The sequence below is a fragment of the Helianthus annuus genome, chromosome 6 (genome assembly GCF_002127325.2).
Source record: "Helianthus annuus cultivar XRQ/B chromosome 6, HanXRQr2.0-SUNRISE, whole genome shotgun sequence".
NCBI classification, from domain to species: Eukaryota; Viridiplantae; Streptophyta; class Magnoliopsida; order Asterales; family Asteraceae; genus Helianthus; species Helianthus annuus.
The window spans coordinates 131484776-131556864 of record NC_035438.2 but is presented as its reverse complement, the minus strand read 5'-3'; the positions used below and the strand labels follow the sequence as shown (position 1 = coordinate 131556864).

Genomic DNA, 72089 nt, shown 5'->3' with positions numbered 1-72089 from the left:
GTCCGTGTCGAGAGTTCCAACGGACTTTTACTAAATTGAAATGACTCCTCCGTGTTTTTTGGATTTTCCAATCCATGACCTCAACAGGTTCTTCAGTGTATTGGAGTTTGTCGTCAATGTGAACTTCATCCGCCGGGATGATAACCGTTTCTTGTGTTGGACTCTTCTTAAGATTCGACACATGAAATGTGTCGTGCACCCTACTAAGTTTGTCTGGTAACTTTATCTTGTAGGAAACGGCGCCAATCTTTTCTAAGATTTCAAATGGTCCTACATATCGTGGGTTAAGGTTTCCACACTTACCGATCTTGCTACGCCCTTCCAAGGCGAGACTTTCAACAAGACTTTGTCTCCGACCTCGAAAGATAATAGCTTCCGTCTCTTGTCTGTGTAGCACTTTTGTCGATCGCGAGCCGCCTTGACACTGTCTCTGATCTAAAGATTTTATCCGTAGTCTCTTGGACTAACTCCGGACCAATTAGTTGTTTATCGCCTGCTTCCGCCCAACATAGCGGAGAGCGACACTTTCGACCGTAAAGAGCTTCGAACGGTGCAGCTTGTATACTTCTATGGTAGCTGTTGTTGTAGGAAAACTCAACCAATGGTAAGTGAGTATCCCAGTTACCGCCTAAATCCATAACACACGCATGAAGCATATCTTCGAGTGTTTGGATTGTCCGCTAGCTCTGGCCGTCAGTTTGTGGATGAAAGACCGTGCTTAGATTTAAATGAGATCCAAAGGCCTCTTGAAATAACTTCCAAATTCTTGAAATAGAGCGACCCTCTCGGTCTGAAATGATTGAAATAGGCACTCCATGACGAGCCACTATTTCTTTGAGATAGAGTTCCGCTAGTTTCTCTATGCTATCCTTCTCCCGAATCGGCAAGAAGTGTGCGGACTTTGTCAATCTATCGACGATTACCCATGTCATATCGTGGCCTCTTGAGGTCCTGGGTAACTTCGTAATGAAGTCCATCGATATTTGTTCCCATTCCCAAACGGGAATCTCGAGTTGTTGTAGCAAACCCGAGGGTTTCTGATATTCTGCCTTGACCTTCGCGCAAGTCAAGCATTTTCCGACATAGGTAGCCATATCCTTTTTGAGATTAGGCCACCAATAATACTCCTTCAAGTCTTGGTATATTTTATCTGATCCACGATGGATCGAGTACTTCGACCTATGAGCTTCCTCAAAAATAAGCGGCTCAAGGCGTCTGCTACAACGTTCGCCTTGCCCGGATGGTACTTTATTTCATAATCATATTTGTTCAGCAATTCAATCCAACGTCGTTGACGCATATTTAGTTCTTTTTGATTGAATATGTGCTGAAGACTTTTATGATCCGTGAAAATTGTGCACTGAGTACCATATATGTAATATCACCATATTTTCAAAGCGAATACCACCGTGCCTAACTCGAGGTCGTGAGTGGTATAGTTCTTTTCGTGAACTTTTAGATGACGCGATGCGTATGCGATAACTTTTTTCCGTTGCATAAGTACGCAACCCAATCCTTGATGCGTAGCATCACAGTATATTACAAGGTCATCGGTACCATCAGGTAGTGATAAGATTGGTGCATCGCACAACTTATCCTTGAGAAGTTGAAATGATACTTGTTGTTTTTCGATTTGGGGCGAATTTATTGTCTTTTTGTGTGAGGGAGGTTAGCGGTTGAGCAATTTGTTTTTTGGAAAAATTCTCAATAACTGTCTGATAACACCCCACTAATCCCAAGAATTGTCGGGCTTCAGTTGAAGTCTTGGGTGCTTCCCAGTTCTTAATTGCTTCGATCTTCGAGGTGTCTACTTGAATGCCTTTCTCGTTCATTATATGCCCGAGATATTGTACTTCACGAATCCAAAACTCGTATATGGAAAATTTTGCGTATAGTGTCTTCTTCTTGAGTAGTTCTAAAATGGTTCTAAAATGTTGTTCATGCTCGTCTGCCGATCGTGAGTATATCAAAATGTCGTCAATGAACACTATGATGAATTTGTCGAGGTATGGCTTACACATGCGGTTCATTAAATCCATGAAGACCGCAGGTTCGTTCGTTAAACTAAAAGGTATAACGAGAAACTCGTAATGACCATAACGAGTCCGAAAAGCCGTTTTCGGTATGCTTTCCTCTTGTATTCATAACTGGTGATACCCCGATTGTAAGTCTATCTTGGAGTACAAGCTTGAACCTTGTATTTGATTGAATAAGTCATCGATCCTCAGTAGTGGATACCGATTCTTGATGGTGAGTTTATTCAACTCTCGGTAATCTATGCACATTCTGAATGTTCCGTCCTTCTTCTTCATAAATAGGACTGGAGCTCCCCAAGGTGAGTAGCTTGGTCTAGTGAATACTTTATCCAACAATTCTTGAAGTTGTGTGGATAACTCTTGCACTTCAGAAGGTGCTAATCAATATGGAGATTTGGCTACGGTTGCAGCTCCCGGCACCAAGTCGATGTGAAACTCGACTTGTCGATATGGTGGTAGTCCCGGCAAGTCTTTAGGAAAGACTTCAGGAATTCTATTTACCACAGGAATATCTGTAAGTTGTGGCTCAACGGCCTTCTTGTCGACAATATGTGCAAGAAAGGCAATACAACCTTTCCGTAAGCACTTCTGTGCCTTCTTGTAATTGATGATCCGCAATGGGGCGTCGCGTTTTCTCCACGTATACAAGTTTCTCTTTGTTCGGTAGTGGTAGGCGAATGATCTTCTCGTGACAAACGACTTCGGCTCGGTTATCGGATAGCCAATCCATGCCAACCACTACGTCGAAACTACCCAACTGAACGGGTAAGAGATCGATATTGAATTACCGCTCGCCAAGTTCCAAGGAACATTCTCTAACATCTTCCCCTGACTTGAGTAGTTTACCGTTTGCCAATTCTATAGAATGAGGGGACGTCTAGTTTACTTGACTCTAGGCCAAGTACATTTTGAATTCTATGTGGCGAGGACTTCACTGTATAGTTTTAGGAACCCTATGTTTAAATGTAGGATAACCCAATCCATATGTTTAGATGTAGGATAACCCAATCCATATGTTTAGATGTAGGGTAACCCAATCCCTATGTTTAGATGTAGGATAGCCCAATCCATGTGTTTAGATGTAGGGTAACCTAGTCCATATGTTTAGATGTAGGATAACCCAATCCATATGTTTAGATGTAGGATAGCCCAATCCCTATGTTTAGATGTAGGATAGCCCAATCCCTATGTTTAGATGTAGGATAATCCAATCCCTTTGTTTAGTTGTAGGATAATCCAGTCCCTAATTGTAGCTAGGACAATCCCGTCACTAGCCATGAAACTCATGCATGTGAAATGTTGAGATGAAGCTAAAATTGGCACCAGTATCAAATAACATGGATGTGAAATGTTGATTGATTGGAAACGTGTCGGGTAACTACTGCTTGAGTGATCGAGGTAGGGTGGGATGATGCAGTTATGCCTCGAATCTCCAGGGCTAAATCCCAAATGTAACACGCAATGCGTTTGAATTCGGATGCTACGCAGAATGGAAACAACCCTTGAGAGATCGTGAAAGCGTTGAGTATATCTAACAACATTGGCTCTAGTCATGATCGAGTTGTAGAATTTTGTTTCCAATCTTTGAATTTAAATCAGCGAGCAATACTCTTCTCGCATAAGATCCTTGAGTTCTTTCCCCGACAACCTCTTCACTGTATCACTTCCTAGCGTTTGTACTTGGAGATTCCTCCAAGTTAAGGCTGCGTTCAGCAGGAGACTCTTTGTGTATCTAATTGTCTACTCAGGAATACGCTTCCTAGTATGACTAACCAACTTCATTATCTTTATTTGGTGGACAGAACCTACCGCACCCACGGGGTCTTGCGGCTTACAGTCCGGAAAAAGTCTTAAAAATAAGGCCTTGTGTGATCGCATCTTCTGGTGTGGCATTGCCACTCGTTCCCGATCCATCGGGATTTGAACCACTTGAACTAACAGTACCACCAGTACTGTCAATAGTGTCGTCTCGATAATCCTCATGTTGTGCAATTTCTGCACCCCCGTGTTGTTCCACAAGAACTCTTGTTCGACTTTAATCAAGGAGATGTTGATTAGTTAACCCCTTTTTGGGTGTACACCTTCCTCCTGGCGCCATGATCTTTTTAATATACACTACTAAAAGAATCTTAGATATATATTTGGATAATATAGTCGATCGTGCGCCCAAAAATGAAGGACGCAATCGGTCATGGAAACCTCAAGATCGCATTGTTCATACATGTTAGAATAAATGATAATGTGGATAACCGAAACCAAAATGTGCAGTGCCTCTTGCGTATATTGATCATATGTCTAAGTGGAAAACGAAATAATTCGTTGAGGAGGGGAAACCAACCAGTGCCTCCGTCCATATAGTATGCATTCCATACTCCATAGGCTTTGATCATTCGAAGTAGAGAAATTCCTTTGTTGTACTTATCCGTGTGACGAATATGGTAATAGTGCTTGAGCTTCATGAGCTCCAACAAGATCATTAAAATCTCCATAGATGCCGAATAGAATGTAATGAGGGAGTTGTAGCATGGCTCAAGTCATATTATCCCTTGGGGGTAAGACAAATGTCGAATGACGGAGAAAAGGTAAGGCGCCTTGAGCACCAAAGAACCAGCTGATGTTCAAGAATTCCGAGAATGTTTGAGGAAAATCCTCCATGAGTGGTTAACAAGTTTTTCTTGTTTAGATGACTAGTCTCGAACAACTCGTGTTGTAGATTGAATGTTAGGTGCGAACAGTACGTATCGTCTTCCTGTATTGTATTGTAGGGTGTTATAGTAACCATCTCGGTTAGTGTTCTACTGGATAGAAACTTGAACAACTTAAGAATTTTGAATGGATAGTGATCACTAGCTTTGCCCGCAGAGTCCACCAGGATTTCCTTGCACTACAAGTTATTATTACGTGGGCCCCCGTAATAATAAATTGTCTTGCATAGTCACCCTAGCATTCTCTCGTTCAAAGTACACGATCAGTCAGAGAGAGGACACTATTGTCTATATACCTTCAACATAGAAGGGACCTTTGTGATAGTTCACGTGTCAATGTCCGTTGGCATTACTCGCAGAACGGCACGGCGTTAGATGAAATAAATTAGAGAGAATTTGAAAAAAAAAAATAACAACTGGAGAGGCACCTTTAAGATGAGTACTCTATTTTCCTTGCCTGGACAAGAGTGTCATCAATCTTGATTAGTATGAGCCACAGGGACCACGTCCCACTAATGGAGTTCTTGTCCAAGGCTACCACCTCCACCTCATCCTCACTACCGAAGTCAGGCATCTCAGCATCCGTGAGAAAGCAACCATCTTCCACGGGATCAATGCTTTATGGTCTCACTTAGGAACCACATTTGTCATAAGCTCCGCAATAGACGTGAGGTCGATATTCTCATGGAAGATGCATTATATAAAATATGTTATGTTTTGAAATAGAGTATTATGTCTTGTGTAAAAGATGTCGTGTCTTAACCATGTTATGTGTGTCAAGGATGACAATGGAATTCGAAGTCGAAGGCATTTCGTTCTTACCAAGATATTTCATACAACACATATATAAATGATTTGTATATATAATCATATAAAATCCTATCTAACAAGGATTTCTATCGTGTATAAGCTGAACTTGTAAACTGTTTATAATGCGTAAACTGATAATGTAATGTGTTGTAGGCACATAGTCTGTTAATGTAATGTGTCTATTCCTCATTGACTTCACCCATGGAAATGTCCTCGCTTGATTTATATGAAGTGAATTTTTGTTGTAGTGGACCTTGAAAAATGTTTGTGCAATGAAAACCTCTTGTTCTTGTATAAATTGTTTTCGTTAGAGGTCCCTGGTGATTGTAGACTGGACTCGAGAAAGAATCATGGTTCACTACAATCGATGCTCTGATACCAACCTGTCACACCCTCTCCTAGCGGAAGCGCGAGGTGTGATCTGATCGGTTCTCATTGCATAACAATATAAGTGAACACACTAAATGAATAAAAACAAGCTCCAATGCCATTGTCATAATCGTTTCAAAAGAACGCAACATAGGTTAAATGCATTGGTTACAAACCATCAAATGAAAATAAGTTGTTATTGTTTCATACATCAAAATGTAAGTCTTAAAATGTCAAGGCTTTGACCACTATATCACCGCAAAGAGGCGGTATATAACGGGCAAACCCTTCAAAAGTTGGCATGGAGTCTTGATACTTGCTTTCTTGAACTGAAATATCTGCATGGTCCACTAATTCCCTGAAATACATGTTAAGTTGAAAACATCAACAAAAGTTGGCGAGTTCATGCAGTTTAGTTGTATAAGATGTATTTGTAAAATGTGAGTTGAATAAAATGTATTTGTAAAATGTGAGTTGAATAAAATGTATTTGTAAAATGTGAGTTGTATAAAATGTATCTGTAAAATGTGAGTTGTATAAAATGAAAACCAGTATGTAAAGATGTAGTATGTAAAGCGTCAATGAAATCGTTGATCATTAATGTTTCACGAGGACATTAATATGTGTGACGAATTAGGAAGCAATCCAAACCTAGACGATTTTGTGTCGACTACTATCGACTGGGACACAAACGCACTCTTCTGTATGGGTCCACGACCAAGACTGGGGCTCGCCAAAACCCATCAGATCTAACCCCTTGTACCTAGGTCCAAACTGGATTAATGGTGCTTAGTTGTATAACCCTATTCGCACATGATCTAAGGTGTTTCATTCCATGAATTATCATACTATGAACATGTATTTTCCCCGATAGTTGTAAAGTTGTAAAGCATTTAAAATGAATAAGGGACAAGAACTCACAGAATTGCGTTCCGTAAACTGTATATAACTGTAACCTCACTGGCTGTTGTCTTGAATTGTATGATGGCCTACAAAGGTCCTAGATATGTTAGACACTTCGGTCTTTGTATTGACTTGTGTACAAGTCTTTTATCTTGAATATGTGTTAAGACTTGTATGTCTTTGTTATTCGTTGAACTGTGTCTTAGATGTATTAACTGATAACTGTTTAGTGTATATATTTCGCCAAATATATATATTCTTGTATCTCGTGAGTTTTATCGTAGTTGTATAAATGTGTGTTCACCAAGTGTTAGGTGATGTGAGTGAATATATAGTTGCACGTATAGGAACACGTATGTTCTCGTGTTTATTATACGTGATCTTGTATTCCTAGAATATATATACTTATATATTCTAAGATACATTCCATAGGATATATAATCTATACTTGGTAAAAAGGTATAAAAATCATCTTAAAAATAATCTATTTTTAATATTTGTTCTAAAAATGTAATTTTAGTCTTTCATTAAAATAATATATTTTAGATGTTAGGATATATATATATATATATATATATATATATATATATATATATATATCTTTATATGTTTCAAAAACAATCCTAACTTTCATGTATATAACTAATACAATCAAATAACACATAGCATATAAGTTGTTAGGATCTCTAAATATATATATTTTCTCAAAAAATATATATATTTATATCTAGTTTTGTTTTTATAAAAACTATTCTTTCAAATCTTTCATTCTAGTAAAGATTTTGTCAAAAATGATAGTTTTTATAACATATGATTTCTAAGAAAAATTGGCCATATTTCCTTTGAAATATAAGCTTTGCCATGTTTAATAAAACATATCTTTTTCTTTTCAAAATCACCAACAATTTACTCATCTTATTTCTAAGAAAAAGCACATGAGATTTATAACATAAACTTAACAAGATGAACTCATAATCATGTAGGGTTTTGGTATGATCTTTACATATGTTTACTAGTTCAAAAACCATACTTCTAGTTTGTTGAACTTTTATACAAAACCCATCTTGTATGTTTCTTTTTATAAATCTTGTAAAAGCATTATTTTTAGTGAAAAACCTTATTCACTTTAATAATATCAAAGATTATGATCATCCATTTAAACATTATGTTTAACATAACCCTTTTAACATTTTTCATGTACACTTGTTATATCATGTTTTTAAACATCATCTAACAAGTTATTCATATAATATTCATCATAGCTAGATCAAATATGCAAGTAATAAGCTTTAAATCACAATATAAACAATCTTATATATCATGATTTTTATTTTGCTTCTTTGTATTTTCATCTTATTTTGTATGATTGTTTTAGTTATCACTTGTTCTTTAAACAATAAATACATAAATAAGTATGAAAAAGGGATTTAGAAGGCTCACTTCTAGCTCTTGTGGCTAGGGATGATCTAGATGATGATAAAAGCAAGGAAAAAATGTTGATCTTGATGCATGAAAGCTCTTGAATGGAAGGAAATCACTTCTTCAAGTTGTGGTTGCTTTAGATCCTCCTAAGTTCCGTCAAACTCCATCTTGATCATTAAAGAAAGGTTAGAAAATGAAACTTTTTAGTGGGTGTTCTTGGCTAAAAGAATGAAGGTTGAGAGAGTTCTTAAGTGAATGTAAATTATGGTGAAAATATGAGGTAATGAGCTTAGTAAATAAAGTTACTAGTTGTTAAAAGCCTCCAACTTTCACCACTTGCATTCCTAGTTAGGGTTTAATTTATATTTGATGTTGGACTTTCGTCTGAGTCCTAAAGATGTCATTAAGATGGTTTCTGCAGATCCTACGTTTTTGTCAGCACACTAGTTCACTAGGTACTATACTAGTTGTTTCGATGCATTGTCTAAACTGTTTCAAATGTAATCAATAAAAATGAATCATGTGCATCATAAATAAGTATTTCATGAGTATTCTAAGTGTATGTCATGAAATATGCAGTTCGGATGTTTAAAACGCATAGCTGTATAGCTAAAAAAATGAGAAATTTAAGTGTACGAAAGTTACCGAAAAGGGGCAGTTGTCACATTCCTAACATACAGAAAGAGTATACATTCCCTCTAAAGTCCAAAAACTTAACAACTATGAATACATGAACCTATTTATACATGACATGTTGGTGAGGATGAACACATCCGTGCGGATGTGTTACGTCCGTACGAACATGATCACGTCCTCTCCAAGGTCTCATGTGTTCGTTTCTAACTAGTAACTATACAATTTTCAACACACGCTCTATCTAGTCTATTCGCAAAGTGGCGGACATACATAAAATGCACTAAAGGAACGGATCTAGCTCAAAAGCAGGGGGGATAGGCCCTGGCGTGGAAGTTTTTAATGTGCTGTTTCTCGGATTTTTTAGCCTAAAGTTGGGGCGGTCTCAGTCATTCACGCAATTCCCCGTCCATCCATCCATTGATTGATCACGCAAATGAAAAAAGCGTTCATCCTGGATTCTCCTTAAAAAAACGTTAATCCACGGCCTTTTCACGCCCCTCTGAGGTGCACCCTGTTGATAAGAAACAACAAAGACCTTGTACACATTCTAGAGGGTTGAATTCATGGCAATACTTGATGTACAATAACTTTACCTTTTTGGAAGTCTTTTACAGATGTAGTTATGGATGTTTACCTCTTTGGAAGTCTTTTATAGATGTATTTATATGAAGCAAGCGGATGATTTGTCCTGCCGGTGCAACGCCTGGTGGGCAAAATTCTATTTGATATTAATGTTAGAAAAGTGTTTACTTTAATTATTTAGTAAGTTTGCGTACAAATACGCTTGTCGTACTATTAGTTGAGTAATGATCAAAATTACTCTACAAGTGCATCATAATTACTCTACATTTGTTAATTACGCTACTACTAGAATAATTACGAAAATGTCATCGCGTTTATTTTTACTTTTCCAAGTCATACATACGATTTGTACAATAAGGGTATATGTATTTGATCTTTTGTCTCTCTCTCTATCTCTCTCTCTATATATATATATATATGTATATATAATATGTATATATATATAGTATTGGTTTCTAGAGAAAACAATCAAAGTGTGACATCTTTGTGAATATAGGAACCTTAGAACTACCAGGAGGGGTAAATGGGAGATCATATTAAGGGTGCACATGCTAATCACATGTCATTTCCCCCATAATATTTAAACGCCCATAACTTTTTATACGAGATTATTTTTTTAAATTTACACCATAAATCTAGCATTTTTTATCTTTACAATGAGTATGCTGTTGATATTTTTCGAAGAAAAAAAAATTAACTGAGGTTTTTTATTGCGTTTCCAACTTTGTGTTTTTTGTCGTTTTCAACTGGGTTTTTATAGTGTTTTCAACTAGGTTTTTCATGGTGTTTTTTTGAACTATGTGTTTGATGGTGTTTTTAACTGCTCATGTTCATTGCGTTTTTTTTTTTTTGAACTGGGTGTTTTTATAACGTTTTTATTTGGACACCCAGTTCATATCATTTTTTAATTTCAAAAAGTATAACAATACTATACTCGCTGGAAAGATAATAAAACACTTGATTTTATGATGTAAATTAAAAAAGTAACAATTACGTATAGAAGGTTACGGAAGTTTAAAAAAGATGCTGAAATACACATGTAACTTGCATATGCATGGTCTTTGGCATGCGAGTGGAATGTGCATGAACTTTTTGACAATATTACTCTTAATGTAAGTTAGCATTAACGTCACATGTCAAAACATCAATATTACTGCTTTCACAATTTTAGATGTTTTCTCCAAATCCTGCCCCTATACATACATATAATAAACAAACTGGAAATTGAGCTTTGAGCTTTATATACCGAGAATCTTAAACTAGTTATTTATTTTGTTCTTGAAATACTATATGATTTTTATACCGAGAATCTTAAACTAGTTATTTATTTTGTTCTTGAAATACTATATGATTTTTATACCGAGAATCTTAAACTAGTTATTTATTTTGTTCTTGAAATACTGTATGATATTTTATTAGAGATCAACTTTGTATAAAAACTAGGATTAAGCACTCCCGCGTTGCGGCGAGGACAAACACCAATGCCACACGACTGCCAATGACCATCAACACTGAAGTTGCGGCGTGTTAATACGAAGAAAATAAACCAATACGTAATATATATAAAAGAATAATTAAGTCGATCTAGGACCCGTGCGTTACGATGAACCTGTCAAACGGAAAAAAATAGACAACGTAAAAACGTTTAACCACACACGTACGTTGCGCCATGTTAACTCGCAAAATTTAGAACGGAACGGAAAACGACAATTTTGAAAAAAATAAAAAGTATAGAAGACCAAAGTTGAAAGTAAAAAAGTTGTTAGGTTAAATTGTAAAAGATGAAAAGTTTGGGGTTAAAAGTAAAAAAAAATCAAATAGATTTGATTTAAAAGTAAAGATGAAAAGTTTTGGGGTTAAAAGTAAAAAAGTCAAATAGTTTTGGGTTAAAAGTAAAGAATCAAATAGTTTTGTTTTAAAAGTAAAAAAATTATTTTTTTTTAAAACTCCCAAAGCATAAAATACCACACCTTTATGCCTAAAAATATTACAAATTATAGCATTGGGTAATGGGTAATGGGTAATGGTAATATAAAGCGTGGAGTGTTAGTACACCATTGTACAAAACCATTAAGCATAAAAAGCAATTAAGCATGATGTACAATAGCTTAATGCATACAAGTGTTACAAATTATATCTATTAATAGGAGACACATGTCTGATAATACCCAAGAGTATGGCTTGAAGTTCAAGTCTCACTACACATGGTCTTATGCTTGCTACAGACTCACGCATTATCATGGAGTACCCTACGTAATAATCCCTTTTAGTCTCTTGTGCCTCAAAGTTGTAAACCCACATTGGGTACAACCCTAAGATGCATAATACATCTACAAAGCTTGATGTACAAGCTTTAATGCAACAAAATATTGCAAATTATACTATTATCTAATATATAATATATAAGGGTGGAGTTCGGCTACAAAGTCCATTTTTCCTACAAAGTCATAAAGACCACAATTTCAGCCACAAAACACACTCAAAATCCACAAATAACCGAGTGAAGATCATTAAAACACAATATCCAAACCCTAACAATCCATAAAAACTTCAAACACACCATCGTAAAACTATGAATATAAAACAAAACATGATAATCAACATAAAACACACTAATGTTAGTCATGCGGTAATCAAAGCCTTATCATCCAAAACACAATACAAAACCCACAAATATGGTGTTTTAGTAATATTCACTTTGTTATTTGTGGGTTTTGAGTGTTTTTTTTTTTTTTTTTACTGAAATTGTGGTGTTTTATGACTTTGTAGGGAAAATGGACTTTGTAGCCAACTCCCACCCTAATATATAATATATAATGTATAATCAACAAAACATACAATACAACAAAGAAAACTAAAAACACACCTAAAGCATAAAGTACAAATCCACTATGCACAAACATGATACAAAATAATAATATATAATATATAATATATAATATATAATATATAATATTTGAAATCAAATACTAGGGACGTATGTATTCAAAAGATACGGCAAATGAAAAAATAAATTTTGGTTTGGTGATTATGATGGTTTGCCATTGTTGCAAAGGAAGTGAATGCATAAATAATGGCAGGATATGTTATAATATACTACATAATATAATATAAATTAACAGTATTTGACTGTTTATTAAAAAGGTGGTGTTGCATTCTACTAAAGTTTTTTCTATAGATATATTATATTTAAATAATTGTTATACGTTACTATTAAAGTAATATCTTCTGATAAGAAAAAAAAAATCAAATTTTATAAATTATTTTTGAGTCCATATGTTTTAGTAGTTTTAACACACAGAGTACCTGATTTTTCAATTCTTAACTATATGAGTCTAAATTTTTAATTCCGTCCGATAAATACGTTAACTTGTTAAAAACAAAAATAACGCTATTCATTTTGCACACACACACACATATATATATGGGTTAAAATGAGAACGCTAAATATCGCGAGAACCGTGAGAACGAATCAAAAAACTGCGAGAACTTTGTCAAAAACAATTCAAATTCAAAATTTCTTTTTACATTTATTATTATTATTCGAATACAATGTTATAAATTTCATTTATACGTTTAAATTTACCTGAATTCGTAAATAAAGAAAATTTACACATGTGTAAGTTTATCATTTACACATGTGTAAATTTGTTATATTTACACATGTGTAAAAATTATAATAAAAGTGATTTTGATAGAAGAAATGAATTATTTGATGTTTTAAATTCTTTTTTTGATGTTGTATTTTAATTACAATGAGATTTGTATTAAAAAAAATTGGTTTTCTTATTCGTTCTCACGGTTCTCGCAATATTTAGCGTTCTCAAGATAACCCTTCCCTATATATATATATATATATATATATATATATATATATATATATATATATATATATATATAGAGAGAGAGAGAGAGAGAGAGAGAGAGAGAAACGGGATCAGGAGAAAACGCTCAAAAGTGTGAGAACGGTGAGAACGCTTCCTGGCCTAACACGTGTCATGCCGCTTAGAGAAAGGCGGAGGGTCTTTTTTGTCTTTTCATATTTCTTTTTTATTAACGCGTGTCCCTTCATCTTTCCATTTTTTGGCATTTATTAAATACGCGGCGTTTTTATTGTTTTTAGATCAGAATTATAGTAAATATTTTGGCGTTTTAAGTATTGTTTTGGAGTTTTTATTGATTTTTAGATCAGGATGCAGACTTTTAATGTAAAAAACATCAGTAATTTTCTTGATTTTATTATATCAAGTGTTTTGCCATTTAGGATACAGGCCTATAATGTGACAAGCAATTATGGCGTTTTGAAAAGATAAATAATTTTCAATTTTCCATGTAGTGGCATTAATATAGCTATAATGTTTTTGGCAATAAATGATACCGTCTCTTCATTTTACTGTTTCTTTCAATTTTCATATGTCAATTAGTGTTGATTTTTTCCAGTAATACTTTGTTTGCGTTTTTGGCGTTTTATATAGCAACCTCGTACATTGCTAGCATTCGTTCTCACAGTTTTCAAACTATCAGGTGTTTTGGTGTTTGTAGTTTTTGGCGTTTTATACTCAATTTTTTTAAAATAGCAGAGAATTAGATGATAAACAACAAAGAATTACATAACAAACAATAGAAAATGAAAAAAAATTAAAAACTATAATCTAATTTCTCATTCAAATCTTCACTGTCATCAGCCTCTTCTACTTTAACCTTTTTGGCATTTTGAGCCTGTTTTTGAATGCCTTATGTAGATCCTTGTTTTCCTACATAACGGTCGTCTTTAGAAGATACTTACTTTTTGTGGCATCCTTTATGGTGGGTGGATATATACTAGTTTGATGACATGTTGAAGACCAACACCTGCTCTAATGTATTGACCCCTTCATGCCATCCATATATTCATCAAGAACAAAGTGACATGAGGTCATATCACTGTCATCTGTCTCTTTCTCTTGAATATTTGTCCATCTCATTCAGCAAAAGATTATAGAGATACCCAACCCAGAGAAGAATCCATTCAGTAAAACTTCATTCAGATCAATACTCAATATAGCAGAATCGAGGTCCTGCATCTGTGGCTTTTTAAGTATTTCTTTTTGGTGTTTTTAAAGTGAATGGTTTCTAGGGAATATGGCGTTTGTTTCTGGTTTTGTGATAAGTTGTTTGTGCAGAGAAGCCTTTCTTTATAGCATGTTTTTGGCACGTAGTTTAGGCGAGATTTTATTTATAATAAATGATAATAATAAAGTAGCTGTCTTTTCAGTTTACTGTGTATTTTTACTATTTTTTATTCAGCTTTTTCAGGTTTGGCGTTTTTGAATGGGTTTAAGTAGTTTTTGGCGTTTTTTTTCCCATTTTTAGCATTTTTTAATTAATACTTCTGCAAATTACTTTCATTATAGTTTGGGAGTTTTTGGCGTTTTTACTCCATTTATGGCGTTTTTCATATGCATTATGACTGTTTGGCGTTTAATTAAGATAATGTATTTTTCTATTCTAAGTTGAAAAATACATAGCAAACAACAGAAAAAGAAAATTAAAAAAATAAAAATAAAAACAATTCATCTTCCAATTCTTCACTGCCATCAGTCTCTTTCTTCTTTGAATCATGTTCGCTGGTGGTTTGGCTTAGCCATGCTTGTGTTTTTGTGGCCGTTTGGAAAGACAAAATGACATGAGTTTTTTTGAATATGTATCTTCAAACAACTCAGTAGTGTCATTCGTCTTTTCATGCCATTAAAATATTCATCAAGAACAAAACACAGAAAATGACATAAGTCTGACCCCAGCATCTTTTTGTTTATGATTTGTCCATCTCACGCATCAAAATGTTATTTGAGTCACGGCACCTCATGGAAGAATGCAATATCCGACACTTTGGCGTAGAACAATATTTTGAATATACAGAAAACGATATTTGGCTTTTTTGGCATTTTACTGAGGAAATAGTGTATCTGAAAGAACCGTCAATCTTTTGGAATCTTTTAATGTTGGAGTGTTTTGGCGTTTTCTAAGATGAATGGTATATAGTAGAAAATATGGCGTTTTTGAGTAGTTGTGTTTGATGTTTTGGGGATTTTGATGTTTGTAAGTTGAATGGTATATAGTAGAAAATATGGTGTTTCAGGTTCTGGGGGATGTGTTTTTATGTCTTGGATGTTTTTTGTTTATATAGCGATGTAATTTGGTCCGTATTGGCGTTTTATTCATCATTATGGCGTTTTGGTATAGAGGTGTAAAGACGCTTTTACCCTTAATGGGGCGCGTCCACTTAATAAAATTGATGTTATTTACGAAAACGCCACCGTGCCAATCTAGTCCATAGATTGTTTTAATCGGACGATCCATAAGCGTTCTCACCGTTCTCACACTTTTTACCGTGTTCTCCAAATCCGGACCCTATATATATATATATATATATATATAGGATTAGGTTCATTTGTGAACAACTTCTTGAGAGTGAACTGACTTAACTAATCTTGGCCCTTGATCATTTTTTAGATTAAAATGGTAAGATTGACATTAGCCAAATATTTTTAATTAAAATATCTTAATTTTCTCATCTCTTAACTCTCTCTCTCTCTCTCTCTCTCTCTCTCCCTTTTAATTATTTATCTATTATTTTAATTATAAGACATTGAAGTGATAAAGTTTTTTTTTTTTTTTTTTTAAATAAACTCTTATGTTGTTTTTAAAATTAAATATTAAACCTAATTAAATTATGTTTTTTAACATATGTGTATACATGTCAGCATATACAAGACTAATACACTTGTGTATTATTACATCTTGTTCTCACGGGTAGGTATAAACAAGATTTATATACCTGTGTATTATTCAAGTACATGTGTATACAGGTGTATAGACCTGTGTATTATTCAAATGCATAGTGTATACAGGTTGGTATATACCAGACTTATACACTTGAGTATTATTACATCTTGTTTCTTCTATGCATCTTTTCATCAAACATTGATCTAATACATGTATGTATAGAGAATGTAATTAAATATTTTTAATCATGTGTTCTAGAAGGAACAATATTTGATAATGTTTGTATTTTTTTTTTCAAAATTATCAAATATTATGTTAGGTAATTTGTGAGAGAAAAAAGTATAGAAAATGTAATTAAATATTCTATTAATTGGAAAAAGAAATCAGGAGAGAGAAAAAAATGAATTAATTAAATGAAGAGAGAAAAATACAATTATACCCTTGTGTCTATTAAAATACATGTAAGTTACAAAAGATAATTACAATATTGTCATTAAAGAAAAAATCTAGATCTACAAATCAATGGTCAGGATAAGTCCATTTTATTTATAAATACATCATTGTTCACTCATGAACTCTACGCTATATATATATATATATATATATATATATATATATATATATATATACTAGGTTATTCCCCGGGATTGCTTTCCGGGCTCGAGAAAGTTAGTTATAGGATTTATTTTATACTTTTTTATACAAATGCAGAGAAGTGCAACCTACAAAAAAATAGTATTTCATCATTACAGACAATCATGATTCATCTAATGGTTAACTTGTATCAAAGAGTGTTTGCATCAAAGAGTGTTTGCATGTGCGTTTAAGCATCTCGTTATTAAAATTACCCCTAAGTATGAGAAGCATATAAGGCTATAATGAAAAGAAGGTACCTTCTTTATCTTGTTTTCATTGAAAGACGTCCCAAAAAAGAAGTAATCTAATTGTATCTGCAAATCCTTTATATGCAGCCCTAATTGAGAATAGATAGAAAAACAACTCTATAAATATATAATTCATAACTCTATAAATAATTTTTATAAAAGAAATAAAATATTACATTAAATATTACCAATAAATGTCTTTTGTGAAATTAACATTCAAACAAACCTTAACTTCAATTTAATAAGCGACCACAACTTAGCATAGAGAGTTAGATCTTTGTCCTTACGCCCATTACATATCGAATAAGCCCTATGATCAGGGTTCAAGTTCATATTATGGATAATTTCGGCTCTAGGCTGCATCTGATAGTTTGTAACAGTGGTTAAAAAATCAAGCCCCAAAAAAAAGAATGATTATTTCTAAACAAACTCCTAAGTAATAAAACTAATAATAATATAATGAAAAAAATCAAGTGTGGCAATGCACAAACTAAAAAATTACACCACAAAAAGATAACTTACTAACTTCTAAAAGTTGAGATAAATCGATACACCTAGAGCCATAAGATCCTTTTGGCTAGCAAACTATAACCTGCATATGATCAAATAATAAGCATTTCCTTTGTTTTGCACATAACTTTATATCATATCTAAACATGTAGATAAAAAATACATAATGCAAAGTGACAACGAATGGCTATAGAAATTAGAAAGTAGTGCTTGATACCTTAGTTCGCCCATATGGGTTGGCTGCAGTCTGCAGATAAGGGAAAATCTTTTGTGCACACAACTTCAATTGGTCAACCGTAAACTATACCTGACGATAAAAACACAATCTGAAATGTTTAAAAATTAAGAAAAAAACATCAAATTAACAAAAACAATGCCTTTTTGAATCCATGGGCTTATATAACTTCCAATAGTTAAAGTAACAACATCATTATTATGATAATACATCAATGACTTCTAAAGAGCCTTTAATTTATAAAAATGTATAAGTGCATCGACATGCATAACAATTTTAATTATTCCACATTCACACTTCTTCAAAAACCTTATTGAATATAAATATTCACACTTCTTCAAAAACCTTATTGAATATAAATGCTCATAAAGCAATAGGGTGTCTAGATAAAAAAAAAATCAAGTTATGCACCTACAGTTGATCATGGGAGCCTGTATCACTTAGGAAAGTGTAGTTTGGGAGCTCATACCATATAAATTCAACCTATATGGCCACTGAAAAAAAAACAAATATAGAATTAATGATCTTTTTAGATTATTCCTATGATAGTATTTTTTTTAACGGCATACGGTTAGGATATCACTAACCGGGTTAGTAGTTAGTATGTTAGTATCACCAAGTTAGTATTTCCCTTTCAAAATATTGTTCCATAATAAATAAATAAAATCTTACTGATAATTTATTAAAGTTTTCTAAACTGTAAGATGTCCATTATATTTTATCTTAGAATATAATCTTATAATTCTTAAAATTATTTTTTATTTTGCCAATAAAAACACGTGCATTATTTGTATGCTTATTGTGAACAATACGGAATCAGTCGGAACTTTTATTCAAAAATTACTGATGTAAATATATGTTATTGAAACAATGATAAGAGGAAAGGGATACAAGACACCGTAACAAACTGGAAAGGGAGGCAGATTATCAACTAGATAATCTGCTTACAAGGTAAACAACTCTCGAACAAACAAAAAGTAAAGTTGTTGCTGAATGTTTAGAGAGAAGCAGGAAAGTAGCGAGAGAAAAGATGAGTGCTTGTATGCCTTCTGGGATTCCAAGGAGACCAGTTATAAAGAGACACTCAATAGGGTTTACGCGTAAAGAGGCAGCCCACCAACAGTCTTGAGCCCAACAGCAGGAAGCAACCCAGTCAACAGGAGCAGCCCAATCAGCGAAACATGAAAAGGAAAGGGAAAATTATAAGGAAAGATAGCAAATATAAAATATAAAGGAAATAGGGAATTGCATATTTAACACCCCCCTCAATTCAATATTTAAAGCAATCAGATATGTTAAGAAGTTGACAAACCTTTTCATGAGGGCCAAGAGATAGACCTTTGGTAAGAATATCAGCAGCTTGGTCTTCTGATTTAACACCAACTATCCGAATAATTCCTTTAGCAATTTTTTTCATAGGAAGAAAAGGTCGATCTCAAAGTGTTTGGTACGCTCATGAAAAACAGGGTTGGCGGCAATGGAAATGGCAGTCGTATTATCACAATACAGCTGGACAGGAAGCTTAGAATCAATCTGTAATTCCCTTAAAAGGTTTGAGATCCAAATAATCTCGCATGTAGCAGCACACATGGATCGGTATTCTGCTTCAGCAGAAGACCTTGAGACGGTGGACTGCTTCTTACTTTTCCATGAAACAAGATTATCCCCTAAGAATACACAAAAACCAGTAATAGATTTTCGAGAACTTAGGCATTTAGCCCAGTCCGAGTCAGAAAAAGCTTTTATATTCAAAGAATCTCCTTTTTTTAAACAGGATTCCTTTTCCAGGAGCACCTTTTAAGTACCTCAAAAGCCGTAAAGCAATTTTGAAATGAGCTTGTAAAGGGGAATGCATGAATTGACTAAGATAATGCACAGAGTATGCTATGTCTGGTCTAGTGTGTGAGAGATAGATTAATTTACCCACAAGTTTTTGATAAACTGTTATATTGGTTAAGGGTTGATTATCCTTCTCACAAAGATGGGATAAAACGTGATATGACTCGATAGGACAACTGACTGGTTTACAACCAGTCATTCCGAATTCAGCCAACAAATCTAAGCAGTATTTTCTTTGGGTTAAGCATAAGCTAGTTGAATTTCTTATAACTTTAATGCCCAGAAAATACTGCAATTTTCCCAAATCTTTTATAAACAACTTTGATTTGAGTAACTGTTTAATATCATTAACTTGTTTTGAACAATTACCAGATACAATAATATCATCCACATAGACAAGAAGGACAATAAAAACCGTGTCTTTTGTCATGACAAACATGGAGTGATCACATTTACTTTGTTTAAAACCAAGATCAACAAGAACAGACACAAGTTTCTCATTCCACATCCTTGGTGCTTGTTTTAATCCATACAAGGATTTTTTTAACTTACAAACTTTAGATTCAGAAGAAGGATTATAACCATCAGGTAAGAACATATAAATTTCTTCATTCAGGTCACCATATAGAAACGCATTGTTAATATCAAGCTGATATATTTCCCAGTTAAAGTGAACAACCATAGATAACACACACCTAATAGCAACCATTTTAACAACAGGGGAAAACGTATCAAAGAAGTCAATGCCTTCCTTTTGACTGAACCCTTTCGCAACCAGTCTAGCTTTATACCTCTCTATTTCACAGTTTGATTTATACTTAATCTTATAAACCCACTTACACCCAATAGCTTTCCGATTGGGTGGTAGGTCCACAATCTCCCAGGTTTTATTTCTAAGTAAAGCTTCAAGTTCAGAATTCATAGCATCAACCCAATTAGCATCATTTTTTGCTTCAAAGTAATTTTTAGGTTCACAACTTTTATTTAACACAGAAGCAAAGCAGAAACTTTCAGGAGATAAATTAGCATAATTTAAGACCTTTTCAAGACCATATTTGACTTTTCCATCTACTATAAAGTCATCAAATTTAGAGGGAAAGTTACTGTTTCTGGAGGATCTCCTTAAAACCGTGTTATTTTGTTCACCAATATCTCCCTCAGAATTATTATTGTCTTCTTGTTCAGTGTCATGCTCAGCCCTGTCCGAATTCGACTCTGTATTGCTTGGTTGCTGATTTTCAGCCATGCCTAAAGCAATCTCTGAATCGTTTTCAGACTGCTCAAACCCATGACCTGTTGAAGTATTTGTGTGTGAAGTCTCATCGTCGGTAGTTGGGTCAACTTGGGGTTTTTGAGTGAAATTTAAATCAGATAAGTCAAAAAAGTTAAGGGTGTTAACTTCAGTGGGAGTATCAGGATCTGAAAATGTTTTCTTTTCTTTGAAAGAGAACACGGTTTCATAGAACCTAACATCCCTAGGGAAGAACATCATTTTTTGATCTAAACTCCAAAGTTTGTACCCCTTTTTTTCATTTGAATATCCAACTAAAACACATTTTTCAGCATGTGTGGTAAACTTATCAGAGTTGTTTAACACAGTGCTGAAACAAAGACACCCTATAACCCTAAGTTGACCTAGAACAGGAGTGAAACCAAACACAAGTTCATACGGAGACTTTCCACTCAAAACAGATGAAGGTGTCCTGTTAATTAAATAAGAAGCAGGTAGAATACATTCGGACCAAAATTTAATGGGAAAACCACCTTGGAAGAGCAAGGTCCTAGCTACATTCAACAAATGTCTATGCTTTCTCTCAACTACTCCATTTTGCTGTGGGGGTATGAACACATGAAGTCTGATGTAAAATCCCATTCTCATAACAAAAATTACTCATTTGTTTATTTGTAAATTCAGTACCATTGTCACTCCTAAGGATCTTGACTGATTTACTAAACTGTGTTTTAAGGAAATTATAAAAACCTTTAATATGGTAAAAAACTTCATCTTTGGTTTTCATGAGATACACCCACACAACTCTAGAGTAATCATCAACTACTGTAAGAAAATATCGAAAACCATTCATACTTTGGACTCTATATGGACCCCACACATCAAGGTGAATAAGATTTCCTAAAGCTTCAGATTTATGATCACTTAAAGGGAAAGGTTCCCGATGCTGTTTAGCTCTATGACATGTTTCACAAGGATTTAGTTTAGCACCAGTTTTAATGTTGAGATTATTTTTAAGAACATGCAAAACAGGTTCAGCAGGATGACCTAACCTAGCGTGCCAAAGATTGATGTCACAACTAGAGTTACCAACCTTATTTGAGACAGAGGAACTACCACAGAAGTATAGACCATCAAATTGACTACTAGTCACTTGGACTTTCTTTGTTTGAGAGTCCTGAATATAGCAAGTTTGTTCATCAAAAGAGACAATGAGCTTACAATCTCTAGCAAGTTTATGAACAGAGATTAAATTCACACAATAATCAGGCACAACAAACACATCATATAGAATGACCTTGTCACTTAATTTAATATCACCAATTTTAGTTACTAGGGCACTTGTGCCATTGGGATGTTTAACTTTGATATTGAACTCAGTTACATCCTTTTGATTAATTAGATACTCATCCGTCATTACCATGTGTTGATTAGCACCAGAATCAACTATCCATCCTATCTTTTTTCCATTGTTGATAAAATTTGAAAAACAGAAAGCAGGTTTGAAATCACAAATAGGTTTAGAAGACAGATTCACAAAACTATTCAAACAAACAGGATTAGCACACATACCTGCAAATCCACTATTCTGGGTGTCACCCTTAGGTTTGTCATTCAAGAGACTAAGCAACTGGGCTATCTGATCATTGGACAAAGAACTCATAGAAGGAGTTGTATCAGTTGTATCAGTAGTAACATTATTACTGACCTTGTTACCCTTGTTCCCACCAGGTTTTGACTTTATCCAAGAGGGGTAACCAACAAGTTCAAAACACTTCTCAATAGTGTGTCCAGTCTTATTACAGTGAGAACATTTAAGATTAGGGTTAGGAGTTCTATTATTCCTTTTCCTTGAATCAATAACTTGACCAGTTTTAACTGAACAACCAACAGGATTATTAGGAGTTTTATCAAAAATATTTTTAGAGTGAAGGTGAGATTCTTCTCTAGAGATGACTGAAAAGTCATCCTTCACAGAAGGAAGAGTTTCTCTGGTTAATAAGTTTATTCTCACAGACTGGTAGGAACTATCAAGACCCATTAAGAATTGCATAAGCTTAATAAGATGATTAAAGTCATTAAATTGTTTTGATGCATCACAAGAACAAGCAGGCAAGGTAAGTAGTTGATCTAATTGCTTCCACATACAGTTCAACTTATGATAATATTCAGAAACAGGCATGCCATTTTGACTGAAGGAATTAATCTTTTGATACATATTAAACACAACAGACCCATCTATTTTATCATAAGTATCCTTTAAGTCTTTCCACACATCTGAAGCAATTTTAGAATAAACAAGACCAAGATATAATTCCTCAGACACAGAGTTAAGAATCCAAGTAAGCACAATAGAGTTGCACCTATCCCATTGCCTACCCAAAACCTCATCAGTTTTAGACCTAAGACAAGAACCATCAACAAACCCTATTTTGTTTTTTAATTGTAAAGCAAGATACATGGCATTGGACCAGATCCTATAGTTTTCTGACCCTTTAAGTTTTACACTGACAATAGATAAATTAGCAGAGTCACTAGGGTGAAGAAACAACGGATCACTAGCATCAATTTTGCTAACCAAGGTAGCACTAGGTGAGGTTATAACAGTATTATCATCACCAGGCATACTGAATACTCAGAACAATAACCCAAAAAAGCACAGAACAGATAAAGTAAAAAATAAAAATAAAAAAACACAAAAGTCAGCGAAGCCTGAACAGAGGTCCGATCAGAGGTTCATCACTCAAAGGTGCCTCCGCAGACAATATTCAGGGAGCTTTGACACACAAAACCAAACAGATGCAACAACTAAGCAAATAAGACTCGATCAAGGCCGGCCTGACTAGTCCGGTAAACAGGGATGCCTAGACACACGACTCAGTGATGCAGGAAACAGAAAAAAATAAAGGTAAGAGATAGAACAATCTCATAGCGGGTGCGTTTATCTCCTGTTAATCACACTTGTAACCTTCACTTAGGGTTACAAGTTTGATTTCAAGCGAAGAGGATCAGATTCAAACTCTGTTGGTTTGCTCTTTAATCAGACACCAACGAGAGCCCCTTTTAGACACACGAACAGCCGGTCACAAGTCACAATATCGATCAAAGCAATCCCCAACCACGATTTTTCCCAAACCCTAGATTTAGGGTTTCTGATCCTGAGGCGGCACAAAACCAACACAGCAGATTTCTTCAAGATCTGAACTTAGTATCAGAAGTATTAGCCAGATCCACCAAAAAACCACCAGAAAAATACCAGATTCGAACGGATCTGGTCTCGAAGAGAAGCAGCGGAGCAGAACTCGGAGATAACCGATTCAAACCAAGAGCTTATCTAAGCTCTGATACCATGTGAACAACACGGAATCAGCCGGAACTTTTATTCAAAAATTACTGATGTAAATATATGTTATTGAAACAATGATAAGAGGAAAAGGATACAAGACACCGTAACAAACTGGAAAGGGATACAAGACACCGTAACAAACTCACTCTCAGACAAGGCAGATTATCAACTAGATAATCTGCTTACAAGGCGAATAACTCTCGAACAAACAAAGTAAACTTGCTGCTGAATGTTTAGAGAGAAGCAGGAAAGTAGCGAGAGAAAAGATGAGTGCTTGTATGCCTTCTGGGATCCCAAGGAGACCAGTTATAAAGAGACACTCAATAGGGTTTACGCGTAAAGAGGCAGCCCACCAACGGTCTTGAGCCCAACAGTAGGAAGCAGCCCAGTCAACAGGAGCAGCCCAATCAGCGAAACATGAAAAGGAAAGGGAAAATTATAAGGAAAGATAGCAAATATAAAATATAAAAGAAATAGGGAATTGCATATTTTAACACTTATGACATCCAACGTACAAAATTTTTAGACATTAATGGTTTTAACATGTTAGATTTATTCAACCCATGTAATATATATGGGTTTCTAACCTAGTCTTATATATAGCAAGTAAAGGTAGACTTATGTGAAACTATATTTAACTAATAATATTCAAAAATCTCAGGGTTGTGACGACATACTTGGCGGGTTAATTATGCCTCGAACGCTATACCGTTTTCGGTCAACACTCAATGTTACATGTAACTAATAAACAGTTTCTCAATAATATATACTTAGTCAAATGCCACGACTTTATTGTAAATGTGGGGGTTAATTATGCTTTTTTGCTATCTACAATAATATTAAAAACAATGTACCTTTACAAATGAGTTGGGGATACTTAAAATTCCGAGTGTAGGCTCCTTTTCTCATCACTCGCAAAGCAAGCTTCTGGTCTAAACCAAGCACAGGTTACATGAACCCATAGGGGCTCCATATCAGTAGGTTTCAGAGCACCTCCTAAATCCAAAACAAAAAAGAAAACGATAATCAGATTTTAACTCAAACAGTCAAACTAAATGAATGAATTTCAGTGCATGTGTAAAGTTCTCGCCTTATACAGGGCAGAGACAACATTCTCGCTCAATATCCGGTGTCTCATAGGACCGGAAAACCCATGAAGTAAAATATTGAACATTTCTTACCCCATAGCATTCTTGGTGAACCGCTATTTGACACCTGTCATTATAATTTATAACTTTAATCAAGGTTTTTTTTTATAATATGTAAATCGGGCCCATGAAGTGAACATGATGAATAGGTAGGTATATGTATAGGATGTTGTCTAGACCTGATGCATATGATGATTTTCTTGTAGTCCCAATCTTCAATCCAACGGCATACAGCACAACGTTCGGTTGTCCACTTCGCACATACCGGTTCGTATTTTTCTATAAAATGCGGAAAACCGTATCAGAATATATGCAAACTTTAAACTGACATCATACAAACCAGAACATAGTCATACCTTGAAGAAAACTAAGCAATTTCTGCTTTCTTGCTTTTAACGAAGGGCGTTTTTAGATTTCACTAAAACAACAACACAAGCATGATACTCAGCGACCTGCAGCCTCTGCAAAATACATTTTATGGGACAATTTTTATCAAACGCAGCATAATAAGTCCAACATTAATGGCACCCAATCATACGGAAATCATAAACGGAAATAATTAGTTTCGTATACTGACCCATTGTTCTAGTGGCAACAACGAACCCTTCACTTTGATGCTAGTTTACCAATTTTTAACTTTTGACCCTGTATGTCTCTCCCATTCACTAAGTGCCACCTTTTGTGTCCCGCAAGATCCGCACTTGCACACAACCCTTTACAATGGATAAAAAATGAACTTTAGAATACATGATCATTTTTTAATCATATTTGGTCTAAAAGGATTTTTTTATACGCTTACAAATGCAGGCTCGGATAGTATGCCTTCCACCCATGTGCAAACAACCGTGACCTTATCGGGCAGCACCATCGACTCCTACTTTTTGTTATATCTGAAAATACAAAATTTAGTTCAATAATTGAATCAAGCATGTTACTTGAGTTCTCATAGTCTCTATTTATAGATTGTTTTATTATTAAAATAACATTCACTATAATCATTATGAAGATACATGCTTTTAGGCTGATTATGAAGACATAGCAAGTGAAGGTAGACTCGTGTGAAACTATAATTAACTAATAATATTTCAAAAATCTCAGGGTTGTGACGACATACTTGGTGGCATCACCATCCATATAACGGAGATGCGTACACAACTGAATCGTGCCCATAGAAGACGGGTCTTGCTGCGCTGAAAGAATATGAGTTAGTTCATGCAAAGATTGAATGATTATGTTCTAACTAAAAAAGTATGCATTCGATTTAAATCAGCTATATGATATTACTTCCTCATGAGGTTGCAACACCTTAGCCACATCAGCAGTCTAGTCTTCAGTGGGTCAATTGAGAATAAGTCTATTCACACTTTTTGTATACTTCCAGATTCAACATATATTTCCCAGGTTCAAAACAGATTGCAAAAGAAGACGTACATTTTGATAATATGACACGTGGTATTACTTTTAAAAGGGCAATGGCACTCCAGATAGACTTTGTCGAATTTTGGATTCTCTCTGCAAGGATCCTTGCCAAAACTCCATTCTGCCATTCTTTGAGTACCTCCCCTACATCAATCAGTTCGCACCATCAATGATCGAACAACTTTGGTTCCTCGGTACAATGAAAACAGACATACCTTCTTACGTATCAAGCTTTGCTAATGCAAAACTTGAGTACAAAATCAATAAGATTGCCAGCATTTCCATTAGATTGCCAATAAAAACAGCAACAGATGGGCTAGCATTTCTTATAAAAGATAAAAGGCCACATGAATGAAGAATAACACAAGCGTACCTTGGAAACATGTGTCTTAACCTCCGAAACAGAAACTTGATTTATAGGCGCAAATTTCAACACGCCCAACTCAAATCGAACACTTCAATTTCATTTCAAAAATATATAATGTGTTTCTGCCAAACTGAAACCGAACACTTAAATTTCATTTCCAAAATATATCATGTGATTCTTCCCAACTTTCGAACTAACTAAATTCTGTTATTCACTTACAAATTACAGTTATGACAAATAGAAATTACTGACAGCAAATTAGGGTGGGTTCGGCTGTTGAAGGAGAGGCAAAATCGGTGAGGCGGAGGAGCAATATATAACAATTTCTGTTCGCAATCCACTCCTTTTTTGGAGGATACAAAATTGAGAAAAAAAATTTATAATTGGGGAAGACGCATGAATGGATTAAGTTACAAAAATGAATTTTGCAATTTGATTTTTTTATGGATTAAGCCAGTTCTGGAATCTATATAATGTTATAGAAAAAAAATTACGACCCCACAATCTTTTAAGCTTTGCACATGATGCACCTTTCGCACCACTACTGAAATCTGCAATGCTTGACTTTCACACTTCATGAGAAGAAAAAGGCAGAGGCTTTTGCAACAGCAAGATGCATATTAGCAATATTTGTTGTCATTTCAGTAATCCAATCCTAAACCTGCATACTCATCGAGAATCACAACAATTAGCATAATCTCATATGTATGTAAGTATAGAAGTATCATGAATCTTCACCTATCATTTACAAATTTGAGTTTTACAATAAATCAAGCCTGCAACTTTTTTAAACCAAAGAAATGAAATTAATGTGACAACTGGCACAAAACCGGTAATTTCCGTACAATTTAATTATTATTTAATATCTGCAATTATGTGCTTAAATGTAAACATTGTCTGATTTCATGCTACACTTGTGAATTCATGCACGTTTTATACTTCAAATATTGCTCTATGCATTATTGTTAGCGTTGCGTCAGAAAGACTAGTAAACTCACCGGTAAGACACACTGTGTCAGCAACTCTGCAGAAAGCAGTCAGATAATGGAATTAGGACCTAGGAGTGATTTCAACATCCGCTGACCTCCTATCTGCTGATCTTGCAAAATGCTGACCTACAACTGCTGCTCAAGTAAAGACCCGATGAAAGACTAAAGCCCTGCTGATTCAATCTACTGCTTTGAGTCAAGCACTGCTGATCCGGACAAGTACTGCTGGGTTCACAGCAGTGGAAGGTTGCAGCAGCTGATCAATAGTCTGTTTTGTAATGTAATGTAATGTAATAGCAGTAGTTAACATAGCAGTGTTTGTATAGATCAGAGGTTAGAGTTTGTTAGGAGGTTAGATGTCACTTTCATGGTGACGTCAACTAAGATGCTCAGTGGTTTGCAAGTGCCTATAAATAGATCAGTACTTTGTATTGTTCTATCAGCTCTTTTGCATCATCGTCTTCTTTGCACGAACAAACAACTGAGCTCTGGCTGAGGGGGAGTTTGCATTCATTCATCAATCATTGTAATCGTTATTGAAATAAATTCAATCTTCCGATTCATTGTGAAAAGATGTTTGATCAAAGTATTACTCTCGTTTGATTGTATGCAAAGTTTGTTTTCATCACAATTCCGCTGCACACTCATCCATTTTCATTTTAATTACAAACACAAAATACAATCAGAATCAAACTCAGATCCAACAATTGGTATCAGAGCTTGGACAGTCAAATTTGATTTAACAATCATTTTGACGTAAATAGTTCAGCTCATAACAGTTGATACTGATCGTTTGTTCGTTTGTTGAAAAACAGAGCAAGGATTAATCACCATTAAAGTTGATTTCTCAGTGTCTGTAAAACAACAAGAATGACGTCACAATCTCAGGATGATAAAAACAACATCGACTCGCTTTTTAAACCACCTATGCTAAAAAGAAATGAGTACAACATCTGGCAGAGGAGGATGGGTCACATCCTCGCTCAACAAAGCACAGGTTGTTGGAGGTCTGTCGTCTTTGGTCCCCATGTTCCCACAGCGCCAAGCGCTGAAGATGCTAAAAAGTTCGTTCCAAAACCAGTTGAAAATTATACCGAAACCGACTATCAAAAGTTCGAACTAGATGCTAAAGCGTTTAGCATCATAGCATCAGCGCTGCCCAATGAAATATATGCTGGACTGTTACACTGTAACAGTGCCAAAGAGTTATGGGACGCGCTTAAGGAACAGTTTGGGGGAACCGAAGAAGTCATAGAAAACAATAGGGAAATCCTGAACCAACAGTATGAAATATTTTGTCATGTTAGAGGTGAATCACTGACGCAGCAATTTGAGCGTTTCAGTTGTCTCATCAGTGAACTGAGGCTTGTTAATACCACTTTTACAAACTCAACTCAAAATAGCAGGTTCCTCAGGTCACTGCCAGAAAAATGGGACACCATAGCTTTTGTCACTCGAAATTCACCTGAGTTCAAGGATCTGACCTTGACCCAACTCCACGGTCGACTCCTGACCTACGAAAGGGAGTTGAACCAGAAAAGGAAGTTACAAGAGTCAGGAAAAGCCGTTGATGATTATACATTCGGTAACACTGCTCTTCTAGGTCAAGAAGAATCTGGGAGTAGTGCTAAGGATCAGGGTTATGATCACTTCATTGACATAACTGCTGGTGCAAATTTTAACAACCCTGATCCTCACTCTGCAAGTTTTGCATTCAGCGCAAACGAAAACCAGATGTCAGACAATCTAAGCTTTGAACTCAATGATCTACAACATTTTGATCCCACTGACTTAGAGGAAATGGACATTCTGCACCAACTGGCCTTGCTAAGTGTTAGAACTAGCAAATTTTACAAAAGAACAGGGCGAAAATTCCCAGGTTTGCATGGGAATCTAAGGGTTGGGTTGGATAAATCGAAAATCAAGTGCTACAAATGTAATAGGTTGGGACACTTCGCTAGGGAGTGTAGGAGTCAAACTACTGGTCCCATAATCACTCATCCTAGCTCAAATCCTAGACCTCAAAATCAAGGCACTGTGCACTATACCCAATATGCCCCAGCATCTCAAGTGAACACTGCTCACTATGCTGCTGCCCCTGTGCCAGTGCACTATGTCAAAACTACTGTTCCACAGATCCAATATGTTCAAACCCCTGTCCCTCAGGCACAAGTGCAGCCTGCACCTCAAACCACTGCTCCAGCAGCAGTACAACCAGATCAACAAAGTTTTTTCACTCAAGGGTTTGTTGACTGGAGCAGTATGCCTGAAGACCTTAGTGATGAAAATTTTGCACTCTATGCTTCCAATGATTCTTCTCATAATGAATTTTGTTTGATGGCATTAGAGTCAATACAGGAGGGGGTTGAAACTGAAGAGGAACAGCTGAGTATTGAAATAGTGGATGAGGTGACTGAAGCAGTGGTTATTGCTGTGGCTGGTGAACTATTGTTGGGAGAAAGTTCAGGTACCCTGATTGAACCACTGACAGACCCATTGTCCGAAGAGAACAAGGAAGATAAGAAAGAAGAAAAAGCAGGTGAGAAAGAAGAGAGAGCTGAAGATGAAGAAAATCCTCAATGTGATTGTGCAATGATGGCTGCTGCCAAGGTATCACCTCAAGTTCTTGAAAAACTGTGTTCTGACAATTGCATTATTGCTTTTGCTAACATCAAAGAGGTGAACGAAAACCTTCGGGATAAAATCTTAACTGATGAAGTCAAATTTGAAAGATCTCTAAAAGAACTTAAAAACAAATTGGCTGAAAAAGAGAAAGAGATTAGCAGCATGAAAGAAGAGCAGAGCATAACCAAAACCCAACTCCAAACTATGGTAGAAAAATATCAAGTTTGCAAAAAGGAGTTAGAGTCCACCCAGATCACATGTGAGAGATGGGTGGAATCATGCAAAGGGTATGAGGTTATGCTTGAAAAACAGATAAAAAGCAATGTGAAATTTGGGGTTGGTTATAGAAAACATGATGATGAAAACACTGCTTTTGGAAAATCTGTTCCAACCACTGATGTAATCACTGAGTTCATCCCCACAAACAAGAATGGCCAAGAAGTAAAAATCACTGACAAACTTGGTAACAAAATCACACTTGACAGACCAATGGGATCCTCTACTTTTGAGGAGCTTGAAGATCATCAGTTTAAACCAAAATGGTCTAATGAGTGTGATATTCTTGAAAATTTCAAGCCAATGGACTTTACATCAACTGATGGTGTTAAAGCTCCAAAAGCTAAAGTCATACCTCTCAAGGACATCCCAGCAGTGGTTAAAACCTCTGCTGCAAAGGAGTCTGAAAAGAGAAAGAAGAAAGAAAAAATTGATAACTTGTTTTGTGAATTCTGTGAGAAAAGGAATCATCTAACAAAAGACTGTTTCCACTTAAAAGCTTATGATTTAAACAGAACAAGTGTCATTGTTTCAGCTGAAAGTTGCATTGTTTGTGATAAAACAAACCACAAAACTCAAGCATGTGTGTATCTCAAAAACTTTGATGTGAAAAAGAATGAGTACATTACTAAAACATACTTGAGTCCATCATCATCATCATCATCATCATCATCATCATCTGTCAAATTCACCAAGAAACAACTACTGTTTGTACCAGTTCAAACAGCTGTCACAATACAGCTGAACCAAACATCTGTCAAAAGAGATGTTCAGGTTACTGATGCACCCCCTGCCAATCAGTTCAGAAAAGGCAAGGAAAAACTGTCCTACCAAAGGATTCCACACGTTTATGAGGCCTACAAAAGGCCCTCTAAACCTAGAGTGAATAGGCATCCTTTTGGTTATCAGCAGGTGATTGGTCAAGACCCCCAACAGTGGTTAGCAAGAAATAGTACTGAAACTGTCCACACCCCTGACCTAACCACTGTTCATCACTCTGCATCCATACCAGACACTGTTGAAACCCCATCCAAAGCCCTGTTGGCTTTGGAGCCCTTAATGAACTAATCCTTTTACTTCATGTGCAGGGAGCTTCTGCATGCTTTGATAGTCTTTGGTATGTAGATAGTGGAGGCTCCAGGCACATGACAGGATGTAAAGCCCTCCTCAAAGACTTTAAAATCCATGGAGGGGGTGATATATCCTTTGGGAATAATAGTAAAGGGAAAGTTCTGGGGTCTGGTACAGTGCAATCCGGAAATGTAAAATTTGAAAATGTCAATCTGATAGACAATCTAAAATTCAACCTTCCGAGTGTATCACAAATGAGTGACAAAGGGTTTGGGTCATTCTTCACAAAAGATTGTTGGACCAGAAATGGTCAAAAAGATTGAAGCAATAATCAAAACTGGTCAAACTAAACTTGTTGCTCAAAGAAGTGGCAATGTTTATGTTGTTGATATGTCAAAAGAGTGTCCCAGAGCTGATGCCTGTCGGTTCTCAACTGCCTCTAACAAAGTGACAGAACTTTGGCACAGAAGGCTGGGGCACACAAATCTTAAGACAAACACTGAAATTTCAAAAAATGGTTTGGTGAGAGGCCTACCACAAAAATTGTTTTCATGTCCTGAACATTGCATTTCCTGTTTAAAAGGAAAACAACATAAAAGTTCTTACAAGTCCATTGAAGAGTCCAAAATAACCCAGTGTTTGCAAATGCTACACATGGATTTGTTTGGCCCAGTTCAAGTCATGAGCCTCAAGAAGAAAAGATATTATTTGGTTATTGTTGATGACTTTTCTAGGTTTACATGGACTTTCTTTTTACACTCAAAAGATGAGACTGCAGGCATTTTGCAAGACTTTGTGACACAGGTTGAAAAGCAATTTGACCTTCCAGTGAAAAGCTTCAGGAGTGACAATGGCACAGAATTTAAAAATAAGGAGTTGGATGCCTTCTGTGTGAAGAAAGGGGTTGTAAGGCAGTACAGCATCCCTAGAACACCAGAGCAAAATGGTGTTGTTGAAAGAAAGAACAGAACTTTGATTGAGGCTGCCATAACTATGCTTGCAGATTCAGGTTTGCCATTAACTTTCTGGGCAGAGGCAGTAAACACTACTTGCTATGTCCAGAACAGAGTTTTAATAAACCCCAGGCACAAAAAGACTGCTTATGAAATTCTGTATAAAATCAAACCACTGATCTCATATTTCAAGGTGTTTGGCTGCCCATGCTTTATTTTGAACTTAAAAGATTCCATTTCAAAATTTGCAGCCAAAATTGATTGTGGTTATCATCTAGGATACTCAACCACTGCCAAGGCATACAAAGTGTTCAATACACGGACCAAGGCGGTGGAGGAGACTTTGAATGTAAAGTTCAATGAACTTTCATCAATGAAAATCCCAGCAAATCCTGCAGATCTATTTGATCTTGAAAATTTTACTTTTGAAAATACTGATGTCAAGACTAATAGTGCAGGTCCATCAGAGGATACAACACCAGACTATGGGTATGAAATCATCATCCCTCAAAGGTCTGCCACAAAGGGAAAAGCACCAGCTGTTCAAAACAGTTGTCAAAGCTCAACCACTGCTACCTCAACAGTTGTTGACCAAAGTAGCCCATTCACCACTGCTTCCACATCCTCAAACACTGCTGACAAAAGTCCTCAAACAGTGGATAAAAGTCAGCAGTTGTCCACTTCATTACCTCCTATTCCACCACCTTTTGAAGCCACTGCTGGGTCATCAAAGTCACCAGCAGTGGTTAGCTCAGATGATGCACATTTGCAGCCTTCACCAACAAATGCCATCATACCATACCAAGGAGGTTTAATCTTCTTGAGATCTCATCCACCTGATCAAATCATTGGCAACATCAATGAAGGGGTGCTCACAAGAAGCCAAACCCAAAACATTTGTCTTTTTACTGGTTTTCTATCACTCCATCAGCCAGTCAAGTACCAAGAGGCACTGAAAGACAACAGCTGGGTAGAAGCCATGCAAGAGGAGCTCCAACAGTTTAAAAGACAACAAGTATGGGAGCTTGTACCACTGCCAGAAGAGGTTAGTCCCATTGGCACAAAGTGGGTCTTCAAGAACAAAACTGATGAAAGGGGCATTGTTGTCAAGAATAAAGCCAGGCTTGTGGTTCAAGGTTACAAACAGGAAGAGGGGATTGATTATGATGAAACATTCGCCCCTGTTGCAAGATTGGAAGCCATTAGACTGTTCCTGGCCTTTGCTGTCAACCACAACATGAAGGTGTTTCAAATGGATATCAAAAGTGCTTTCCTCTATGGTACAATTCAAGAAGAGGTGTATGTATGTCAACCTCCAGGTTTTGAGGATCCATTTTATCCTGATCATGTCTACAGGCTAAACAAAGCCTTGTATGGCCTGAAACAAGCACCAAGGGCCTGGTATGAAACTCTTTCCAACTTCCTACTCTCAAATGGTTTCAAAAGAGGTACCATTGATAAAACATTGTTTCTTAAATGGAGAGGGAAGGATTTAATGATTGTCCAAATTTATGTGGATGACATTATTTTTGGAAGCACATGTAACAAAATGTGTGAAGAGTTTAGAGAACTCATGACAGCTGAGTTTGAAATGAGTGCAATGGGTGAGCTGCAATGCTTTCTTGGTCTCCAAGTACAGCAAATGCAAAATGGAACTTTCATTCATCAAAGCAAATATGCTAAAGAACTTTTGACCAAATTTGATATGAATGATTGTAAACCATGCAGCACACCCATGGCAACAAATAAGCTGGTCATGTCTGATGACAAGGATGAGCTGATTGACCAAACACTTTATAGAAGCATGATTGGGTCTTTATTGTACCTAACTGCATCTAGACCAAACATCATGTTTGCAACATGTGTTTGTGCAAGAAGTCAATCAGCTCCCAGAAAATCAAATCTCATTGCTGTAAAAAGGATCTTCAGATACATAAAAGGTGCTCCCACACTTGGTATCTGGTATCCAGCTAATGGGAATATCAAGCTTTCAGGTTTTTCAGACAGTGACTTTGCTGGATGTCACACCACAAGGAAGTCCACTTCAGGAGGGTGCCAGTTTCTAGGTGATTGCTTAGTTTCTTGGCAAAGCAAAAAGCAAGCAGCAGTTTCAACATCCACTGCTGAGGCTGAATACATTGCTGCTGCAACCTGTACAGCCCAACTCTTGTGGCTTCAAAATCAGTTACTGGATTTTGGTATCATTGCCTTAAAAACACCACTCTTGTTGGACAGCCAGGCAGCATAAAATATCATCAAAAATCCAGTTTCCCACTCTACCACCAAACACATCGACATCAGACATCACTTTGTGAGGGATTGCTATGAAAAAGGTTTGATTTCTCTGCATCATGTCCCAACTAAAGACCGGCTGGCAGATGTGCTCACAAAAGCACTTGATACAGCCACTTTTGAAAGCTTGGTCTCTAGGATTGGGATGCTGAACATGGAATAACAAGCAAAATCTTGTTTTTCTTTGAATAAAAGCAACAAAATGTTTTCAGAAAATAAAAAATCCATCCTTAAAAATAGCTAACAGTGAAATTTTCATTAAAATCCTTAAAAGTCTGCCATAACCACTGATTGTTCAAAAGTCTACTCTACTTCAAAAGTCTGTCCACTGCTGAAAGTCAACCCCTGTTCTCTCATTCCTTTGATAATCTCTGTTGTTCAAAAGCAGTGTCTTATCCACTGATATGCTATCCACTGATAGTGAAAATCATCCACTGCTTCCTTACCACTGCCTTCATCACTCACTTTCATCAAAGTACTGTCCTTCACTTTCACCAGGGGTTGTCACGTGGGCAGTACATAGTGGTCAGACCTTTTGTAATGGCTGCCACGTCAGCATTCACTTTCTTCCCTATAAAAATCCCCCACTCACCACCAAAACAGGGTTTTACTGTCGAATTGAATTCTTAAAAAATTCTCTTCTCAAAGCTGTTTTTCATCTCATCTTTCACAAATTTATTCGATCATTCTATTAAAAAATGACAAAATCGAAGCCATCTGCAAAACCCACATCCAAATCATCATCGAAAACAGCCTCTCAAAAGGCAATCTCCACTGAAATCCCATATAAATCATCTCACAATCTCCTGGGTCTTCTCATAAAACCAGGAACCACCAATGTTTTCGATTCCATCATTAACACCATGGCAAAATCAAAGTACAAAACTTTGTTCACCGCCGATGCATCAATCTATTTGGAGACCCAAAGGGAGTTTTGGAAGAATGCAACCCTTGAAAAACAAGGAGACACTGCAATCACCATACACTCTTCTATAAAGGGTAAAGCTATCCAAATCACGCCACAATCCATTTCAGAGGTCTTTCAACTCGATGATCAGGAAGGTAAAACTTCTTTCACTAAAAACGAGTTACAAACTGACTTCATTGAAAGAGGGTATGAAGCCACAATGATGAAGAAGCTTACCTTACAAAAAGGTTATTTTCCTTCTGCAACCAGATTTTTATTTCATACCCTCCTACTATGTGTTTCAAACAAGACCACTTCTTTCAATGAAATCCCTTTAAAGATTCAAAATCTGGGATATGCAATTCTTCAGGAAGAAAATTTTAACTACTCTCGGGAAATCTTTAAAGATTTGGTTAATAATGTTGAAACAAAGTCATTCTTACTGTTTCCAAGGTTTTTAATTTACTATTTTGAAAAGAAATTCAGTAAGAATGATTTAGCTGCAATAAATCAAGGTGAGTCTACTCAAATAAACAGCTTAACAAACGAAACTTTTTCAAGAATGTTAGCACCTTGCAAAACACAAGCAGAGGTGCCTGAGCAGAATTTAGCAGCTACCACTGCTCCTCAGGTATCTGCTACTGAGCCCACTGCTCAAGGTGATCAAAGCAGCAGACCAACTGTTTTGAAACCCACACCTACAAATCCCAAAAATCCAAACAAAAAGAAAAATCAAAAACCCCCCAAACCAATCAAAACGGCAACTCTGGAGGATGAGATACCAGAGCTATTGCCTGTAACAACACAAATGTCACAAGAAACCACTGCTGCTACTTCCTCACAGCAGTTGGTACAAATATCTCAACCAAAACCAAAACTCCTCCTGCTTCTTCACAAAAAGAACAGGTTGTAAACATAGGGCCACCACATTATGATGCTCTGGAAACACTCGTTTCCATCATCCACAGCCCAATGCCCGAGGCAAATTCTCTTTCTACACCCCACCTCACATCCATAATTCCACCAAAAACACAACTTTTGTTGGATGCAATAGATTTGAACCAGGCATTACTCAGTTCTTCTCAATCACCTGTTAATGAGAATATGCCTCAACAACTGACTGAGCCTGATGTATCATTCCTTGCTAACCCACCAACACAACCTGAGGAGGTTACACCCCTTGAGTTACAAGTAACTCTTGGTGGTAATCCAAGTGAAGCAGCCACTACAACTGTTGAACCCACTGGTTTACAGTTGGACAGTGGTTACATCAATAAGACTTCCTTGGAGGCAATTCCTTTTATAGCACCTCTGCCAACCACCAGTGGATTTATTTATCCTACTGGCAACATCAAAAGGTTGTCAAGTGTTGAAGGGAGAAGACCCCAGTACCAAGAAAAAGGGGCATCAGTGGTTAATGTTTGGAGTATACTCCCTACCTCTACCACTGATAAAACCACTGTTAGTGGGAAATCAGATGATCTCATTAAATTGGGTGATGAGTTAAAATATCAGGATTTGACGGAACGAATTGAAAAGTTGGATACATCTGTTGTAGATCTTAAAAACATGCTACAACAGGTGTTGAAAACTCAAAAGATGCAATCCGCAGCTGTTCCACCTCAAGCACCTGCTCCACAACAGGCACCTGCTACAAATGAGCTCTGGAATCTATTTCAACCTTTTCTCCATCATCAAGCACAATAGCAGATCAGCAACATGAAAAACATGTTCAACAGCTGAGAAATGCAATGGAGTCAAGGTTCAAAAACACTCAGGCTGATATAAAGGCTCTCAAAACTCAGATCCTGCACACCACTGGCACTGCTCCTCCAACAGTTCTCTTCATTGATCAACTTCCCCCAAATAATGCCAAAAAGGGGGAGAAAATTCAGGAGTGGAAAAAGAAGGGAATAGAGGATGGACTCTACATTGAACCAGAAAATGCAAACATGACCAAACAAATCCCTCTGCCAGATGGAAGCAAGAAAATTGATGTGACCACAAATGCACTGGCAGAACCAGTTGCAAGTGTAAAAAGGGATAGAGAGGCCAAAAGGAAAGCCATGGTGAATTATCCGGATCAGGGTACTTCAGGGTCAAAGGATGATGAAAATCTTGTTGCCGAAAAGAAGAAGCCTATAAGAAGAGTAAGGCTACCCAAATCCATTCCAACCAGACGTTCAAAGTCTGTTCCAAAACCACCACCTAAACCAGCTGTTGTAACTCCTGTTGTACCCACTACTGTTGGTACTTCAGTGGTTTCAACATCTGCTCCCACTTCAACACACACCACTTCAACACACACTACATCCACTGCCTTATCACCATCACCACCAAAAACAAAATCACCTCCTGCCAAAAGGCAGAAGACAGCAGTTGTTACAACATCTGCTGTAAAGACAACAGTGGTTGGAACACCAGTTGTTTCAACAACTGTTAGTCAATCACGAATCACTGCCACTACATCCACCACCATTGTTCCATCCAAAACATCATCAGCCCTTCCTCAAACAAAGAAGAGAAGGCTAATTCTCAAAGATGATGACACTTCACCATCTCAAACATCTTCAAAATCTTTAGTTCTTAACAATACCAAAACCAGTTACTCTCTCTTCAGTTCAAATGCACAAGCCCTTACCTCCTGCAGGTGTTCAGTTTCCTCTTGAACTAGTAGCTGTTAGAGAAGAAATAAAATCTTTTTACTATGAGGATGACCCTGCCAAAAGGAGTTTGCCATCAATAAGAGGATATCCATGGCCTAAAAATGTTGATGAAAATTTGAAGATCAAGGCCAAGCAAGCAGAGGATATCTCAAAAAGAAGCACACAAGGGAAATCTGACAAAGAAATTTCTAGAAACTATCAATATCTGCTCACACAAGTCAGTTCCCTAGAACAATTTGCCAAATATGTCAGTCAACAAATTTCAGAAAGAGCAGCTGAAACTTTGAAGAAAGACTACATTGAAAGCATCATGGCTCACAAGAAGTACAAAGGAGAGAGATACATGTACAAAGAGTGGACTGTTCCTGAGCTTGAAAATGAAGCAGCAAGAATTCAAGACATGATAAAAGGGAAAGTCACTCACACTCCTCCTGACTGGGCAAATTTTAGAAAGAATGTACCTGACAAACAGGTAGAACTGAAAAGAATGAAAGAAGAACTGGTTGCTGCTGAATATGGAAACAAAAGACAAATTGCTAGATGGAAAGAAGATGTGGTTAATCACCTACAAAAGATTGGAGGAATTAAGAAAGAAAGATCCAAAAGTTCCTCAAAAGCCTGACTATCCTGAAGCTGAGGTTTCAAAAAGACCATCAAAGCTGCAAATCAGGAGAGCCACTGCTCCAACTGGTGCTGCCATCTATAAAAGAAGGTCACACAAACAGTTGGGAGCTGAAACCATCCAAGAGATGATAAAAGGAGATGACCTTGTAAAAGAAGGTATAAAGAAAATGATCATAGAAACTCTTGGTTTGGATCAAACTGCAAATACTGGTCAGCCAATTATGAATAGGCCAGCCTCACCAAATACCTCTGCAAATAAACATCTCCCAAGAAACCCACCAGACTCAAAAATACAAAAGTGGGAAACTGACAAACAGACCTGCGTATTGACTTTGCTCAGGTCTGGTGGAGAAGTGGAGAAAATATCAAGGGAACAAGCTCTTGGCCTGAGTCTTGAAGATTTGCAGGATCTCCTTGATCTTCCACTTAGCAGGGATGATGAAGACACAGATGCCCTTGACTTTGAACTACAATTTAAAGGACAGATAAGGGAACTGTTGATGAGGCAATAAATGTCCACAATAATGAAGAGTTTTGGCATTATCTGTTCCAGGGGGAGATTGTTGGGATTGAACCCTATCAGAGGAACAGATAATTAAAGCCAAAACTGGATCAGAGCAGTGGAGCCAGAATACGCAGATGATTACATACAAATCTCTCCCCTTGAAAGTGATTTCAACATCTGCTGACCTCCTATCTGCTGATCTTGCAAAATGCTGACCTACAACTGCTGCTCAAGTAAAGACCTGATGAAAGACTAAAGCCCTGCTGATTCAATCTACTGCTTTGAGTCAAGCACTGCTGATCCGGACAAGTACTGCTGGGTTCACAGCAGTGGAAGGTTACAGCAGGTGATCAATAGTCTGTTTTGTAATGTAATGTAATGTAATAGCAGTAGTTAACATAGCAGTGTTTGTATAGATCAGAGGTTAGAGTTTGTTAGGAGGTTAGATGTCACTTTCATGGTGACGTCAACTAAGATGCTCAGTGGTTTGCAAGTGCCTATAAATAGATCAGTACTTTGTACTGTTCTATCAGCTCTTTTGCATCATCGTCTTCTTTGCACGAACAAACAACTGAGCTCTAGCTAAGGGGGAGTTTGCATTCATTCATCAATCATTGTAATCGTTATTGAAATAAATTTAATCTTCCGATTCATTGTGAAAAGATGTTTGATCAAAGTATTACTCTCGTTTGATTGTATGCAAAGTTTGTTTTCATCATAATTCCGCTGCACACTCATCCATTTTCATTTTAATTACAAACACAAAATACAATCAGAATCAAACTCAGATCCAACAATGTCCAACGTCTACAATACATTAAAACCCAAGTATGGATACAAGGGTTAACATATAGACCTTCCGGAAGCTAAAATATGCACTAAAAAGCACCCGAAACACACTTTAAATACTGAATTTTACATATTTCAACAAAATTCAGCATTGTAACAAGTTAGTAGCATGTAAAAATATGACTAAATGGTCCTGAATGCTTTCCTAAGTGTCGGAAATTAAAAGTGTCACAAAAGGGTACTTAAAGATCACTAAACGGAACAGTTTGACACTTTAACGAACCGGTATCTAACCGAACAACCGGACACCACCCGAAACACTAAAATTATACTAGACGCATTGTTTTATTATTTCTGAGCTAGTTATGATCCCCAAACACCCTTACACATTACGTAACACCATATCAACTATAACACTAACTAAATCTCTTGAAATCTAATTAGATTACTTAACTATCCATCAAACTTACACTTTACCCCCCCCCCCTTGGGTTGTGGACGATCACAAGGGTGTAGACCCACCCTTGATTTCCCAAGGATCTTCCTTGATTCTACTTGATCTTGCTTGATTCACTTAAAGATCTTGTTATGTACTTATGAAGCATATTACCCTATGGTTAAAGACTAAACATGGATATAAGATGAACATAGGAGATCAAGACCCTCATAACTTACACCCACATTTCAACCACACTCTCTCTCCCTCCCTTGATCCACTCTCGGCCGAACTACATCCACCACACCACCACCATCATTCAATTACTATTATACATTCCAAGTTTATCTTAAGGTGTAAGGAGCTAAGGAGCCATACAAGGAAGCTTGGTGGTCTTGGATCTTGAAGGACCTCTCCCATTTGCCATTATCCAACACATTTATCATCTCCTTCATCTAGTGTTCTTCCCTAGCCCTTGTGCTAGTAGTAAGCTCCTTGTAACTTGTTTCTACTTCACATTTTGATGGTTAAAAGATGATGAACATTGTTAATCATGAAGAACACTAAAGAACATGATCATGAAACTTTAACATAAGCTTAATAACATAAGAATACATGTTGAGTAGTATTTATTTGCTTCTTGATGATTGATTATTTGTGTTTGTGAGGTTAGAAATCATAAGAAACCTACTAGATTTTGATTAAACACATGATCTAGTAAGTTAAGGTGGTGATCTTGTGAATAACCAAGATCATCATGCTTTATGTTTTCATGAACTTGAAATATGGAAATGATTTTATGAATAACAAAGCATGTAACATGATTACTAGTCATAAACTTGGATGATTTCAAAACTAATTCTCTCAAGAAATTAAAGATATACACAAGAATTACAAAGTCATGGTTTCTAAGTAAACTAATCATATTTTTAGTGTTTAAACAAGACTAGAAACATGTTTGTAACAAGAAAAATACCAAAGAATTATTTTTGGAAAAATCACCTTACAAGTTGTAAAAGACTAAATCTTTTAATAATGTGATTTACAAACAAATAACCATGTTTTTAAGGATAACTAAACCTACTAAGCACACTACCAAGATACTACAAGTTTTTGTGAAAGTTCAAATTCATGATTGTTATGAAATAGCATTGTTTTGGCACTTGGTAAGTGTAAGTTGCTTAGGGTAGATTGTTGATTGTTTGTGATGATTTTAAAAAGAAAATAAACACATGTTTTGAAAACATGGGAAACCTCCAATTTTAGGGGAAACTATGTCAAAATTTCTATAAAATTTTGACACTTAGAAAAATATAAGTTTTGGTGAAACTTATTCCCTAAAAATTCACCTAAAAATATTTACCAAGGTTTCCCTAACTTTTATGTAAATTTCAAGATAAGAAATGATGATTTCTTCAAAATAAAAGTTGATGTTAAGTATGTATATTTTTGAGGAAAATATATATATTTATTAGTCACCAAATTTTGTGCTAAGTGTATGTAATATGTATTATATGTAATAGTGTATTAGGACTTGAAAATACACTAAATACTCCCAAGGAGTAAAAATACAAAAATACACATACAACATGCATAGACAAATACAAGAAAATATATTTATGAAAATATATTTCTTAATAGATTATGTAACTTGGACAAGTTATGAACTTAAAATGTATTATGGACTAAAATGCATAACTCGGGTAAAAAAATACAAGATACTTATATTTATTTTTCAAAAAAATATAAGTAAGATACATAGTTAAAAATATAAATTATTTTTTACAACAAAGAACACATACATAAAAGATGGTGACTTGTACTTGTGCGATACAAGTCTAGTGACTAACGTTAATAAAACACGTATAGGTCACGACGCTATAAAACCAACCGGTGAAGTTTACAGCGTAGGATACACAAAGTTGTGAGTTCATGTCCCCACTTTTAAACTTTTACTTGTTTTCTAATACATGTGTTATGGTATGTTGGATACAAAAACTAAGGAATGATACTTTAGATCATGTCACGAATAGGGTACCATAAGCACCGTTAGTCAACGTATACATTCAGACCGCGGAACAGAAGGGTTAGATCTAATGGGTTTCAGGCAACCCCACTCTTGGCCTACTTCTACCAATGAGTGCTTTTGTGTCTCAGTCGATCTCGACAAAAATGCTTAGGTTTGGTGGCTTCCTATGTCGTGTCACATGTTAATGGCCTTGCAAACCATTATCGATCTCGATTTCCTTACATTTACAGAAGTACATGTTTCATTACAAGTTACATACCATGTTTTCATTCAAGTATATAAACATTCAATATAAAAACTGCATGAATTCACACCAACATTATGTTGACGATTTTTTCCAAAAACTCACATGTATTTCAGGTAACTAAAGTGGATCTGCGCGCGGTCTTACTCTTGCTCCCGGATGTTGTTTATGCTTTAGTTAAGTTATGTCAAGACTCCGATGCCTCTTTTGCGGGAATTGGTTGTTATATCCCACCTCATGTGGTGATATAATGACTAATCCTTGATGTTCGTCTTTAAAATAAAGTTGTAATCTTTTCAGACAATTATCTATGTTGGGATGTAAACACCAAACTTATGTTATGTTTTTAATTATGTAGTATGTTTACCATTCGTATGCAATGAGAACCTTTCAGGATCACACTGTAGGATCGTTCTCAGCCCTGAATGAGTCGATCAGAAGAATTCCTATCCAAAACAAGAGGCGGAAACTAATGCTTTGGTGCGATCTCAGCCGTATTCACTATTAACTGTTGTATTATTGATCATTGCAACGTTTACAAGCACTGACAACACTTCGGCAGCATTTCGTGGCTTACCGGAAGAAAACACCTAGAACTATGTCCTATGATTTCGCTCCTGATACCCCTATTTATAGGGTTTCTAATTTCGCTCCAATATACAAGAACCTAGGAGGGAAATCAAGAAGTTTACAGCTATGAGCGAAATCAGTCTATCAGACACCTCGGGCGAAATCAGGACCATGAGGTTTCGCTCCAAATGACCACATGTCATTTGGGGCGAAGTCATTTCTAACACATGTTTCTAGGATTTCGTGCCCTGTTCTATCCTAAACAACGCAAGACTCGATACAAGACGTAGGAGACAGACGGATGCACCAACAAACTCCCCCTCGGATGTTGACGGAGTCTTCAGTGTCGAGTCTTTGGTTGTCAACCTTCAGTCTTTATCAGTCTTTGATCTTCCTCTGAAGTATTTGTCATTGCAAGAATCCTCATTCTCTATCTCTCTCTAATGTAGTTCCAGTATCAATACTGGCTCTTACTGCTTTATCATAGTGTCTTCAGACTCCCCCTCTCAATCTGCTGGGATCTTAGTCTGGAATTCACAGCTTCAAGAATCATTCCAAGATCGTTATCAGGCTCTCATCTGGTTCAAGATCATCACCTAACTCAAATTTACACCTGCACAATCTCTACCCAACATAAGTTTCTTAAAGATTAAATCTTTTGACATTTAGAAACTGTGTCAGAAAATATACACCATGATTTGTTCTTTAACCACTTGTAAATACAACACCTTCATTCACTCTCTCCCAAACCTGTTCTTCATGTTTAGCACTTGGAATTTCGAAAATCAGCTTTTCAACACCAGCTGTTGAAAATCTTTTTGAATTTTTTAAAATTTATGCTAAAACACACTAAAATCTTTTTGGATTTTTGAATAAAAGTAAATGCAGAAATGAAATATTTACAGACAATATTTTTGTGAGTTCGTGCAAGAGGATCATATCAGTTTTTGAGACATATCACCAACACCATTAAGCTAGATTTCCTTTTAAGTTCTAAACAATTCACCTAGATTGTCAGTATGTTTGTCCTCTTAAGTTTTTACACAAACTTCAACTTTTCGAGATATGCAATTAGTGTCTTAATGACTTAAACTTATTCGTGTGTCCCACCACTTGAATATACTCTCGTATCCAGATCCCAATATTCAGTCTTACAGGTGAGTATACCACAGATGATATCTGTAAAGGGGTTAAATTGCGAGGGCCGTGAGAGCTCAGGTCGATACTTCCGTATACGCAAAGAGATAACGACATCGACTTTTCGGTGTGTCCCCTTTAGAGGATCTTTTTGTTACAACAGCAGTGACTATCAATTTTATTGTTTCATCAACATACTGAGGGCGGGCTTATATTTCAAAGCGTTTGCAGAAAGTATTATACGGGGACTAGGTCAGTATTTCCATACAGCAGAAGTCCCGGTATAATACCCCAGATATCACTGAGCATAAAGACCTAGTATCTCAGAATAAGGGACCTTTCAAACAAGATTTCAGGGGTTACCTATATATCCAAGAAGGTGTTACCCACAGAATAAGCAAGTTTGAATTTAGGTTTATATCTCGTTATAGTTTGCTAAATGTGTAAAAACCTACTGACACATCCACAGTGAGATTGTTTATCACATTTTAACTTTACATTTCTTTAGCGTGTTGTGATAGTCCACTGATGTACTATCATTTCCTCTTTTATGCAACAAAAACTCATTTTTTTCATTTTTTATGTTTTTGGCTTTTTCAAATTTTCTAATGTTTTTGGATTTTCTGAAAATTTCTTACTCCCCCTAAAATTCAAACACATTTAACTAAATTGAAAACAAACTGTACAGAACACGACAACTGATATCGAATTGCCTCAAATCTCCATCCTCTTGGCATAAACAATCAGAACTCCCCCTGACAACAAACTATTTTCCCATTAAGATTTCAAAACACTTAAGTTTGTTTTAATCAGAATGGTTTTTCCGGAAAATAAGTTCGTTTATCCACCATTTGTAGGTTTTGGGGTCATTTCATCACATTGTTTACCAATCTTATGAATGATAGTTATCTCAAATTCAAATTAATGACCTTGAATAACCACTTGTAAAATCAATGATTGGACCACTTGTAAGATTAACAATTAATCATTTCAAACCTGTTTTTCAACCAATTACCATCTGTTGGTTGAATTTTCAAGGTGCCGATTCCTACTCCACGCTTACAAACCTGGGAGTTCCGGCAATTCCTGCTTTTCAAAACAAATTTTTTAAACATGATAAAGAATGATGCCGATTCATGCTCCGCGATTACCAACTTGGGAGCTCCGGCAAGTCAGGTTTCTATTCTTTGAAAAATATGTCCACCCAAGCCTGACCTTCCTTGGGTGTAACAATCTCATCAACATCTTTACTTGCAACAGACTTATGAACACTTCTTTTGGCAGCATAAAATTCTTTGACACTTTTGGCCTTACCATTGACCATTCTGCCAAAAATGTGTTGCACATTTCTGTTGAAAGTCTTTTCAACATCAAATTTCTTATTGTCAGAATAAAATTGATTTGAAATTTCCACTTTCCCGATTTTAGATTTCAAATTTTTTGCATTTAGTGGTGGAAAGTTTTCATCATTCACTGTTAAAACTGATGTTTCATTTTTTACAACAACCTTCGGCTCCTCTGTCTTTGTGGAGACAGATTAATTACCAGAACTGTTTCCTGAACCCTTAACAATCCATTTTTGATTTTTCAAATTTTCTTTTCCTTTTACAGCATTTTTTGAACATTCTCCCATCTCAAAGGTTGAATTTTCAAAGCCTGTAAATTTTCAGGTTGAAAGTTCAGTTTTCTCAACAACTTTCTCTTTCAATTTACCAGAGACTTCCTGTTTTGGTTTGAACGTTTTCGAACAATTCCTAGCAACATGACCAGCAATCTTGCACTGAAAACAGGTTCTCGTTTCTATCTTCTTCTGAACAACATTCTTCTTCAGCTCTTCTTGCTTCTTTGCAAGGAATTCTTGATTCGTCTGCTTTCTGAATGCTTGCTCTTCCTCGGCCTCCGTCGTTTTCCCTGAAACAAACACAGTTTTTGGTTTATAAACTTTTTCATTTTTATAATTTTTCGGTTGATTAAAACCTAATCCTTTCTTTTTGAAATTACGATTATGGTTTGGTTTCTTTTGGAAACTATAACCACAATTGTAACCCATTTTCTTGTTAAATCTTTGTTGTTCTCTTGAAGTGTATTGTTTAGGTTTTCCGGAAAGATTTAAATCTTTTATTTCAGAAATATTAATTTCTGTGATTTTGAAAACCTTGTTAATCATTTCAAATTTAACACTTCTTATTGGAAAAGCTTCATCAGAATATAATTTGTCAAAATCTTTCAAAGTATATGTTACTTTGAATGGTTCATCATTCAAATTAGACTTTGATAGCAAAAACTCTTTATCATAAACCCGTTTGTCCTTTTTGATCGTTGGCTTTGATGTATCGGACTCAGACTTTGACTCGGGTTTGGACTCCGGTTTTAACTCCTCTATATCATCTTTATCCAACACCTGATCGACCACACTTTTTATCAACTTTGACTCATGATCAGTGTCGGACGACGTGTATGTGACATCAATATTTTCTGGCAAGTTATCTGATGGCCTAGACTCCCATTGTAAGTTAATTGCCTTTTTGACTCTTTCGGAATTTGGATTTCGTGGTGAATATCCATTTTCGACCGGGGGCGGACATCTATTGTAGACCACACTTGGTTCTTACCAGAAATTTTCACTTCATCTTCGTCTTCTGTCACAGATTTCTTTTCTTCTGAAGTCTTTACTTCTTCAAATGTCTTCAATTCCTCAACAATCGGATAGATCCTGTCAACAACAAAAGTAGAACATGAGTAACTTTCTAATAACTTGTTGACTCTTTCAGTTTCGATTCTTTGTGTTTCCAGCTTTAATTCCAGCTCAGCACACTTCTTTATGTGGAAGTTGACATTATCAAGCTGTCTTATGTAAGCTCCTTTGAGTGTATTCATTGCTACAACTTGTTCGCAGTTTGAATCAGTGTACTTATTGATCTCTCTGTTCATTGTATCATATGATTCCTTCAATCTGTTAATGTTGTGCAACAGTTCATTGTTTTGCTCGATCAAAGAATCACAGTTCAGACATTTTTCAGGAACTTTGATTGTTTCAGTATCAACTTTGATCTCAAAATCTGGAACAACTTTGACTGTTCTGTTTGATTGGAAAAACTCATTTCTTCTCTTTCTCTCGGCTTCCGCTTCAGCTTTTAACCTTTCTTCTTCTTCTTCCTCTTCTTCAATCTGTCTCTGTCTTTCTTCTGCAGCTTCCATTACTTTTCTGCATTTTTCTGCCCATTTCAGATCATAGGCATTTGCAATGAAAGCTTTAACATTTGAAGTGTCTTTGGACATCTCTTTTGCCATGTATTCTTGATCTGGGCAAAAATTGTCCCAACAGAAACCTTCAGCCAATTTTTCATCATCTTGTTCTGCCAAACACACTTTGCTGTTTGTTGGAAGATATTTATCCCAGCTAAACTTATCATATTTGCCCTGATTAACTAGACACACTCTTTTTGAATCTTCAATCACACCTCTCCCATGTGCAGTTCGTGCCTGCTGCTGTGCTTGTGATGTGATTTGATGATAAATCGCCTTTTTGTGATAATCGTTGTTTCCGAAAGGATTCTGAGCTCCACTAGCTTCTCGATTTGTGCACTCTCTCTTGAAATGCCCCTTTTCCCTGCAACGAAAACAAGTAACTTTAGACTTATCAAAACCTAAAGTTGAAACATGAGCCTCATGAAAATCATCTCTGCCTGTAATTTGTTTAAACTTTTCAGCCCATCTCAACACACTGGCCATGCACCATTTATTATCCATCAATTCCATTTCCTCGGCATCAATTTGATCGTAATCTTCTTTCGTGAGCATTGGATTACCGATCTTTCCTGCCACAAAACTACTATAGGATTCCAACACCATTCCCAACAAAGACATTTGATTTTTAGCAACTTCCTCAGAATAATCTTGATCACTCTCAAGATTTAAAACAATATTACACTGAAGTTTTCTTCCATTCTTTGTTGCAAAAATGTTTGGATCGAATGATGAAAATCTTGTGCTGCTTGATCCCTGGGATTTCTTTTCAGAAGAATCTTTCGTACTGAAAGCAGTTTCAACTTTTGGAGAAAGATTTGTTGTTCCAGTAACACCACTCTTGTAATATAAGCTGATGTCCTGTTCTCCATCATAATTCTTCATCCTGGCGATCTTCCTCTGCTCCATCTCTTGAGCTTCCAGGTGTTTGATGAAATCTCCCAGTGTCATCTTTTTATAATATTTTCTGTTGGATCTCAGCATCATCAGAAAAGTTCCCTAGACTTTATGAGGTAGCGCATCTGCAAGTTTTTCAATCAATTCATTAGTATCTTTTTTAATTCCAAGTTTTGACATATTTCTCACCAAGTTACAATGTCTTTCAATTATTTGCTTGGTGTTTTCAGATTTTAAACCACGGAATAAATCAAATTCTTTCTTCATGAGCGACATTTTGTTTTTAAGCATATCATCGCTTCCTACAAACTTTGCTTCCAATTCAGTCCAGATCGAAAAAGCAGTTCCGTCATGTTGAAGCAATATCAAAATGTCCTCTTTGATTGCTTGCTGAAGCAGACTCACCATCAGTTTTTCATCTCTATATTTCTTTTTCTCTTCAGTACTCATTTCTCTAATTGTTTGCTGCACACCATTTGTTGTGGGTCTAACATATGTTTCTTCAGTGTGTTCCCACGCATCTAAGTGATAAGCTTCAACCCAATTTCCAAACCATTCAGACCATGCATTGTAATCATCAATATCCATGAGCTTAGGCGGTTTCTGAGATTTTCCGGTTTCATTTTCACGTAATGCATTCTGAGTGATTGTAATCAGACTAGCAAAGGCATTGTAAAACTCGTTGTCCATTGTTCAATTTTCCAAAGTTCACAAAATTTCAAATAAGAGCAGAATCACAATGTGCCGTTCGAGCGAAATTGACTTTGATGATCTGCTGGAGCGAAATCACAATAAGCCCTTGAAGCGAAATCTACTTAGAATTCAACTGAAGCGAAATCAGGTTGTAATTACGAGCGAAATTAGATCTTTTGGTCAACAAGAGCGAAATCAGCTTTGAACCTGGAGCGAAATCCCCTTTTAAAGCAAAATCAGAATTTGATTTCAGCCGAAATCACATATGATGTCATCTTCGGCACAAACCACTTCAAGCGAAATCTCAAAAAATACTAAGTTTTACTTTGATTTTAGCTGTGAAACTTTCAAGGGTTTACTAATACATGATTACGAGTGCTGTGTGTGAAATTGAGCCGGTTTTACTGAGAAAAATTTTCAAAATTTAGAAAGAAGGTGTAGAAAATCAGAAAATGCAGCTGAAATGGCAAGAACTCTTCCTCCTGAGCTCTGATACCACTTGTAGGATCGTTCTCGGCCCTGAATGAGTCGATCAGAAGAATTCCTATCCAAAACAAGAGGCGGAAACTAATGCTTTGGTGCGATCTCAGCCGTATTCACTATTAACTGTTGTATTAATTATCACTGCAACGTTTACAAGCTCTGACAACACTTCGGCAGCACTTCGTGGCTTACCGGAAGAAAACACCTAGAACTATGTCCTATGATTTCGCTCCTGATACCCCTATTTATAGGGTTTCTAATTTCGCTCCAATATACAAGAACCTAGGAGCGAAATCATGAAATTTACAGCTATGAGCGAAATCAGTCTATCAGACACCTCGGGCGAAATCAGGACCATGAGGTTTCGCTCCAAATGACCATATGTCATTGGGGCGAAATCATTTCTAACACATTTTTCTAGGATTTCGTGCCCTGTTCTATCCTAAACAACGCAAGACTTGATACAAGACGTAGGCGACAGACGGATGCACCAACACACACCTCGTGCTTCCGCCTTAGAAAGGGGTCTGACAGATTGGTATCAGAGCTGCGATTGTAGTGAACTAGGATTCATTCTTGAGTCTAGACTACAATCTTTAGGATCCTCTCACGAAAACAATTTTTCAAAAGTTTTCATTGCATAAAACTTTCCGCGACATCCACTCCCTGAAACTGTTTTCAAAAAAAAAAGTCAAATAACGACACTACGAGACTTAGGGTGCACTGGAGTAGCACTTGTCTTTGACTAAGAATTACTTGCAACTATGTGTAATAATTAATATATACATATCCTAGGAATAGAATATCACAAGTACACGTATCTTCGCCGGAAAACAGTGGCCTATCTGAAGGAAGTGACCCGATGATGAAACAAACTGTGTGGACTGTGCAAGGAATTACGTAATTATGGATGCATACATAATTATGGAATTCAGTGCATAGAAACCACAGCAAGTCTTGTCATGTGTCAAACGAGATTCCTTCAATACTAGAGAAGGTCAAACATGAACACCTTTCCCCCAGCCTATTAAATACTCTATTGGAGTAATGTTTTAGGGTATAAAGACAAGAACCACCAATGTAAAGAAAGATATTTTGTCCTTTACATATATTAAACTTGTACTATGGGGTGATGTAACCCTTATGCATTTTGTTTACTTCGCAAACAATGATGTAACAAGTTGTCCTGATATGTATAGAGACTCGGTGAATATCTTATGACACGTCAATATTTATCTATTTATGCATGCTTGTTGCTGTATGAATTGATTTATATGTTTGGCAGATTGTTTGATGTCACTTATGTGGGTATATGCCTGTGTACATATACTACTACTGTCTCGTATGACGATATCAAACAAATGTCTAACCCTGTTGTGTTGTGTTCTGACAGAACATGGCACCCAGGAGAGTTGTGAACGCTCGTGACCAACCTCCTCCTCCCCCACTGCCAAGGACTGCTGAAGAACTGAACTCCCTGTTAGAAGAAAGGATCTCCGCAGCTATCGCCCAGTACGAGGCGAACCATACTGAACACAATGGAGGACCAAGCAATGCTAGACGCAATGGACATGGGGATTCAACTGGAGGAAACGCAGCTCAAGGCTGCACTTTCAAGCAGTTTCTCGACTGCAAGCCACTAAACTACGACGGCACTGGAGGTGCAGTGGCTTTTGTACGTTGGACGGAGAAGACTGATTCCACTATCCGTATGAGCAAGTGTACCGCAGATCAACAAGTCAGTTTTGTTACTGGGTTGTTTATTGATGATGCGTTGACACAGAGGTGTCAAGATCAACTACATGACACTTTGTTCTCATCATTAGGTTACTATTATATTTACTAACCATTTTAATATGAACCTTAGGGTACTGATCAGATTACTTACAACATGCTAACTCATATAAATCATCATTATAATCATCAAGTTCCTCATCATAACTCAATATTTTGTATAAATCTAGCGATTCAACGCGACATCAAATGCACATAAACGATCATAATAATCAATACAATTTTTGCATATCACCATCGAACCTAGCATGCATGTCACCCTAATCTAGCACTTCTTGATTAGATTTAAACAGAAGGTTTAGCAATATTGATTATTACCATCCTACATACCATACATCCTATTCATGCAATCAAGGTCACAAATACACACATACATGATTATCAAAACAAAACAATAAGAGAAATCACTAACCCAGTAATTGATCCGCTAAGATAATGTCACGAGAGAGGGGGTCCTTGACTACTACCATCGCACTTAGAGGGGTTTTAGGGTTTGAGATATGATTGTGTTAATCATTATACGCAAACTATGAGCAAATATAAGCTAAGCCAATGGCCGGCCCCTAAATCAATGCCCACTTAGGCTCTACCAAGCCCAATCGTACATTCAGATAATGAAATGAGTCCGGTTTGGGCTTTGGTTGATGTTGGGCTTGAGTGGTGTAACCTAAGGTAGTCTGTAAGTATGAGCCGGTTATGATATTAATAAACGTGACCCACCTATAACTGGATGCATGCTAAGACGTGGCCCAAACACAAAAGATACGAAGAACAAGTTAGAACACTAGCACAACCCATTTAATCACAATTAAGAGAGATGAATAACGAGAAACTAGAATTTGATAAATAACATTACTGACCTCGGAAGTTTGGGTTGTCACATCATCCCCAACTTGAAAGAAATTTCGTCCCGAAATTTGACAAGTAAACACAAAGGGATGAAGCGAGAAGTCAAGATTGTTGCGGATTTTGCTCTTGTGCCACATCATCCCCAACTTGAAGAGGAATTTCGTCCCGAAATTTACCAGCATTACCAGATTTAGGCTTGTCGTTAGGAAAAAGTTGAGGATACTTAAGCTTCATCTGATCCTCACGCTCCCACGTGAACTCCGGTCCACGTCGTGAGTTCCAACGAACTCTAACGATCGGGATACGACTATGTTTACGCACCTTGACCTCTCGGTCCATGATCTCGATAGGCTCTTCGACAAACTGTAACTTGTCATCGATCTTCAGCTCTTGGAATGGCACAACCAGTGTTTCATCAGACAAACATTTCTTCAATTGCGAGACATGGAAGACATCGTGCACGTTACCCAACTCAGCAGGTAACTCAATCTTGTAAGCGACTTTACCGATCCGTTCTAGGATTCTAAATGGACAAACATAACGTGGGTTAAGCTTGCCACGCTTCCCGAAGCGTACAACACCCTTCCACGACGAAACTTTCAACATAACACGATCACCCACTGCAAACTCTAACGGTTTCCTACGCTTATCAGCGTAGCTTTTCTGACGATCACGTGCTGCTGCCATACGGTTCCTGATCTGGACAATCATTTCCGAAGTTTCGAGTACAAGCTCAGGACCTGTGATCTGACTGTCACCCACCTCCGCCCAACAGAGAGGAGAACGACATTTCCGCCCGTACAATGCTTCAAATGGAGCTGCCTGAATACTAGTGTGGTAGCTGTTGTTGTAGGACAACTCTATCAACGGCAAGTGTTTCTCCCATCCTTTCCCAAAATCAATCACATATGCACGCAACATGTCTTTAAGCGTCTGAATGGTGCGCTCACTCTGACCATTCGTCTGTGGGTGATAAGCAGTACTCATATCGAGTTGTGAACGGAACGACTTATGCATTGACTGCCATAATTCAGAAGTGAAATGCGGATCTCGATCTGAGATGATAAAAGTTGGCACCCCGTTCCTAGAAACCACCTCCTTAAGATAAACTGCTGCAAGCTGTGAAAACTTATCTGTTTCCTTGATTGCCATAAAATGCGCTGACTTCGTGAGACGGTCGACAATCACCCAAACAGTATCATTTCCAGCTTGAGTCCTCGGTAACCCTGTAACGAAATCCATGGCGACCTGCTCCCACTTCCACATGGGTATCTCTGGCTGCTGAAGTAGACCCGAGCGTTTCTGATGCTCTGCTTCGACTTTAGCACAACTCAAACACTTACTTACATACGTCGCAATGTGAGCCTTCATCTTTGGCCACCAATACATAACCCTGAGATCCTGATACATCTTGTCTGAACTCGGGTGAACAGAATATCGGGACTTGTGCGCTTCATCCATTACCAGCTCTCGAAGATTACCATACAAAGGAACCCATATCCGCTCCATGAAATAATAAATACCGTCAGATCTCACCACCAGTCGCTTTTCCATTCCCGCAAGTATTCGGCCTCGATGTTCTCTTCCTTCAAGGCCTCAATCTGAGCGGAACGAATCTGAGCAAGTAAACCAGAATGAATAGTAAGCTGTAAAGCACGAACACATTTAGGCCTCGACTCCTTTCGGCTAAGTGCATCAGCCATAACGTTAGCTTTCCCCGGATGATACTTGATGGCACACTCTTAATCGTTCAGAAGCTCTATCCAACGACGTTGCCGCATGTTCAATTCCTTTTGGTCGAAGATATGCTGGAGACTCCTGTGATCGGTGTAGATAGTGCATTTGGTACCGTACAGATAATGCCTCCAAATCTTCAACGCGAAAACCACAGCCCCTAACTCCAAGTCATGAGTCGTATAGTTCTTCTCGTGTACCTTCAGCTGACAAGAAGCATAAGCTATCACTTTCTCGCGTTGCATCAACACGCAACCGAGACCCTGAATCGAAGCATCACAATAAACTACAAAATCTTCGATACCCTCTTGTAAAGACAAGATCGGTGCACTGCATAGTTTCTGCTTCAAGAGCTGAAAAGCATCCTCCTGTTTCGTTCCCCAAGAGTAAGCAACATTTTTCTGTGTCAAGGAGGTAAGAGGTTGAGCGATCTTTGAGATATCCTGAATAAACCGGCGATAGTACCCGACAAGACTGAGAAGTTGTCGCACCTCCGAAGGATTATTCGGTGCCGCCCAATTCCTAATAGCCTCGATCTTAGCAGGATCCACATGTATACCCATCTCGTTAACAATATGCCCAAGAAAGTGTAACTCCCGGATCCAAAAATCACACTTAAAAAACTTTGCGTAAAGCTGCTCCTTCCTCAGGAGCTCCTAGATAAGACGTAGATGCCGCTCGTGGTCCTCCGTGCTCTTGGAGTAAATCAAGATGTCGTCGATGAAAACAATAACTAAGTCGTCAAGAAATGGTTTGCACACGCGGTTCATGAGATCCATGAAAACCGCGGGTGCATTGTTCAGTCCAAACGGCATAACCAAAAACTCATAGTGGCCATACCGCTTCCGAAACGCCGTTCTGGGAACATCCTCCTCTCTAACTCGTACCTGATGATAACCAGACCTTAAGTCGATTTTGGAATAGAAACTTGACCCTTGCAGCTGGTCAAATAAGTCGTCGATACGTGGCAAAGGATAACAATTCTTGACCGTCACCTTGTTGAGCTCGCGATAATCTATACACATCCGAAAGGACCCATCCTTCTTCTTCACAAACAGTACTAGGGCTCCCCAAGGTGAAGAGCTAGGTCGGATAAAACCCCTATCCGAAAGCTCTTGGAGTTGGTTTGACAACTACTGCAACTCCCCTGGCGCAAGACGATAAGGAGCACGAGCAATAGGGGCTGCTCCTGGCGCGAGGTCGATCTGAAATTCCACCTGACGATGTGAAGGTAAACCAGGGAGTTCTTCGGGAAACACATCAGGAAACTCACGAACAATTGGAAGATCCTCGATCCTCCTCTCGTCAGTCTGCGAATCGGTAACATGAGCTAAAATAGCAGGATAGCCCTTACGTAGACACTTCTGAGCCTTCATTGCCGAAATAATGCTAACCGCGGCACCACTACGATAACCCTGAACTGATAAAGATTCTCCGCTAGGGAGAGGAACACGCACGATTTTCTCCTTGCAGAGAATTTCCGCCTGATGCTTGGACAACCATTCCATGCCGATAACCACATCAAAACTTCCAAGAGTAACAGAGAGTAGATCAATATCGAACACCTGACCCATGAGGTCGAGTTTGCACCCAATAAGAACGTGTGAAGCTTCAATTGTCTTACCATCAGCTATCTCTACTATGTGTTTAGTTGCAAGTGGTGTAGGACTCAACCTTAACCGACGATTGAACCCCAAAGATACATAACTCCAATCGGCACCAGAGTCGAATAAAATAGATGCAAATATATCATTTACCAAAATCGTACCAGTCACTACATTGCCGTCATTCCGTGCCTCCCCAGCTCCAATAGTAAACCCGCGCCCACGCGCACCGTTTCCCCCGTTGTTCCCATTGTTGTTCCCAGCATTGTTGTTATTCCCATTGTTATTACCACCAGCATTCTGATTTAGTTGAGGACAGTCTCGCTTGATGTGACCCTCAGCTCCACATTGAAAACAACCCTTACGAATACCCTGGTTCTGCTGAGGCTGCTGTCTTCCCTGCTGCTATGACGGCTGCTGTAGGTTCGGGAGTGAAACCTACAATCCCTGGCCATGTGCCCTGCTCTGTTGCACCTGTGACATATCCGAGTACACTGCCCCCGATGATGATAGTTGCACTTATTGCATAGTGGTCGTTTTCCCGTATAAGAACCCTGACCCGAACTGTTACCCTGATTCTGATTCACTGAAGATGACTGACTGAAACTACGATTGCTACCAGTGTCCGGCCTCTTCTGTGACTGCACTGAATTGGACGCCTTGTCCACATCGTTCCACTTGCGCTTGCTGTCAGTGGCGGGAGTAGTAGCTATAGTAATGGCAGTAGTAGTAGCAAAAACACGTGGTGGCAGTGAACCACTCTCCACCTCCTGATCGGTGATCTTATGAGCCAAACGGACAATCTGTGTCAAGTTGTTGAGGTTTGCTGCAGTAACCAAACCCTTCACTCGTGGAGGTAATCCCTTGATGAACAATTCAATTCTTCGAGTCGGAGGTCGGGACAAATTCGGGCACATGACAGCCAACTCATGCGACCGCTTCACGTACGCTTCAATCTCAGATCCTACCATCTTCAGATCATAATACTCGTTCTCCAGTTTCTGTATCTCATCACGTGGACAATACTCCTCCCTGATTAATTCCTTAAAGTCATCCCAAGTAGTGGCGTTCGCCGCCTCGATGCCCAACAGCTGAACCTGGGTATTCCACCATGTCAGGGCACCATCCTCGAGCGTGCCCGTAGCATACTTCACTCTGTCCCCGACAGGACTGTTACACATCGCGAATACGGACTCCGCCTTTTCGAACCAACGCAGGAGTCCTACAGCCCTTTCAGTCCCACTAAAGGTCTGCGGCTTACAATCCATGAAGGTTTTGAACGTGCAAACTGTTACGTCCCCCGACCCCATCCTGGACGGAATCGGGAGCCGCGAGCAGTCCAGTGGTACCGGTGAGTTATTTTGAAAAATATTGCAGCGGAAATTTTATCAGGACCGTGAGTTAGGAAAAATATCAGAGTTTAGAAACACCGGATTTTATTTAAATAGATGGAATAAATTCCATTGTTACAAAGGTAGCTTTTAATAAAAACAATATTTCTTAATTTGATTTAATTAATAAAATAAGCCACTTCTTGAAGTCTTTTAGTGCCGGATCCAATCCTTACTCCAATCTACTGTAATTACCTAAAACGCGTTTTAAAAAGGTTTTGTCAGCGGGAAATACTGAGTGAATCATTCAGTTTACTAAAACGACTCGTTTGTTATAATTTACAGTATTAAGAGTTTTTACATATGTTTCTGATATCTACCAACTACCCACAGTATTTGTCACTCGACCGGATCTGTGACTGTGGTCATATCACCATTGGCTGCTCCAATGAATGACGTATATCACTTAATTTTAGGTTCGCCCACCTAATGTGATTAAAACAGTAGTAATGTGCACAATACCCCACATACTGGCTGTAATTTGGTGATTACATAAACTTAATCACTGTAATTTATAATTCTGAAAATAATTTGGAGTATTGTAAAACATTTGATAAAAAGAGAATGACTCACATTATAAACATGCAGATTCATACGGCCAAAGTTTAGTCTACAGATAAGCCTTGATATATTGCAGATTTATACAGGCAGAGCTTAGCCTATTGATTTAGCCTTGTAACCTAGTGCACACGAACTAGGTAGGTAACTTATACAACAATTACGATAACTCACTTGATCAAGTTCTCACAACGAACGACAAAGTGCGATACTTAAACATCCATCGATTTAACGAAGAACGACAAAGTATAACCCTAATGTGGGTGGCACTTAAACATCCATTGGATATATTGATCGGTCGGAAAATGAATCGTAATAGCGATCGAGTTAATACCCTGTATCGTAGCAGCACCCTGCTATACTAATTAGTGATTCGCGTGTGTGTAGTGGGGAGTATTTTCGGTAGTTAAACATATAGTTTAACAGAATGGAATACGTATTTGTGTAAAACCCAAATCAAACCTTAACGGTAGTCATGAGATTCGAACCTTAACGAATTTCACAAAGTATAGTCTTATTCAGACAGTACTTTGGTATCCATTTAATGAACTCACAAAGTATAGTATTTTGGATTCCGTTTAACGAAATTCACAAAGCACAACACTTCGACATTCGTTAGATGGTTCCTGAATCGATCGGACAGAACATCGCTTTGGTGATTATTGGTTAGAACACCAACGTATAGAGAAAAGAAGAAAGAAATGAGCAACGAAGAATGAAATCCTAAGTTCCTATTTATAGCAAGCAAGCAAGCACCTCAACAATTTCTTCTGATCGATGTGGGATTTCAATTGACATGCCTACCTACCTGCTTGACATGCCTACCTACTTACTTGACATGCCTACCTACCTACTTGACATGCCTACCTACTTGCTTGACATGCCTACCTACCTGCTTGACATGCCTACCTACCTGCTTGACACGCCTACCTACCTGCTTGACATGCCTACCTACCTGCTTGACATGCCTACCTACCTGCTTGACATGCCTACCTACTTGCTTGACATACTTGGGTGTCTTAATTAGGGTTTCCTTATTGGATAATTATTATACTAAATATTAATTTTAGTGAGAGTTGTTACATTCTCCCCACCTTAATAAAAAATCTCGTCCTCGAGATTTGTACTATGATATTTTCTTTAGGTTTCTTCTTTTAATTAAGAAAAATAATGTATCGTGGAATGGAATCAAAAGATATTTTGAGGGGTATGAAAATTTAAAAATAAAAATGATTTATAGAAACAATTGGATTCAATATTCGAAATGAACTTACTTTGATCAATTGAGGGAGATTCCGAATTGATAAATATCTATTTGTGAATGGGAGTATGGAAAATGATTTGTTAATGATTATCCGAAAATCAACATCGTTTACTTAAATGGTACTGGACAATAGAATTTAGTGTATCGTAATCTGAGTACATAATTGTACCAAGAATATGACAAATCAAACGAATGGCGTATGAATAGGGTTTATTATTAGCACAGGCTACAAATGTATATGGATACTGCAAGGTATTGTTATGATAAATTTACCGTTTTCGAAATTAACTGAGAGTTTCAAGGAAGCGAATCTAGATATTTCAAAAGATGAGACATTCCGATGAAATGATATAGTTTCCAAGGTGATTATGTTTAAGCCAAAAGATATATGATCTATAGATTTTTAGAATGAATGTGAAGAACTTTTTGGAATTAGTAAAATTCTTTGTCAGAAGAAAACTTACCTTGATTGGTACCTAAGGAAGACTTAAGATTGATCGGTTCAAAATGAAATCATGAAAATGTTTTGTCAAATATTGAATTATGATATGAGAAAATCAATGTGCTGAGATGGGTGATTTGTAAGAATATATGAAAAGACAATAAAGTTAGTATATTTTTGTCTTAATACATAATTGTATTCAGATGATTTTAATCAAAATGTTTGATTAAAGATAGGTGATATTTTGATTTACTAAATACCTTTTCCTTTTATGTTATCATAAAGTAGAATAATAAATAAATATAGATAGGTTTAAAATATCAAACCCGGGGTAAATTTTGACAAAATAATGATATATTTTTTTTTATAAATAGGTTTACCCAATATCGTAGAACTCATGATTATCATTTTTAAAATCAAGTGTGTTTAATTATAAGATTTTATAATAGGGTATTTTAAATTAAAAGTAAAATAATAAATGTTTATTTTAATATCAAGCATACTTAAATATTGGCTTGCGTAAATAACATTTGATAAATATATATATTTATGAAAGAATATTTCTATTAATAGTTGTGAAATATTAATCAAGGTGAACATTTATTTATAATATGTCTTGTTCATGAATACTTAGACAATTATTTAGATAATTTTATTCGTCCCTTTGATTGTTTTATGAAAATATGTCTTCTCTTTACAATACAAAGTATACATATTTCTATATATAATATAAAATATTTTTATATCTGTATAATTGAAATTTACTAAATAAGTATGATGACTTAATTTATATGTATATATATTAAATAGTTATTATCATGGTTGGATATTGGTTAGTGCTGCCTTGTTTAAGCATAGGTGGCCAGTCCATGCCTAACTAAGGCTAGGCTATTCAATACATGCCCTTGATAATAACTCTAGTATCTAAAAATAATAATACTAATAGTATTACTAATAATAAAACTAATATTAATTGCCAATAATAAATGCATAAACTTAAATGAGAGTATACTTCAAAGAAAATTTTATACGTAAAAATATAAATTCTTTACCTTAATGGTTTTAACAAAAATTTTAAATACATGAATACTATATTGGAAGTTTCTATATATAATCAATTAAATTTATATAATGTTTTTCGATCAATGATGATAAGGTAAGAAATATCACAAAAGGCTTGATTTAGGTTGTAAGGACTAAGGAATTAAGACATGAAATGGTGGATCATTATCTTAGCACATAATTGTGTTAAGATTGCTCTTATAAAATAAATTAACAAAGCAGATTCAATATAGATAAATAAATAATTAAATCCTAGATTAGCGCAATCTTCAAATTTTGTGGAAATGTCATTACAAGGTGATCGTGATCAAAGAAATAATTCAGTGAAGTCGAAGGCCAAGAAAGCATGTTATAGTTCAAGAGAATCGAAATGCTTGTTGGGATTATTCCGAATTCGGATATGATGGCTTAAAATATCATATGGGACTTTGAATTGAATACGGATTGCGAGCAAGTTAACTGGGTTTGGATAAAAACGAGTTTTAATAAGGAAGTTCGGACATGATCACAACAGAAATCATGTATACTTTTCAAAAGAAAATCGAGTTTTTCAAGAAATTCATTGATTCGATATTAAAGAGTCATCGCTTTGTAAAAACGCGGTGTACAATGAAAAGATCAAGTATAGCGAAATGATATTTGAGCTTTTGATAAAACAACAAATTGGAATGATGCCCTCTTATGGTCTTCATAATTCAAATGAACCACATGCGTAACAAATAGTGCATGTGTAGCGTGTGGATTTATCAAGAAATGAAATGAATCAATATTTGCTACTATGAAAGAAATCTTTATGGTATGATGATCATTAAAAGAAGTAGAAACACGAAAGTCAACTTATTTATAGGCAGAAGTCAGAATTGCAACGAAAGAAATATAAGAACTTTATCTGAAATCTCGTGTGATAACCTTTGTTAAGTGACATTACCAAGGAATGTCGAATGAAATGAAATGAAATAGGGGATTTGCAAAGGTAGATGACTTCTTTTATAGTGCCAATAATTATGACTATAATTAGACTGTGCACCGATGGTTGTGAATATTGTTCCAACGTACCTCAGCGATATTGTGATCGTTTGTAAGATCATGTGGCAAATTTTTTTTTTCATTAGGAGTTCTTTTACTGACGGAATTAGTATTGGTGTCATCGTGCCTAATTTATATTTTCCAAAGGTCTTGCCTTGGAAGTCATGTGTGATAAACTTCGACGTCCGTGGATATATATAATTGAAGTTTTATGTGTTTTCTTGTGCATTAGCACAACTTTAGATGTTTCTTACTTGCGTTAATAGTTTATGATAACGCATTGGTAATTCTTATATTTTTTTTTTGATGGTGTTCCAATTTATAGAGTTTCCATTGTTTATTTTGTCACACGAACTACGAGACAAATGATCAAACAAAATAATGTTTGATATCGGAAAAGAGATTCCTAATAAAGAAATCTAGACACATATGCTTGTGTTTTATTCCTAATCGACTTTTGGAATTCCTTATAGATATACATATCTATATAATTATATATTTCACATGCTGTAATATACATACATTCTATAAGATCAATGTATTTAGCAGATTCATATTTCCAAAAACAAGTCAAATATCTGGTCATGATTTTATTTAGGGAAATCTTGTCACTGATTTTACATATTATTTACCCCGTCTTATCCGGTTCGCGCCGGAGAGGTAACTTCAGTATATCCAGACAAGCTGGAGAGTCTGCTACTCTATACCCAGTTTTGCCGGAGAAAATTTTCTATTTCCCATAAATAGTATCTTTTCAAGATTTTTAAAGTGCCTCTTTTATTAGGACTTTTATCCAGAATCAAGGAAATTTGTATTTCCCTAACATATCTTATTCTCGACCAAATAATATCAATAAGCAAGAAGCAATTACGTGCTATTGCCTGCTAATCGTCATTTTTATGGAATACCAATATCCATTACATTGTACTTATATAAGTAATTTACCTTAAAGTTTATTTAAGGCAAAATTCTTAAGTTCAAGTCTAAATATCATCCGGAGTGCTATCAGATAATATTAAGCTTCTAATTTTCCGTTTGAACTTAGGTATTATTATAACACCTAATTGCGTAAACAAGTAGCTTAGCTAATACTAAGGCATCTTTTCTTATGTTCAAGTCTAACTGCTATCGGCTGTGCTACCATTTAACAGTAATCTCCTAACTCTTTTTATTTAAGCTTAAGTATTATTATCACAACACTTATAGGCTTAAAGCAGTGGCTCTGATACCACCTTCTGTCACGTCACCCGACCCCATCCTGGACGGAATCGGGAGCCGCGAGCAGTCCAGTGGTACCGGTGAGTTATTTTGAAAAATATTGCAGCGGAAATTTTATCAGGACCGTGAGTTAGGAAAAATATCAGAGTTTAGAAACACCGGATTTTATTTAAATAGATGGAATAAATTCCATTGTTACAAAGGTAGCTTTTAATAAAAACAATATTTCTTAATTTGATTTAATTAATAAAAAAGCCACTTCTTGAATTCTTTTAGTGCCGGATCCAATCCTTACTCCAATCTACTGTAATTACCTGAAACGCGTTTTAAAAAGGTTTTGTCAGCGGGAAATACTGAGTGAATCATTCAGTTTACTAAAACGACTCGTTTGTTATAATTTACAGTATTAAGAGTTTTTACATATGTTTCTGATATCTACCAACTACCCACAGTATTTGTCACTCGACCGGATCTGTGACTGTGGTCATATCACCATTGGCTGCCCCAATGAATGACGTATATCACTTAATTTTAGGTTCGCCCACCTAATGTGATTAAAACAGTAGTAATGTGCACAATACCCCACATACTGGCTGTAATTTGGTGATTACATAAACTTAATCACTGTAACTTATAATTCTGAAAATAATTTGGAGTATTGTAAAACATTTGATAAAAAGAGAATGACTCACATTATAAACATGCAGATTCATACGGCCAAAGTTTAGTCTACAGATAAGCCTTGATATATTGCAGATTTATACAGGCAGAGCTTAGCCTATTGATTTAGCCTTGTAACCTAGTGCACACGAACTAGGTAGGTAACTTAATACAACAATTACGATAACTCACGAGATCAAGTTCTCACGACGAACGACTAAGTGCGATACTTAAACATCCATCGATTTAACGACGAACGACAAAGTATAACCCTAATGTGGGTGGCACTTAAACATCCATTGGATATATTGATCGGTCGGAAAATGAATCGTAATAGCGATCGAGTTAATACCCTGTATCGTAGCAGCACCCTGCTATACTAATTAGTGATTCGCGTGTGTGTAGTGGGGAGTATTTTCGGTAGTTAAACATATAGTTTAACAGAATGGAATACGTATTTGTGTAAAACCCAAATCAAACCTTAACGGTAGTCACGAGATTCGAACCTTAACGAATTTCACAAAGTATAGTCTTATTCAGACAGTACTTTGGTATCCATTTAATGAACTCACAAAGTATAGTACTTTGGATTCCGTTTAACGAAATTCACAAAGCACAGCACTTCGGCATTCGTTAGATGGTTCCTGAATCGATCGGACAGAACATCGCTTTGGTGATTATTGGTTAGAACACCAACGTATAGAGAAAAGAAGAAAGAAATGAGCAACGAAGAATGAAATCCTAAGTTCCTATTTATAGCAAGCAAGCACCTCAACAATTTCTTCTGATCGATGTGGGATTTCAATTGACATGCCTACCTACCTGCTTAACATGCCTACCTACTTGCTTGACATGCCTACCTACCTGCTTGACATGCCTACCTACGTGCTTGACATGCCTACCTACCTGCTTGACATGCCTACCTACCGGCTTGACATGCCTACCTACCTGCTTGACATGCCTACCTACCTGCTTGACATGCCTACCTACTTGCTTGACATACTTGGGTGTCTTAATTAGGGTTTCCTTATTGGATAATTATTATACTAAATATCAATTTTAGTGAGAGTTGTTACACAAACAGGTGGATGGTGCGGATTTTGCTGCACCGGTTGACCTATTAACGAAAGGATATGTAACAAACAAGTAAGACTAAAGCATACGATACAAAGAATAAGAGGGTTGGGTACACATTGTACCAGCCAGATAAGCCGCTAAGGCTTCAGCCACGTGAGTGTTGATTAAATCGGTTAACTCAGCTTGAGTCATAGCAATATGGCCACGTCCACCTCCGCGGCCTCCACCACGTCCACTACGTCCGTTCATGATTCTATATAAGAAAAGGAAGGATTTAACATGCAAGTTCAAGTAGGAGTCAAGCATTACTATGACCTCCCATAGACTACCGAGTTCTAACATAACATCAACTAACAGGGCGAAACCCTTTTTACACTTGTCAAGTTTCACTGGGACTCACATGCACCCCACATTATTATTATGTGTGCACCCATAATAATAACCCTGTTTGCATGTTCGTCTCAGTTCCTCCTAACTCGTGTTAAAAGATTTCCCTTACTTCATGCAACAAGACAGATGGCACCACAACATAGATCATGGATGTTCAAGGAGTGTCACACATAACATGGGTTGTCAATATATAAGTTCATACTGTAGTGCCAAGTGTGCGTTCACGTGTGGTGTTGTCTATAAGCAAACACTATATATTCTATGCAATAGTAAACAAGAAACGAACCTTGCAGTCTGGAGCTGAGTGTCATGGTCGATTTCGGATCTGTTCGGTTATAGTCTGGTTTTATAAAAACGTTTTAAAACCAAGTTCACTATAACCAGTGGCTCTGATACCAAACTGTCACACCCCCAAAATACCACCTAGGGAGTGTCCCTGATAGGCGTGTGACGTGCCGACAATGAGCCACTAATTACATTGAACCCACACGAGTTTCAAAATAAAGTTCTCAATCATTAATAAAATAACATCAACAAGTTTATACGAAAACCAATACGTTCAGCGGAAGCAAATAACAAACTAAAGTTAGACTGTTTAAAACCAAGGTATAGTATCAAGAATCCAATCAAATCAATCTCACCAATCGACCCATGACCACTTCCGCTACTCCAGACAGCAAGTATCCAAATCCAAGAAACCTATCGACCTGCGAGCATGCAACAATTGTATCAGACAAAGCTGGCGAGTTCACAGTTTATGAAAACGTTTGCTACCAAGTGTTTATTCTAGTTCGTTAACAAATGTAAAAGTAATATTGATAATATCTCGATATTCAACAAGACGGCTCATGATGTATGTTTTGCCCGTTCCCCAGTGCTCCTATCAAAAAACTGGGCCCGACTGGGTCATTAGTTCACAACCGTCCTCCCCGGTACGGTGTGAGGGTGCCAAACCTAAGTAGCGCTACCAACTAATACCCCGTTACCTCCCCGGTAACAAAAGATGGGGCTTAAAAGTGATAAAATGAGATTATTATCCAATATTCCAATTTTCCCCAAAAGACTTATCCTTCCCCGGGATACCCACTGACTGTCCCAACCACCGGGACGCATGCTCAAAAGTAGTGAACTCACCTTGGTTGCTCGGTAGAGTTAAAGTATGCGTTCACAATTGCTCAATTCAATCCTAATATAATTACCGATAACGATCAGATTCATGCACCAAAATCCACTTATTAAAGCAAGATGTAACACAGATTGATCACTCATGACGTGTATGACATAACAGCTCATGTAAGTTCATATTACCAGTTCAATCACATGTAGTTCACATAACGCTCGATGATTATTCGAAACACAAGTAATCACGTATCGCAACACATAACTAACTAACACCACTTGACATCTCATCACATTATCTAAACTGAGATGCAGCCCACTGGCTATGACAATGTAAGTGTGTATGTGCTTGGGCCTCATATTGATTGTAGAGTTTGGGTTTGCACCCCATCGTAATGATACATACTTCCTTATGCGGCCCGAAGCATTAACCACCCGCCGTTTAACTAAACAACCCAGCCCATTCGACCAGTGGCCGAGTATGCAACCCAATATTACAACAGCCCACAGTGCTAGATGGGTCGCTGTTGTTACCCGGCCCAACATTTCCTGGTCCGCACCCTTAACCCTCCCAGTTCACATGTTGCGGCCCAGCTAAGCAAGTCTAAACAACCAAGCGGCCCTGGCCCAAATGCCTTTTAAGATGGATTGATTTGTTTAAATTGGTCCAGTTATATCTAAGACCCAATCAACACAAACTAATGTGATAGTTGTTGGGCCCAAAGTCTAAACAGAAATTTGTTGCCAATCTTGGTCCAATCCATTCGATCCTGTCCTACACCCTAGTCTACCCGAATCCAGATTCAATATTCACCCCTACCAATTGTCATGCTTAAAGCATCACCACATGTATATAAAGTCCGAACACAGAGGTGTCAAGATCGACTACACGACACATTGTTCTCATCATTGGGTTACTATCATATTTACTAACCATTTTAATATGAACCTTAGGGTACTGATCAGATTACTTACAACATACTAACTCATATAAATCATCATTATAATCATCAAGTTCCTCATCATAACTCAATATTTTGTATAAATCTAGTGATTCAACGCGACATCAAATCCATATAAACGGTCATGATAATCAATGAATTTTTGCATATCACCATCGAACCTAGCATGCATGTCACCCTAATCTAGCACTTCTTAATTATATTCAAACAGAAGGTTTTGCAATATTGATTATTACCATCCTACATACCATACATCCTATTCATGCAATCAAGGTCACAAATACACACATACATGATTATCAAAACAAAACAATAAGAGAAATCACTAACCCAGTAATTGATCCGCTAAGATGATGTCACGAGAGAGGGGGTCCTTGAATACTGCCGTCGCACTTAGAGGGGTTTTAGGGTTTGAGATATGATTATGTTAATCATTATACGTAAACTATGAGCAAATATAAGCTAAGCCAATGGCCGGCCCCTAAATCAATGCCCACTTGGGCTCTACCAAGCCCAATCGTACATTCAGATAATGAAATGAGTTCGGTTTAGGCTTTGGTTGATGTTGGGCTTGAGTGGTGTAACCTAAGGTAGTCCGTAAGTATGAGCCGGTTATGATATTAATAAACGTGACCCACCTATAATTGGATGCATGCTAAGACGCAGCCCAAACACAAAAGATACGAAGAAAAGTTAGAATACTAGCACAACGCGTTTAATCACAATTAAGAGAGATGAATAACGAGAAACTAGAATTTGATAAATAACATTAATGATCTCGGAAGTTTGGGTTGTCACACCCGTTACCGAGGATTGATGACTTATTTGATCAGTTGCAAGGATCGAGCTACTATTCCAAGATCGACCTTCGATCTGGATACCATCAGTTGAGGATCCAAGAGGAGAGCGTACCAAAGACTGCATTCCGAACACGTTATGGGCATTACGAGTTCCTTGTGATGCCATTCGGACTGACAAACGCGCTAGCGGTATTTATGGATCTGATGAACCGCGTTTATAAACCATATCTCGATAAATTCGAGATTGTATTTATCGATGATATCCTGATTTACTCGCGAACGAAAGAAGAGGACGAGCAACACCTCAGGACCATTTTGGAACTATTGAAGAAAGAGAAACTTTATGCAAAGTTCTCAAAGTGCGAATTCTGGATTCGTGAAGTACAGTTCCTTGGTCATGTTGTGAACGAGAAGGGCATTCATGTGGACCCAGCGAAGATAGAAGCAATAAAGAATTGGGAAGCCCCCAAAACCCCAACTGAAGTTCGACAATTTTTGGGCTTAGCGGGCTATTACCGACGATTTATCGAGAATTTCTCCAAGATAGCTCAACCGCTGACAACCCTTACGCAGAAAGACACGAAGTACGGCTGGGGAAATAAGCAGGAAGAAGCCTTCCAACTTCTCAAAAATAAGCTATGCGATGCACCGATACTATCCTTACCCGAAGGCACTGAAGACTTCGTGGTATACTGCGACGCCTCGCGTCAAGGTTGGGGTTGCGTGCTCATGCAACGCCAAAAAGTCATCGCTTACGCTTCAAGACAGTAGAAGGTGCATGAAAGGAATTACACCACGCACGACTTGGAACTCGGCGCGGTGGTATTTGCCTTGAAGATCTGGCGAAACTATTTATATGGCACTCGATGTACAATCTTCACAGATCACAAAAGCCTACAACACATATTTGATCAGAAAGAATTAAATATGCGTCAACGACAGTGGGTCGAACTGCTGAACGACTATGACTGTGAAATTAAATACCATCCTGGAAAGGCAAACGTTGTAGAAGACGCGTTAAGTCGAAAAGAAAGGGTTAAGACCCTAAGAGTTCGAGCATTGGAAATGACTATTAGGACGAACCTCACTGCACGCATTCATGACGCACAACAAGAAGCCCTTAAGGGAGAAAATCGTAGAGCTGAATACCTCCGGGGTATGTTGAAAAATTTGGTGCCAAACGAAGAGGGAACCTTATACTTTAAGGGGCGTATTTGGGTTCCGCTCTATGGCGGTATTCAAGAAGTCATCCTTAATGAAGCTCACAAGTCGAGATACTCGATCCATCCAGGATCGGACAAAATGTTTCAAGACTTGAAGGAATACTATTGGTGGCCGAGGCTTAAAAGCGATGTTGCTATCTATGTTGGAAAATGCCTAACCTATGCTACGTTTAAGGCTGAATATCAAAAACCATCCGGACTGCTGCAGCAACCAGAGACACCCATGTGGAAATGGGAGCAAATCTCGATGGACTTCATAACAAAATTACCCAGGACCCCTAGAGGGCACGGTATGATATGGATGATAGTCGATCGGTTAACGAAGTCTGTGCATTTCCTACTGATCCGAGAGAAGGATAGCACTGGAAAGCTTGCTGAGTTGTACCTGAAAGAAATCGAGGCACGTCATGGAGTGCCTATCTCAATTATTTCAGATAGAGATGGGTGCTTTGTCTCAAGGATCTGGCAATCCTTCCAGGAGGCCTTTGGATCTCAACTAGATCTAAGCACGGCCTTCCATCCGCAAACAGACGGTCAGAGCGAACGAACCATACAAACACTAGAAGATATGCTTCGAGCATGTGTTATGGACCTAGGCGGCAGCTGGGATACTCATCTACCTTTAGTTGAGTTTTCCTACAATAACAGCTACCATACGAGCATAAAAGCCGCACCGTTCGAAGCTCTATATGGCCGTAAGTGTCGCTCGCCATTATGTTGAGCAGACGCTAGAGACAAACGTATGGTTGGTCCTGAACTTGTTCAAGAGACAACCGACAAAATCATGCAGATCCGAGAGCGCATTAAGGCGGCTCGAGATCGACAAAAGAGCTACGTTGATCGAGGACGAAAACCCTTAGAATTCGAGGTGGGAGACAAAGTTTTGTTGAAAGTCTCACCTTGGAAGGGCGTAGTAAGATTCGGAAAACGTGGAAAGTTGAATCCACGATACATAGGACCATTCAAGATCTTGGAAAAGATTGGTACCGTGGCATACAAGTTGGAATTACTGGAGGAACTTAACGGAGTACATGATACGTTTCATGTGTCCAACCTCAAGAAGAGTCCAACCCAAGAAACGGTGATCATCCCTGCGGATGAAGTGCATATCAACGACTGATGTGGAAAAAGTAGTTCAACTAATTAAAATAAAATTACCCTAAATTAAGACTCAAGTAATAAAAATCTAGACTCCTAAACCAGACTAAACTACTCACCGGCAAGTGTACCGGTCGACTCTAGCACAGAAAAGTAAGTCCGGATGTCGAACCCACAAGGACTCCACGAATTACGTTAACTACTCAATCTAGACTAAATACTGACACGACTAGCAAATATTGTGTTTGGGGGGGGTTTTACTAAAATCCTAAAATTATGATTAAATTAAAATTAACTAAAGCACGCACGAAGAACTAAGGTTTTGATTCAGATGAGATTAAAGACTACCTAGACATGAATCCGGTTTGACAATGAATGAACTTTTAACGGTTTATTTGTTGTATGGAGCCGGGATCGTTAAATACTAAACCTTAAGGTATTTCAATGCTAAGACTTCCCGACCCTTCTCAGGAAGAAACCTAGGAAACCCTACAAGGCTGTTATGATTACCGACTGTTAGATTTCCTCTCAGTCCTCTAACGATTCTAAAAGTGCCCTAATATGACTATCTACCTCTCAGCGCGATAATCTAAGGCAATTCTAGGTTCTGACTTGGTTTACTAGACACAAATGCAATTAGGGAAATAAGATCGACTTCTCTCAAAACCTATCTTAGATATATATTACACTGCGACCTAATAACTAACTCGAGCCTCTCAGCGACAAGTTAAGCAGAACACTTGATTTTATTAAATTACCAAATATTACTTCTAAGGTTACTTACGCGTTTTCACCCTAAAGGATTAATGATCTATAACGTGATATAGACACTCACCTAAATCAAGAATCCTAATATAACCCTATTACGTGATAAAGACCGTCACCAAGGATCATATGAAGTAACAAGTAGTTATAAAACAATTGTCAAGTATGCATAAGCACCAAATCAGAATTTCTAGAACAATTTACTTTCAGAAATCAATCCATAGTCTAACAAATAAAAACCTTTAAAAGATCCAAACAATAATTAAACCATCATCTAGTCTAGGTAGTTACGAAGATCTAGCCAAGAAACATCATGTCTAACGAAAACAAATCAGTTTCAAAACAAGAATTCATGATTAAAGTAACAAAACGTGAAAATAGTGAAAAACGGGAGGTAAGACCCGAGTTATCTTC

General features: G+C 37.1%; 1 protein-coding gene across 1 annotated transcript; it reads right to left on the bottom strand.

Moving 5' to 3' along the window:
* Positions 1–19270: 19270 nt before the first annotated feature.
* Positions 19271–48611, bottom strand: LOC118479628. The gene is made up of 7 exons (XM_035974256.1): positions 48460–48611; positions 48076–48273; positions 47933–48033; positions 26536–26611; positions 21728–23554; positions 20066–21399; positions 19271–19524 (listed from the first exon to the last, which is right to left on the bottom strand). Exons 1-7 carry the CDS (start codon positions 48609–48611, stop codon positions 19271–19273), a joined length of 3942 nt encoding a protein of 1313 aa, XP_035830149.1.
* Positions 48612–72089: the final 23478 nt, after the last annotated feature.

Excerpts from the sequence above, each read along its gene's own strand:
- LOC118479628 (XM_035974256.1), bottom strand. The coding sequence starts at position 48,611 with ATGGCAAAAGAGATGTCCAAAGACACTTCAAATGTTAAAGCTTTCATT. Across the intron at positions 21,400-21,727 it reads GATGATTACTCTAGAGTTGT|GACACCTTCATCTGTTTTGA; the intron begins GTGGGTGTATCT and ends TTTAATTAACAG. Across the intron at positions 19,525-20,065 it reads GGATGATATTATTGTATCTG|GGGATAATCTTGTTTCATGG; the intron begins GTAATTGTTCAA and ends GTGTATTCTTAG.